The 71,762-nt window shown below is 47.9% G+C and overlaps 3 protein-coding genes and 3 pseudogenes across 3 annotated transcripts in view; 4 read left to right on the top strand and 2 right to left on the bottom strand.

The window, feature by feature from the left end:
- The window catches only part of LOC147962523 (uncharacterized), a 16,238-nt gene extending 2,977 nt beyond the window's left edge, over window positions 1-13,261 (top strand). The window contains exon 2 of the mRNA XM_087538009.1: window positions 13,103-13,261. Within this exon, the coding sequence (XP_087394135.1) occupies window positions 13,103-13,261 (159 nt within the window). The remainder of the gene's footprint in view (window positions 1-13,102) is intronic.
- On the top strand, window positions 6,682-12,340 carry LOC147962524 (uncharacterized; annotated as a pseudogene).
- Window positions 13,262-16,031: 2,770 nt separating the features above from the next.
- LOC125530215 (protein DETOXIFICATION 16) lies at window positions 16,032-18,544 on the top strand. Its single transcript, XM_087538006.1, has 8 exons — window positions 16,032-16,333; window positions 16,433-16,980; window positions 17,087-17,173; window positions 17,261-17,317; window positions 17,418-17,656; window positions 17,771-17,889; window positions 17,981-18,067; window positions 18,175-18,544. The coding sequence occupies exons 1-8, from the start codon at window positions 16,115-16,117 to the stop codon at window positions 18,232-18,234; spliced, it is 1,416 nt and encodes a 471-aa protein (XP_087394132.1). The 5' UTR covers window positions 16,032-16,114; the 3' UTR covers window positions 18,235-18,544.
- Window positions 18,545-22,377: 3,833 nt separating this feature from the next.
- Window positions 22,378-40,994, top strand: LOC147962522 (uncharacterized). The gene is made up of 6 exons (XM_087534215.1): window positions 22,378-22,419; window positions 22,838-24,377; window positions 24,500-24,591; window positions 26,043-27,455; window positions 40,774-40,784; window positions 40,898-40,994. The coding sequence occupies exons 1-6, from the start codon at window positions 22,378-22,380 to the stop codon at window positions 40,992-40,994; spliced, it is 3,195 nt and encodes a 1,064-aa protein (XP_087390341.1).
- A 12,324-nt stretch (window positions 40,995-53,318) lies between these two features.
- Window positions 53,319-58,998, bottom strand: LOC147962521 (putative disease resistance protein RGA3; annotated as a pseudogene).
- Window positions 58,999-68,902: 9,904 nt separating this feature from the next.
- Window positions 68,903-69,041, bottom strand: LOC147962520 (small nucleolar RNA Z247; annotated as a pseudogene).
- Between the last annotated feature and the right edge of the window lie 2,721 nt (window positions 69,042-71,762).

Here is a 71,762-nt window from a genome sequence, read left to right as displayed (position 1 = left end):
TATTCCAAATAACTGTTCTACTATACGAATCCAGTTTACTACTCAGAATAATCTGGATTAGTGTCAAAGTTTGCATCGGCGTAACCCTTTACGACGAACTCTTTTACCACCTTCATAATCGAGAAAATTCCTTAGTCCACTAGTTGCTAAGGATAACTTTGACCACTGTCCTGTGATCCGTTCTTGGATCACTCTTGTACCCCTTGACTAACTCATTGCAAGGCACACTTCATGTGCGGCACACAGATAGCATACTGTAGAGCCTATGTCTTAAGCATAGGGGACGACCTTCGTCCTTTCTCTCTATTCTGCCGTGGTCGAGCTTTAAGTCTTACCTTCATACCTTACAACTCAGGCAAGAACTCCTTCTTTGACTGATCCATCTTGAACAACTTCAAGATCATGTCAAGGTATGTGCTCATTTGAAAGTACCATTAAGCGTTTTGATCTATCCTTATAGATCTTGATGCTCAATGCTCAAGTAGCTTAATCCAGGCTTTCCATTGAAAAACACTTTCCAAATAACCCTATATGCTTTACAGAAATCCTACATCATTTCTGATCCATTAGTATGTCAACAACATATACTCATCAGAAATTCTATAGTGCTCCCACTCACTTCTTTGGAAATACAAGTTTCTCATAAACTTTGTATAAACCCAAAATCTTTGATCATCTTACCAAAGCATATATTCCAACTCCGAGATGCTTACTCCAGTCCTTAGAAGGATTGCTGGAGCTTTGCATACCTATTAGCATATTTCAGGATTGACAAAACCTTCCGGTTGTATCACATACAACCTTTCCTCAAAAATCGTCGAGGAAACAATGTTTTGACATCCTATCTGCAAGATTTCATAAATAATGCAGTAATTGCTAATACAATTCCAACAGACTCTTAGCATCGCTACGAGTGAGAAAGTCTCATCGTAGTCAACTCCTTGAACTTGTCGGGAAACATCTTAACGACAAGTCGAGCTTTCTTAATGGTGACATTTACCATCATTGTCCGTCTTCATTTTAAAATCCATCTACACTCAACAGCCTTACGACCATCAAGTAGTTCTTCCAAAGTCTACACTTTGTTTTCATACATGGATCCTCTCTCGGATTATATGGCCTCAACCCATTTATCAGAATCCAGGCCCACCATCGCTTCTCCATAGCTCGTAGGTTCATCGTTGTCTAGCAACATGACTTCCAAGACAGGATTACGTACCACTCTGAAGTAGTATGCATCCTTGTCATCCCACGAGGTTTGGTAGTGACTTGATCTGAAGTTTCATGATCACTATCATAAGCTTCCACTCCAATTGGTGTAGGTGCCACAGGAACAACTTCTTGTGCCCTGCCACACACTAGTTGAAGAGACGGTTCAATAACCTCATCAAGTCTCCACCATCCTTCCACTCAATTCTTTCAAGAGAAACTTTTCCTTGAGAAAGGACCCGATTCTAGAAACAATCCCTTATTGCTTTTGGATCTGAGACAGGAGGTATACCCAACTGTTTTGGGTGTCCTATGAAGATGCATTTATCCGCTTTTGGTTTGAGCTTATCAACCTGAAACTTTTTCACATAAGCGTCGCAGCCCCAAACTTTTAAGAAATGACAGCTTTAGGTTTCTCTAAACCATAGTTCATACGGTGTCATCTCATCGGAATTACGTGGTGCCCTATTTAAAGTGAATGTGGTTGTCTCTAATGCCTAACCCATAAACTATCGTGGTAATTCGATAAGAGACATCATGGTATGCATCATATCCAATAGGGTGCAGTTATGATGTTCGGACACACCATCACACTATGGTGTTCCAGGCTGTATCAGTTGTGAAACAATTTCCACAATGTCTTAATTCTGTGCCAAACTCGTAATTCAGATATTCATCTCTATGATCATATCATAGATATTTTTATCCTCTTATCACGATGATCTTTCAACTTCACACTGAAATTACTTGAACCTTTCAATAATTCAGACTCGTGATTCATCAAGTAAATATACTCAACATCTACTCAAATCATCTGTGAAGTAAAAACATAATGATATCCACTACATGCCTCAGCACTCATTGGATTGCACACATCAAAAGGTATTACTTCCAACAGGTTGCTTTCTAGTTCCATTTTACTGAAACCGAGGCTTTCAGTCATCTTGCCCATGTGGTATGATTTGCATGTCTCAAGTGATTCAAAATCAAGTGAGTCCAAATGGTCCATTTGCATGGAGTTTCTTCATGCATATACACCAATAGACATGGTTCGCATGTCTCAAACTTTTCAAAAACGAGTGAGCCCAAAGATCCATCAACATGGAGCTTCTTCATGCGTTTTATACCGATATGACTTACGTGGCAGTGCCACAAGTAGGTGGTACTATCATTACTATCTTATATCTTTTGGCATGAACATGTGTATTACTACGATCGAGATTCAATAAACCATTCATTTTAGGCGTAAGACCATTGAAGGTATTATTCAAATAAACAGAGTAACCATTATTCTCCTTAAATGAATAACCGTATCGCGATAGACATAATCCAATCATGTCTATGCTCAACGCAAACACCAATCTCGATGGTAGAGGGAGCGTGCGATGCTTGATCATATCAACATTGGAAACACTTCCAACACATATCGTCAGCTCACCTTTAGCTAGACTCCGTTTTATTCCGTAGCTTTTATTTCGAGTTACTAACACTTAGCAACCGAACCAGTATCTAATACCCTGGTGCTACTAGGAGTACTAGTAAAGTACACATCAACACAATGTATATCCAATATACTACTATCGACTTTGCCAGCCTTCTCATCTACCAAGTATCTAGGGTAATTCTGCTCCAGTGGCTGTTCCCTTATTACAGAAGCACTCAGTCTCGGGTTTGGGTTCAACCTTGGGTTTCTTCACTAGAGCAGCAGCTGAATTGCCGTTTCATGAAGTGTCCCTTTTGCCCTTGCCCTCCTTGAAACTAGTGGTTTCACAAACCATCAACAATTGATGCTCCTTCTTGATTTCTACTTTTGTGGTGTCAAACATCGCGAATATCTCAAGGATCATCATATATGTCCCTGATATATTATAGTTCATCACGAAGCTCTAGCAGCTTGGTGGTAATGACTTCGGAGAAACATCACTATCTCATCTGGAAGATCAACTCCCACTCGATTCAAATGATTGTTGTACTCAGACAATCTGAGCACAAGCTCAACAATTGAGCTTTTCTCCTTAGTTTGCAGGCTAAGAAAATCGTCGGAGGTCTTATACCTTTTGACGTGGGCACGAGCCTGAAATCCCAATTTCAGCCATCAAAACATCTCATATGTTTTGCGACGTTTCAAAACCGTCTTTGGTGCCTCAATTCTAAACCGTTTAACTGAACTATCACGTAGTTATCAAAATGTGTATGTCAGATGTTCGCAACATCCACAGACGACGTTCGAGGTTCAGCACACTGAGCGGTGCATTAAGGACATAAGCCTTCTATGAAGCAATGAGGACAATCCTCAGTTTACGGACCTAGTCCGCATAATTGCTACTATCAACTTTCAACTAAATTTTCTCTAGGAACATATCTAAACAGTAGAACTGAAGCGCGAGCCACGACATAATTTGCGAAGACCTTTTGACTATGTTCAGGATAATTAAGTTCATCTTATGAACTCCCACTCAGATAGACATCCCTCTAGTCATCTAAGTGATTACATGATCCGAGTCAACTAGGCCGTGTCCGATCATCACGTGAGACGGACTAGTCATCATCGGTGAACATCTTCATGTTGATCGTATCTACCATACGACTCATGCTCGACCTTTCGGTCTTCTGTGTTCCGAGGCCATGTATGTACATGCTAGGCTCGTCAAGTTAACCCTAAGTGTTTTGCATGTGTAAAACTGTCTTACACCCGTTGTATGTGAACGTAAGGATCTATCACACCCGATCATCACGTGGTGCTTCGAAACGTCGAACTTTAGCAACGGTGCACAGTTAGGGGAGAACACTTCTTGAAATTTTAATGAGGGATCATCTTATTTACTACCGTCGTTCTAAGCAAATAAGATGTATAAACATGATAAACATCACATGCAATCAAATAGTGACATGATATGGCCAATATCATATTGCTCCTTTTGATCTCCATCTTCGGGGCTCCATGATCATCATCGTCACCGGCATGACACCATGATCTCCATCATCATGATCTCCATCATCGTGTCTTCATGAAGTTGTCTCGCCAACTATTACTTCTACTACTACAGCTAACGGTTAGCAATAAAGTAAAGTAATTACATGACGTTTATGTTGACACGCAGGTCATAAATAAATTAAGACAACTCCTATGGCTCCTGCCGGTTGTCATACTCATCGACATGCAAGTCGTGATTCCTATTACAAGAACATGATCAATCTCATACATCACATATATCATTCATCACATCCTTTTGGCCATATCACATCACATAGCATACCCTGCAAAAACAAGTTAGACGTCCTCTAATTGTTGTTTGCATGTTTTACGTGGCTGCTATGGGTTTCTAGCAAGAACTTTTCTTACCTACGCAAAGACCACAACGTGATATGCCAATTGCTATTTACCCTTCATAAGGACCCTTTTCATCGAATCCGATCCGACTAAAGTGGGAGAGACAGACACCCGCCAGCCACCTTATGCAACTAGTGCATGTTTGTCGGTGGAACCGGTCTCACGTAAGAGTACGTGTAAGGTTGGTACGGGCTGCTTCATCCCACAATGCTGCCAAATCAAGATTGGACTAGTAACGGTAAGCATATTGAACAAAATCAACGCCCACAACTACTTTGTGTTCTACTCGTGCATAGAATCTACGCAATAGACCTAGCTCATGATGCCACTGTTGGGGAACGTAGCATAAATTAAAAATTTTCCTACGTGTCACCAAGATCTATCTATGGAGTCATCTAGCAACGAGGGAGGAGTGGATCTACATACCCTTGTAGATCGCGCGCGGAAGCATTCAAGAGAACGGGGTTGATGGAGTCGTACTCGTCGTGATCCAAACCACCGATGATCCTAGCGCCGAACGGACGGCACCTCCGCGTTCAACACACGTACGGAGCAGCGACGTCTCCTCCTTCTTGATCCAGCAAGGGGGAAGGAAAGGTTTATGGAGATCCAGCAGCACAACGGCGTGGTGGTGGAAGTAGCGGGATTCCAACAGGGCTTCGCCAAGCGCTGCGGGAGGAGGGAGATGTGTCATGGGAGGGAGAGGGAGGCGCCAGGGCTTAGGTTTGTTTTGCTCCTCCTTTTCCCCACTATATATAGGGCCAAGAGAGAGGGGGAGGCACAGCCCTTGCCCCTTCCTCCAAGGAAGGGTGCGGCCAAGGGTGGGGAGGAGTCCATCCTCCCCAAGGCACCTCGGAGGTGCCTTCCCCTTTTAGGACTCTCCCCTTTTTCCCATCTCTTGGCGCATGGGCCTCTTGGGGCTGGTGCCCTTGGCCCATATAGGCCAAGGCACACCCCCTACAGCCCATGTGGCCCCCCGGGGCAGGTGGCCCCACCCGGTGGACCCCCGGGACCCTTCCGGTGGTCCCGGTACAATACCGATGACCCCGAAACTTGTCCCGATGGCCGAAATAGCACTTCCTATATATAATTCTTTACCTCCGGACCATTCTGGAACTCCTCGTGACGTCTGGGATCTCATCCGGGACTCCGAACAACTTTAGGGTTACCGCATACTAATATCTCTATAACCCTAGTGTCACCGAACCTTAAGTGTGTAGACCCTACGGGTTCGGGAGACATGCAGACATGACCGAGACGTTCTCCGGTCAATAACCAACAGCGGGATCTGGATACCCATGTTGGCTCCCACATGTTCCACGATGATCTCATCGGATGAACCACGATGTCAAGGACTTAATCAATCCCGTATTCAATTCCCTTTGTCTAGCGGTATTGTACTTGCCCGAGATTCGATCGTCGGTATCCCGATACCTTGTTCAATCTCGTTACCGGCAAGTCTCTTTACTCGTTCCGTAACACATCATCCCGTGATCAACTCCTTGATCACATTGTGCACATTATGATGATGTCCTACCGAGTGGGCCCAGAGATACCTCTCCGTTTACACGGAGTGACAAATCCCAGTCTCGATTCATGCCAACCCAACAGACACTTTCGGAGATACCTGTAGTGTACCTTTATAGCCACCCAGTTACGTTGTGACGTTTGGCACACCCAAAGCACTCCTACGGTATCCGGGAGTTGCACAATCTCATGGTCTAAGGAAATGATACTTGACATTAGAAAAGCTATAGCATATGAACTACACGATCTAGTGCTATGCTTAGGATTGGGTCTTGTCCATCACATCATTCTCCTAATGATGTGATCCCGTTATCAACGACATCCAATGTCCATGGTTAGGAAACCGTAACCATCTATTGATCAACGAGCTAGTCAACTAGAGGCTTACTAGGGACATGGTGTTGTCTATGTATCCACACATGTATCTGAGTTTCCTATCAATACAATTATAGCATGGATAATAAACGATTATCATGAACAAGGAAATATAATAATAACTAATTTATTATTGCCTCTAGGGCATATTTCCAACACAGCCCGGGGTGCGGCCGCCAATCTCGTTGGCCGCCGCGGGACGTGGTGCGCCTCCACCGAGGCCTCCGCCTACTTCAGCTATGGCGCGTGGAGCTGCTCCGCCAAGGCCGCCAGTGCATAATGGCCCTAGACCGGTTGGCCACGTCGATGGGGTTCGGCCGGTGGCTCAGGCAACCCATGCCGGCGTTCAGACTCGAGCAGCACCGCCGCCTCACTACGTGGCGAGGCCGACGCAAAAACGCTCGGGTCCTACGCAGATAAGACAAGACAACGTCACAGCTGAGTCGTCGGATCCGCCCCGAGGACAGTGGGGGGATGATGGCTATGATGTGTATGGGGATGGTCAACACCGTGGATCGTCATCTACGGGAGGTGGCCGAGGTTATGCCTGGCAGAGTGATGGTTCTGCTGAGAGGCCCTTCCTTGGCCCTCCGGGCGGTTTTGTCGAGGGCGCTTCTGGACCAGACTCACGACAGAGAGGTGGCTTCCATGGTCATCGTGGTGGTCGAGGTGGTGGTCATGGTTTCCGCAGACAGAAACCGCCACAGGCCACTTCAAACCATCAGACGTCCGGGGTGGAGGCTAATCCCACTCAGGCGACCGCCCTGACTAGTGAGGTTATGGAGGCGGTCACGGCTCTGGCTACTACGGATGTTGAAATGACTGGCGCTTCAGGTGATGCGGGTATCAGGTCTGAGTCTGAGAGGGCATCCAAGTGGGCGCGGAGGAAGGAGAAAATGCTTTGTTACCGTTGCGGTGAGAAAGGGCACTTCATTGTTGAGTGTGTGGCTGAGTTGTGTGATACATGTGGTAAGCCAACACATGCCTTGGGGGATTGCCCGCTTCTTCGTGAGCAGGCTCCGGCTCTTACAGTGTATGGAGTATATTGTACCGAGCCGATGTTCTTTGAGTCCCCAGCTGCGAGAGAGATTCCGGTTGTGACGCAGAGCTTGACTACTGGTATTGTGATGGTTACCCAGGGAGTTGTTCTGAAGCTCAGATTATGCAGAGGCTTCAGGAACTGGCTCCTGGAGACTTTCAGTGGGAGCTTGTTCCCATTGAGGAGCGTGTGTTCAGGGTTGACCTCCCGTCGGAAGAGGACTTGAGGCAGTTGCTGAGCTTTGGGATGTGTAAGGTGCCAGGTACTAATGGTATTCTTGAGTTTCAAGAGTGGAAGAAAGTGGAGTCTAAGGGAAAGCCCCTTACTCAGGTGTGGCTGCGTTTTTCTGGGGCACCCTCTGAGGCTCTAACAGATGTTCATGTTGTGGCTAGTATGGGTATCATGGTTGGCAAACCTAAGAAAGTGGATATGACATTCACCCGAGCCCATGGGGTGGCCAGATTGCGAGTGAGTGTTCTGGACATCGAGTTCGTCCCGGATGTGGTTAACTGGACTTACAGGGGAGAGGTATTCCCTCTTGACATTGAGTTTGAGGATGCTGAGTTGTTTGCCGAGGCGGGTTTTGGTGCTGATGTGGATATGCACGAGGGAGACGATAATGCGGGTGCTAGGAAGGATCCGACTGATGAGGCTGGTCGAGAGAGGCCCAACGGACAGGGACCAGTTGCTCAGACCGAGACTGGATCAGGGGTAGAGCCGGCCCCATCTCTGTCGGTACCTAAGAGCACGTTGAGGTTTGGGTCTTTTGAGCCTGCGTCTGCTCCTCCTAGACTTTGGAGCGACCGGGTGGAGTCTGAGGATGCGTTCGAGTGCTCGCTCCCGGTGCTGGATCTTGTGTCTGCTGTTCGTCCCGTGGTGGGTGACTATGTGACGGGCCACTCGGAGACGACCTTGGGGGGGGAAGGACTGTGGAGCCTCAGATGGTCCCTTTCCTCCCCGGGATACCTGCGGTCTCGTGCAGACTGATTGGGGCGGAATCGGCGGATCTGCCGGGGGGGGGGGGGGGGGAGTTCGGGGCAGGTGGCCACGACGTCCTCTCCCTCTACTCTGACGCCGGTGACGCCTGCGTCGCTGTCGCTGGCCGACCGTGAGGGAGAACGTCTGGGGCAGGTGGCCTTGGACCCTTCCCTTCCGGCAACGGCGGCTGCAGCTTCCCCTGTGGTGCTCGGCGGTAGTCTGGGGCAGGTGGCCCCGGCGACGCCAGCTTCGCTATCGCTGGCCGGCCGTGAGGGAGGCCGCTTGGGGCAGGAGGCCTCAGACCCTTCCCTTTCGGTACCGGCTGTTGCGGCATCTCCGTTGGTGATCTGCGGGAGTCTGGGGCAGGTGGCCCCGGTCTTTTCCTCGCCTTCGGCTGTCGGGACGGTGACACCCTCAGGCTTGAGGGTTGGGGGGTGCTTGGGCAGGTGGCGCCGACACCTACTTCCCCCGGCCTCCTGTCCGTTCGCCGTGAGAGCCCTCCGGCGCTGCCTTCTCTGAGTGGCGCTACTCGGGAGGAGGTTATTGCCTTCGGCGGGATCCCCGACCCGGTCTCTGAGGGGAGACGGATGAGCTCTCGTCTCCAGGACCACCCGGAGGTTGATGACATGCAGCAGAGGTGCGCTATGAGGGCGGCCAAGCTTCGTGACATTGAGGTCACTACTGGTATGTCAGTCAACCTGTCCAATTCTATTTTGCATTTTTCTTCGGATGAGATTATTATTAATGCAAATCAAGTAGGGGTTTCCCTAGGGAATACCAATTCTGAAATTTCCAACTCGGTTAATGATCTCCTTGATCTGGAAGCGGAACACGCTTTAGAGACCATTCGAAACCTAGCGGCAGTGAGACCTATGAATGATGCAGAGATTGATGCGTTGGGGGTGAGAGTGCTTGACAATTTGTGTGCGGACCTTGCACCATCCACTACTGAGTCTGACGAGGAGGAAGGTAGTGTAGAGGGTGTAGTAATTCAACCACCAGAGCCCGGTTATGAGGACCGGACGGTGGACAATAGTAAACCCAAACGTAAGTGGAAGCGGAAGGTGTATCCCGCATCCGCGGTATGTAGGAGTGCTAGGATTCGTACGGCAAAAAAATTCCATGATGACTTATGAAAGGAATCTTTTGGAATAGCAGAGGTCTGAAGGACTTGGCTAAACGAAGGTTTCTCGCTGAGGCGTCTCTGGAGCATCGATTAGATTTCATTGCCCTCTCTGAAACTGGTAGATATAATTTTGCACCTCAGTTTCTTTCAACTCTTGTGGGTGGTGTTGATTTCGATTGGCATTGCCTACCTCCGCGAGGACGATCGGGAGGCATCTTGCTGGGAGTGAGATGTGATTCCCTTGAAGTCCGGAGTGTAGTGATGGGCGACTTCACGGTTAAGTTTCGAGTTAGGTCTAAAGTTGATGGTTTCAACTAGGCTTTGGTGGCGGTTTATGGTGCCGCACAACCGGAACTTAAACCGGAGTTTCTGGCGGACCTTGTTCGAATTTGTGGGTCCGAGCAGCTTCCGATGTTGGTCGGGGGTGATTTCAACATCATTAGGAGGAGAGAGGAGAAGAATAATGATAACTTTGATGGCAGATGGTCGTTTATGTTCAATACCATTATTGAGAGCTTGGATCTGAGGGAGATAGAGCTTTCTGGTAGAAAGTTTACCTGGGCTAATTCTTTGCCAAACCCGACATATGAAAAGCTTGATCGAGTCCTCGCGAGGGTGGAGTGGGAACAAAAGTTCCCTCTAGTAACGGTTTAGGCTCTCTCGCGGGGAATATCCGATCACACACCACTGTTCGTGGACTCAGGGGAGCCGAACCATGTGGGAAACAAAAGCACCTTCTCATTCGAGATGGCTTGGTTCGAACATGAGGGGTTCTTAGACCTTATTGCCAGGGAATGGGCTAAGGGTGTAGGAGGTAGGACGGCGGTCCAGCGTTGGCAGAATAAGATTAGGCATTTGAGAAGTTTCTTACGGGGTTGGGTTAAGCACCTCAGTGGGGTGTATAAGATTGAGAAGGATAGGCTCCTTTCTCTTATACAGGCCCTGGACATTAAAGCGTAATCTGCGATTTTGTTGCCCGCGGAGCTCCAGGTGAAAACTGAGGCGGAGAAGAGGTTGAAAGAACTTCTCCGCGAAGAAGAGTTGAAGTTGGCTTTGCGAGCTAAGGTCCGCAAAGTGACCCAAGGGGATGCCAATACTCAATTCTTTCACCTGATTGCCAATGGTAAGCACAGAAAGAAGCGTATCTTTCAACTTGAGCAAGATGAGGGTACTATTTTGGGGCAGGATAATCTCAAAACATATATTACCGAGTATTATAGGCAGTTATTTGGACCTCCGGAGGATAATTGTGTGTCCCTCGATGAGTCTAGGACTGAGGATGTTCCTCAATTGTCCGCGGCCGATAACGATATCTTGGTTGCCCCGTTCTCAGAGAAAGAGGTGTTCGATGCAATTGCACAAATGAAAAACAATAAGGCTCCCGGACCGGATGGGTTCCCGGCCGAGTTCTATAAAAAGTGCTGGCACATTATTAAAGGGGATTTGCTACCTATGTTTCATGATCTTTTCTCTGGACAGCTTCAATTGTTTCACTTGAATTTTGGAACTATCACATTGCTTCCTAAGAGAACGGAGGCTGTGAATTGAGCAGTTTAGGCCGATTTGCCTACTCAATGTTAGTTTCAAAATCTTAACCAAGGTCGGGACCAATAGGCTCACACAGATTGCGCATTCTGTGGTGCATCAATCCCAAACTGCTTTCATGCCGGACAGAAACATCCTTGAAGGGGTGGTTGTCCTTCATGAAACGCTCCATGAAATTCACTCTAAAAAATTAGATGGGGTAATTTTTAAGGTGGATTTCGAAAAAGCGTACGATAAGGTCAAGTGGCCATTCCTCCAACAGGCATTGCGTATGAAAGGTTTTGATGATGCCTGGCGCCGGCAGGTCGAATCATTTACGCAAAAAGGGAATGTGGGAATCAAAGTGAATGACGATATAGGTCATTATTTCCAGACTCATAAAGGCCTCAGACAAGGAGATCCGATGTCCCCTATCCTGTTTAACATTGTGGTGGATATGTTAGCAATTCTGATAGGAAGGGCTAAGGAGAATGGTCAAGTGGGTGGCTTGGTACCTCATCTTGTTGATGGAGGTGTATTCATCCTTCAATACGCTGATGATACAATCATCTTTATGGAGCATGACTTGGCCAAGGCGAGAAATATGAAGCTGTTGTTATGCCTCTTCGAACAATTGACCGGGTTAAAGATTAACTTTCATAAGAGCGAGTTGTTCTGTTTTGGTAGAGCCAAGGACGAACAGGATTCTTATAGGCAATTGTTTGGGTGCGAGTTGGGGAATTTACCCTTCTCTTACCTTGGTATTCCGATACACCATCGTAGGCTGACAAACAGAGAATGGAAGTGTATCGAGGACCGATTTGAGAAGAAACTGAGTTGCTGGAAGGGTAAGCTCATGTCATACGGAGGCCGGTTAATCTTGATTAATTCGGTACTCATGAGTATGCCTATGTTTCTCTTATCGTTCTTTGAGGTCCCAGTTGGTGTTAGGAAAAGACTGGACTTCTATCGATCACGTTTCTTCTGGCAGGGTGATGATCTTAAAAGAAAATACCGGCTTGCTAAATGGGATATTATCTATCGACCCAAAGACCAAGGAGGTCTTGGTATTGAGAATCTTGAAGTTAAGAACAGATGCCTTCTTAGTAAGTGGTTGTGGAAGCTCTCATCTGGGACTGAGGCCATGTGGGCGCAGATCCTTCGCAACAAGTACCTCCAGACTAGAACACTGTCCCAAGTAACAGTCAGGCCGACAGACTCGCCTTTCTGAAAAGGACTAATGAAAGTCAAACAATCTATGTTCAATAGGACAAGAGTTGTCATTGGAAACGGTGCTACAACACGGTTCTCGGAGGATACTTGGCTTGGCGACTCACCCTTGGTCATTCAATATCCGTCTTTATATCGTATTGCTCAACGACGTGAGGTGTTTGTTGCAAGTATTTCAATCTACCCCCTTAATATTCAGTTTAGACGGTCGCTAGCGGGCAATCGTTGGGAAGTTTGGCTCCATTTAGTTAGGAGACTAATGGAGGTTCAACTTTCTGACCAACCTGATGAATTACGCTGGAGGTTGACTAGGTCTGGAGTATTTACAGTTAAGTCAATGTATATTGATGTTATTAATTCGAACTCCATTCCAACTTCCAAGAATGTCTGGGATGTCAAAGTTCCTTTGAAAATAAAAGTGTTTATGTGGTTTGTTCATAAACAAGTTATTTTAACAAAGGACAACTTAATAAAGCGTAATTGGACAGGACCTACTAGGTGTAGTTTCTGTGATCGGGATGAGACGATTAAGCACCTCTTTTTTGATTGCCCGTTGGCCAAGGTCCTTTGGCGGACGGTCCATATTGCTTTTAATATTACTCCACCGACTACTGTTAACGCTTTATTTGGGACTTGGTTTAATGGGATTGAGTCTGCCTTAGCAAGACATATTCGGGTTGGAGTTTGTGCTTTGCTGTGGACCATCTGGACTTGCAGAAATGATTTGGTTTTTAACAGAACATCACGGATTCATTTTTTGCAGGTTATTTTCCGAGCTACGGCAATGATCCGTTCGTGGTCGCTACTCACTCCGATGGAGGTCAGGGAGCATTTGGTTACTGGGTCTATCCGTTGGGAGATGGTAGCTCGGGATATTTTCAACCGGTTTGGATGGCGGTCATCTAATAGGATAGGCAATTAGTTTACCTATCTTTTTTAGCCAGCCGGTTGTGGCGTCTTTTCCTGGCTAGTTTGTGTATCTAGCCTTTTGCGCTCTGTGTGAGCTGTTTTTTCTTTCATTGAGCTTGAGACTTTGGAACCTTGTTGGCACAATTTGTTTTTCGGTTAATAAGATGGCCGTATGCATCACCCTTGATGCAGAGGCCGAGGAGCCCCCCTTTTCGAAAAAAAAAGGTAACAATAAATTATCGCTACCACTTTCCTTTCCTTTCTCAAGATAATTTTTATTCATAAAATGAAAATTTTAATTATCCCCGGACTCTGCATCAATGATGCATACAGCCAAGCCCTTGTTAAAGTACTATTAACTTGTGAAATCTGACAGGTACTATCCTGTCAAGCGGCAACTAATACGTACAGCTTGTGTTTTATTGGATTAACGATTTGTGTGGAAGAGCATTTTATCCTCGATCTGGTATGTATATGGTGTAGGCAACTCCTTTTTTTGCTCCATTACTTTTGGCATAATACAACTGTGTTTCCTGAGCCTTTTCTGTTAAACAGGTTGATGAACTGGTTTGCTATTGAGTTCATGGTATCACCAATTGCCAACTGAATCTTGTGCAGATTTGGAGATTGCATATACATAGGATTAGGGTGGTTTTTCAGTTTCAACAGTCGGAGTTCAGTTCCTATATACTTAGGAGGTTCGCGTGTTGACCAACTCAAAGTAATTAATTGAGCCTTTTTTCTTGCAGTAAATTAATTGAGCATTTTCTTCCAATATATGGAGAGTGATGATTGTGCTAACCTTCACGTCACGATAAATTGCAAGCTTTCTTGGAGTATTGACCATTGCAGACTAGGCCAGGCTATGACTAACCAAGCTTTCCATTTCACTTGCGCATGCCCAGCATGTGTTGATTGGACAGCATGTGTTTCACGAGATTAACAGTTTGGAAGATCAATCTGTGTCTGAGCAGTTTCAGATGACAAAAGTGTGATTGCAAGTGTATATGGTGACTGATCCATCAGTGTGATTGCTCCATTCATGATGACATAAGGCAACTATTTTTCCTTGGCCTTTTTCTTCTGAATATATCTCAGCGCTACTTGAAATATGTTTCGTGTGATATTGGAACAGGTTGGTTATTTGTTCATGCAGTCCAATTCCATTGTAACCCCGCCCCGACAACCACCGACTACATACATCTTGTGCAGATGTGATAGATGGTAGTGTTTCACTGTCAGCCTTCAGAGTACAGAGGTTCAATTTAAGCCAGTTGACAGACGAATCGAAAGGTAATGACTCGATCATTTTCGCTGGTGATTTCTCTTAAATACCTTGTTCAATTCACGACCTCACACTCATTAGTTGGATCCTGTCCTGCAGAACAAACAATCTGCATCCGACAGTGGATGTAGAGGTTGGCATTCAAATTTGCAAAGCTTGGCTGTTCCATCTGAGCAACGGAAGCATCTGTGAGCGGTTCTGCATAATCGAACAAGGTATTTGCGGTGATGATCCGGTTCATGAATATGCAGGTTCTAACGAACCTGAACCCTGAGGAAGAAGCTTCAAAACAGGGCGTTTTCGTCCACACCGCGGTCTCCTTCCAGGCTCCTATGTTTTCCTGCCCCGGCGGCTGACCGCCTTCTCCTCTCCGTGCATCTGCTCTGCTCTGGCCATACGTAGTATCACCACACTCCTCCACAGGTGGCATTCAAACTTGCAAAGCTTGGTTGTTCCATCCAACCAACGACTGTGACAGAAGCATCTGTCTCGACGGAGAGCTGTGCGGTTCTGCGTAACGGATAATTTCAAAGGTAGTCAGTTAATTACTTGATGTGGTGGTGATTAATTACGTGCTTAAGGAAGTCAGTTGCACGACGATATTTGCGGTGCTGATTCGTCCATGTCTGCTTTGTCATCACCATATCCACCGACGCTGAGAGAGCCGCCGCCGAGAAACTTGAAGCCGACAAGAAAGCCGCCGAGGACGCCGCCGCAGTTTCTGCCTACCGGAGGGTATAACTCGTTTATCCCGCTCCTATTGTAATATCACCTGTATCAGTAGTTAGGTTGTGCGTCCTAACCAGTTCTAAACTGATGGTTGTAAATTAAACTAGGGTGTTTTCCTTTGTTGCAAGCTCAGCGTTGCCTGATTTTGAAAACAGCTTGGGAGCTTTTGTTCTTTATGTTCACCTAACTCTAATGGAATCAAGAACCATTATGATTATTTTTTACTTTTGTAGGTCCTGATCAATTGATTGCTAATGGTCTTAGATCTTGGGAAATGCCCCTTTTTATATCTATGAAGGAGGTCGTAGCACGTGAGTGGTCGGACACGACAGAATAAAAAAAGACAAAGTTTGTAGATATGTCTAGTTGCAAGCGATTGGCTGCATTATTGATGTGTTGAAAAGGTAGGACAGTGACAACAGGTGGGCAAGAGGCAAAGTTTTACTAAGTCAACAATATTTATTTTGGGACGGATGGAGTATATGCTTCTACCTTTCAACACCCGATTAGTACTGCTCATCTAAGTGCACTTGCATTTAGCAAGAAGACATATAAATGGAAATATTATTCTGCTTGAGCATGTGTTATTAATTGTCCACCTCAGTATAGTTTGTCGGATAGTAAACTTATTCCATCAGTCGTTTGAACTTGGCTGCCTCCTTTGTCTCTCATAGAGATTCTTTTAGTCCACTTACTTGGCTGCCTCCTTTCCTCTCCCATAGAGATTCTTTTAGTCCACTTGACTGCTGTTCTCTGAATCATCCCAATCATGCTCAAACATAGTACATGTTAAATATCCCTTCATTTCACCGGTAAATCAGCACCTAGGTACCTTAGTTTCAACTTTCAAGCATGGAGGAGCCCCTTGTTGATAAGACAGGAGAGGAGAGCCTGGTAGTGATTGAGGTGAAGAAGCAGTTGTACCTTGCCGGGCCTCTCATAGTGGGAAGTCTCTTGCAGGATGTGGTCCAAATGATATCTGTCATGTTTGTCGGTCATCTCGGTGAACTCGCTCTCTCAAGTGCCTCTATCGCAACCTCCTTCGCCGGTGTAACTGGCTTCAGCTTGTTGGTACGACATTTTTTTTTCCTTTTTTCATTGATCAATGCACCAATTTAATTGGACGTCCTGGACATCATCATCAACTTGAATGCTTGCATTGAATTTCAGTCCGGCATGTCGAGCAGCTTGGACACGCTGTGCGCGCAAGCCTTTGGAGCAAAGAAGCACTATCTTCTTGGCATCTACAAGCAGAGGGCAATCCTTGTGCTCACTCCCGTGAGCGCCGTGGCTGCCGTAATCTGGGGATACACCGGTCAGATCCTTCTGTTGTTTGGACAGGACCCTGAGATTGCCATGGAAGCAGGGAGCTACATCCGATGGTTGATTCCATCGTTGTTTGTCTACGGTCCGCTGCAGTGCCATGTCCGATTCCTGCAGACGCAGAACATGGTCCTTCCGGTGATGCTGAGCTCGGGCGTCACAGCACTGAACCACATCTTGGTGTGCTGGCTGCTGGTCTACAAGCTTGGCCTGGGCAACAAGGGTGCTGCCATGGCCAATACAATCTTGGACGGGGTTGTCGATGTGTCCATCTTGGCTCTCTACATCAGGCTCTCTCCGTCCTGTAAGAGCACTTGGACGGGGTTGTTGATGGAGGCGTTCCGTGACATCCTTGGTTTCTTGAGGCTTGCCGTCCCATCCGCACTTATGGTTTGGTGAGTTTGAGTTCTATATGCTGCAGTTCAGGTGCAAATTTTCCATCTCCAGTTGATCGGTTTAATTAATTTCATCCTACATATACATGCATATTTACACGAACAGCTGGGAGTGGTGGTCATTTGAGCTCCTGATACTTGCTTCCGGATTTCTGCCAAATCCTAAGCTCGAGGCATCGGTACTATCAATCAGGTGAATTTCCTTTTCTTTCATACTATATTTATACTCGGTTTCCATTTTTCTTTTTCTGATAGTAACATGCAGTTGAATTTCCTGCAGTGTAAATACTATCTCGCTGGTATTCAGGGTCCCGTATGGGCTCAGTGCAGCTATAAGGTCAGAATGAACCCGTGCCATGCCAATGTTATTGATACTTGTGGCAACTAAGTACAAAGCTGTAAGGTGATATTTATCCTTTAATTACCTGTGTATGTAGCACCCGTGTATCGAATGAGCTGGGTGCTGGGCGACCGGATGCTGCGCGTTTGGCGACCCAGGTGATCATGGTCCTGGGAATTGTGTCAAGCGTATTGGTTGCTCTTGCAATCATTTTGGTGCGCAATCTATGGGGGTATGCATACAGCAACGACAAGGAAGTGGTAGAGTATATCTCCAGAATTATGCCGATTATTGCCGTGGCATTCTTGTTTGATGACATGCAGTGTGTTCTTTCAGGTATGTAAATACGGATGAGATGCTGCTAATTCAGTGAAACCAAATTGTATGGAGGAGCCTGTAGTTTTCGCTTTTGTAAGGGCTGATGGTTATTAATTGGCATATTTTTTACAGGTATCGTTAGGGGCTGTGGCCTTCAAAGTATTGGTTCCTATGTCAATCTCAGTGCATACTACCTTGTGGGCATCCCAGCGGTTTTATGTTTTGCATTCGTGTACCATCTTGGTGGAGTGGTAATCAGCAGTACTATTTTACTATTATCTTTGTGTTCACTTGTAGTATCTCTCGCTTGACATAACGAAACCTCGATCTACAATATGTCAGGGGCTGTGGATGGGAATAACCTGCGCGCTTGTCGTGCAGACCGTGTTGTTCATGTCCATTACTCTGCGCACCAACTGGGACAAAGAAGTAAGATCACCGAATATTATCTGTTTTTTTTGGCTTCTCACTCATCTTACTGGTTACTGCATGTGTGGCCCATTATTTATAATCCGTGTTGTTTCTTAATTTGGTAGGCTTTGAAGGCCAGGGACAGGGTTTCCATTACTTCCCTACCTATTGACTTGGCGATATGATGATGCACACAAGATATGCAGTTTTCTCTGCTAGAAAGACGTGCCACTCCTTCATGGAAACTATCAAATCTTTCTTGACTGGAATCCGCCCTATATATGGGTGAGAAGATTTACCAGAATATTTTCTTCACAAAAGAATAGAATGGCAAGGAAAGTTGGAATGATCGAAAGAACATGGCATCAAAGACAATTCAACATGGAAAAGAAGTTAATGTTGATAGTGTGAGGTTTTCACATTTATTTTAGAGAAGTGGGGAAGGGGTGAAATATTAGTTTTTTGGACAGCTTGAAGGGGAGAGATGCTCCTTTCAATAGAATATTGGGCTCTTTCCCGCGAAAAAAGGTCCGTCTTCTAGGGTTATTTGATAAAATGCCCTACTTTGATTATTTGAAAAAATATGAGCCATTTTAGTTTGTCCATTTGATAAAATGTCCTATTTTATTTTTCAGAAGTTTCTCTCTGTAATCTCAGACCTAGAACGACTCTCTCATCCTTGTCGTATCTCTCCCCTCTTCAATCTCACCTGAAATGACTGTTTTAGACCCCTTCTCTGTTTCTCTCTTCTCTTGCTAGGTGTTCATCTAACCTTTATTTACATGTCAATATTGTGTTTCATTGCTGCTAAATATCATTGTCATCTGTTATAGAGTCGGCTTAGAAAATGTTGTCAAATTTCTTCAAGTCCTGTCAAATGTTGTCACCGCAAGCACAGTCTCTATCTCTGGGTAATCTGGAAATCCAGAAAACAAGTGGTCTTCGAAGGGATCCATAGTTGTTGCTCTGAAATCACCGCAACCACAATCTATGTTGCTGTAATCTAATCACCCTTCCCTTTCCGGTCTTTGTTTTTGTCTTCTTATTAAATTTCCAGCTTTCCGTTGCTTTGCTTCGTATCAGAATGTCTGCTGCAAGTGGCAGTGAAATGCACGGAAAAGATAAACCACTGTTTTATTTTTAATTTTTTGAGAGAAAACCACTGTTTATTTGCAACACACTAGTTCCAGACCGGGCTGGGCCACACACAAGAACCGTGGGCTGGGCTATATTGGTACCTTCACAACAATTGCTTTCAGGCCTATTCACGCTTTAACTGATTGAGGGCCGGCCTAGCTGGTGGGGCGAAGATGACGACGGCCCAGTCTAGGAACGAACTAACCGCAGCGCCTGCTGTTCCTTCCGATGTTTAGACCACACTGCTCGGCTAAGAAGGTACTACGCGGCTTAAATAGCCCGGTGCTGAGTCCTCCATCGCCGAGGACGCAAAGCTCATTCATTAGCTCTGCTGAGGCAAAGAGCTTTTGCTATGTACTTCTGGCCGGGCCTGTCCTGTCGGCCTCTTACCCTAGGTCACCCTCGTTGTGTGTTGGGGGTTAGAAGTACGACGTGATGTCAGTCTTTTTACCTTTTTCTTTTTTGTACTAATATTTTTCCAATATTTTTTATTTTAGTGCTCTAGTTTTTTGGCTTTCGATGGCTCACAGGAAGGCGATCTCATCTAACACTCCACTAATATTTTGCCTTTTCTTTATCTTTTTTATTTCCTAATATTTTACAATTTTAGTGCTCTATGTTTTCCACTTTCGGTGGCTCAATGGAAGGAGATGTCCTCTAACTGTCCTCTAATATTTTTTGGCTTTTTTATTAGTCTTTTTTTTCATATTTTGTTCTAATATTTCGCAATTTAAGTGCTCTATTTTCCCCGCTTTCGGTGGCTCAATGGAAGCTCTTTCCTCTAATATTTTATCATTTTTATTAGTCTTTTTCTCATATTTTGTTCTAATATTTTGCTATTTTAGTACTATGTTTTTTTTGCTATGAGCGACTAAGAGGAAGGCGATGTCCTCTATCTATCATATAGTATTTTGCCTTCTCATTTATTACTGTTATTTCTCTTTTGTTCTACTGAAATCATATTTGGCATAGTGCCAAATATGTGACGACCACCTGCGAACGCTCCTTGATGTCGCCCAGTCGCTTTGCACGAAGTTTCAATGCACTTTCCCTGACACGTCAATGTTGGGCGATAGTTCGCTTGGGAGGTACAAGACTAGAAAGGATTCATGGATATCCTTCCCACATGGACCCTGGTGCCCATTCCTCTTGCCCACTGCACACTAAGTGAGCGAGAAAGGGGGATTCATGGCGTGTAGCACTGTCTGCTTCCTCGCCCGACGACCTATGGGGGAAACACGACCGGAGACGCTTAATTAGACACCCCTATTATAGAGATAAGCACTGGTGCTTAAAAATCATTTTATTTTTACCAACCACCTTTCATTGTACAAGGCCGCAGGGTTAACAAGCTACAGCTTGTCCGGACTGAAGCAAGCAGCAGTTACAACAGGACTAGAACTTCTTCTCATGCACCTCCTTCCTAGTTGGAGCTGGAACTGCAATAATCAAATTCCAGCCTTGCAAACATAGTCAGAGGCACAAGTTCTAGAGATTAGCATTGCATTCATTTTTCAAACATGGTCTGATTTTTCTAGTTTTACAAAGCTTCTAGAAGATTCCTATTTGGTTTTTGTTTTCTTTACTGGTATTACAAGCTTTTATCTCTTATTATTTTTATAAAATATATCATGGAATTTCCAAAAATGTTCACATTTCTAAAAAAAATAAAGTTCACAAATTCCAATACTTTTTAGAACTTTAAGAAATCTTCACAAAGTTTTAATAGTATTCACACTTTTTTAATAACATGTTTCAAAATTTGATTTTTTTTGTAAAATAAAAGAGCATTTTCAGAAAAATCGAGATAATTTAGAAATCATGAAATTTTTGGAATTGGAAACTTTTTTAACATTTCAAAAAAATCATTTTCCAGAACTTTTTCCTATTCTAGAATTATATTTAAATTTTTACACATTTATTTTCAAGATTTTTTTAAAATCAAATATTTCCAGTTTAAAGTTTTTCAACATTTCTACAGTAGCCGGTTTTCTTAGGAAGAAGAAGGAAATGCTAGTTTACCCGATAGCTAAGGCTAGTCATAGTGGGGGTAACTTAGGTAGTAACTTAACACATCCCAAGATAATTTTGCTTATGTGGCAAGTATTTAATGAGGAAAGATGTGCTTGTGGTAACATAATATGTTACTGTAACATAGCGCTTCCCGAGGCAAAATGAGTCTATGAGCTAATAAATGAAGGCATCTATGACACTACTAGTATGTTACTTTGCACTATGAAGGTACTCCCTCCGTCTAAGTGTGTAAGTCATCTTACGAAAACCAAATAATCCCAAAATACTTAGGCGCGATACATTAACTCTCATCTCGTTTCTTGTTTCATGACATATCAACCAATAAGAGATGTGGGTCATGCATGTTTTAAACGATTTGAGACTACCAAACACGACATGCATTGGTTAGTTCATATTAATTAGCAAAAACACATTAAGTTCTCTCGTTTTCCCCTCCACCTTGGTCACGGTGCGCAACGTAAGATGACTTACACACCTAGACGGAGGGAGTAGTAACTTAGACTAGTGTCGTATGCATGACACTAGTATAAGTTACTCCCCACCAGCCTAAGGTAGCTCGGCCCACTAGCTGCCCATATGTTGTTTTTCTTCGAGTTCTCAAACAGTTTGGTTTTAAGCAATAGTTCCATCAATTTCTTTGTAGATTTTTTGCTTTCGGAAGAAAAATATTGTTTTTAAAAAAGTGACACTTTGAAATCTGTTTTTGCGACAGGAACACTATTTTAGTTACACGTGTATTTTTTAATATTGCATGATAATTGTAGAAAACATAGATGAACTTCATATAAAAATGCTTGAACACAAAAATATGGTCACAGTGTAACTGTCCGCCATGTTTAAAAATGTGATCACCATATAATTATAAAAAAAATACTTGCCATGTCTTTACCTTTAAAATATTCATATATACACAAGAAAAATATTATAAAAAAGGGAAAGGTATAAAATGAAAAATAAAATAAGTAAGAGACATATGAATACTTTCTTTTGACAACCTAGGATATTTTAGAAACTTCAGTTGACAATGTGTTTAAAAAATTATTTTTTCTGTGGCACGTAAACACTTATTTTCTAGAGAATGCTATCATGGTTAGCTTTATTAGTTAAAACACACTTACATTGTCAATTAACAAAGGAAGAATAGGGGTAGGGGGATCATGAAACCAAAGACAAGTGTCAACACAACACTCCCAGCCAAGGTGTGTGCAATAAAATTAGCCTCTCTTTGTCTCTTGGACAGAACAAAAACTCCACTTTAACGAAAGAAGACACTTGAATGCAGATATCCCGCTATATTGGCACATCACCACTTATTTTGCTACTAGTTAAATTTAGGACCTAAATTCCCCTACCTGGCTTATAAACCCAACCAGAAGTACTGAGTAAACACTTAATAAAAAAGAACTTGTTCAACTCACTCTTTTTAAGTGATATAGTAGTATGTGATTATTTTTCTATGCTTCAGAACTTTTCCTTATTAACACGCTATTGCATCAATTTCTTGTAAATCTACTCTGAACTACTAGTAGACGTTTTGTTTTAGGGATACTCTTCACTAGATGTAGACGTTGGTTAATCCAGATCGCTGGAGTCAACCCCATGTCCACGCTTGCATAGGCGCGAGTCTCCTTTAGTTATTATGACCTACCTTCCCATCTCAAGACTTGTTTCTTATATCTCAGTATATTCCCAGAAGATCACCAGATAGGTAAAACCTGGCTGATATGGAGGTGGATAGCTGAAGGCTTTATCCAAGGTGGACAACAAGAAATTAGCCTATTTGAGGTTGGAGAAACATATTACAGTGAGCTGATAAACAGAAACTTGATTCAGCCAATATATTCTGATGATGCATTTATGTTGGAAGGTTGTCGAGTACATGATATGGTACTTGATCTAATATGTTCTCTATCCAGCAAAGAAAACTTCGTTACTATATGGGATGGCTCTGAGCAAAACAAAAATAATTCAGATAGCATGGTTCGCAGGTTATCTTTTCAAAATAGCATGTCAGAGCTCACCACTCATGGGGTTGATGCCACAAGTATGTCAAAGTTGAGGTCTGTTACTCTGTTTAGAACTGATGATAATCTGATCCGGTCTCTTTCAAGTCTCCAACTGCTGCGTGTGTTGGACTTATCAGGTTGTGATCTTCGGAAAAGTAGCCACCAAATTGATCTTAGGTGTGTTGAGAATTTATTACACCTGAGGTACCTAGGGCTACTAGGTGCACTGGTTGACGCTCTCCCCATTGAAATAGGAAAACTTCAATTTTTGCAAACATTGGACATCAGGTTCAGGGCGGATAAACCTTTGGAGGTGCCACCGAGTGTTGTTCGGCTAGGAAATTTGATGTGCCTATATATTTCTGAGTGCCGGAGATTTCCGGTTGGGATAGAAAACTTGGTGTCCTTAGAAGAGCTGAGTGTTGTGACGGTGGGTGGTACTAATGCGATTGAGAAAGAGCTAGGGAAGCTGGTGGAGCTGAGGGTGCTTCGCGTTTTGTGGATGGGAGATGACGAGAGTGTGTGTAATTCTTTGTTGATGTCCTTGGCCAATTTGCAGAAATTGCGTACTCTAGAGATTGATCATCATGGGGATGCAAGGTTCGATGCCAGCTGGGACGGCTGGGTGCCACCTCCACACCTCCACGCCCTTTGGTTTGATAGTTATACCTCGAGATTGCCTAGATGGATGGATTCATCATTGCTTCCCGTCCTCTCCTACTTGTATATAGAAGTGGACAGGGTGAGGCCGGAGGTCGACCTTGAAATCCTTGGGAAATTGCCCGCTCTTTGTTTTCTCAACCTGAGCACCACCAGAGCCCAGTACACTCCTGTGGAAAGATTCATCATTGCCGATGATGCATTCCCTTGCCTGAGAGAGTGCATATTCTTTCATTTTCAGACGGGGCCATCTATGTTTCCACGAGGATCTATGCCCAGGCTTGAACACCTTTACTTCTGTGCCCGAGCATCGCACATCACTGGTGGTGACTTGGACGTCGACGTGCGGCACCTCCCTTCTCTACAGAAGGTCACGGTTCGTCTTTGGTCTGAGGAACACTGCTTGCCAGCAGTGCAGAAAGCGGCTGACATTTTGGAGCTCGCATTGGACGCCCATCCTAACCGGCCCACCCTTAAATGGCATCGGATTCGTAAGTCTTTTTCTCTCCCGCAGCCGGCTTCTGTAGACTGTGACATAATAAGCTAGCTTAATTCTATTCTCTCTGGCCCAACAGTGCAAATGAATGCTAATTATTTTTTCGTTGTTCCAAAGGTTTACCCGAAGAATTAGTAGAAGAAGAGGATCCTGCAGCAGTGATCACTGTGAGCGATTGTGCTGTAGAGCTAATTCCACCAAATCCGCAGGTAAGATGAAATCGATTTCTACTCTAGTTGATGGTCACGTGCGGTGCTTCTGTGTTTTAAAATCAGCCATCAACCTGACATGACAGAACCTAATAATTAGTAAGTACAAAACGAAGAATTGTTTACATTCTATCTGACAGGAATGCTACATTTTGTTCATCATGACTCAGGTGGGAGAGTGGTTTCTGGAGGAAGGCATGGCTGGGCCCCAGGGAAAGTGTTGCTTGCCACTGGACGATGTTTTCTTCCTCCTCCTAAAGTGCGAAGATCCTAAAGCTTCACACGTACACCTATGTTTGGTTCTGTGATCTATCTATGGAACTGTGCTGGAGCTTATCTCATACGATCCCCCGAAGGCCTGCCAAGTGGCTTAGTGCTTAGTTTCTCTGGTTACTTCTTTGGTTACATGTTCTGTCTGTTAACTTGTGATGTATGTATGTATCTGTTCTGTACATGTAGTCCTTGTATTTACGAAAAAGGGTTTCCCCCCGCTTTGTATTACAAAGCAACCAACTTCGATACAGCCAACGATAGGTGCTGGGGCGCAAGCAGCACAGTCACGCCCAAAAGAAATGAAAGAGAAAACAAAAAAGAAACAAATGCGAACAACGACGGATCAACGAAAATGATGAAGACCCACAACCGCTGCGCCCACCGGAGAGTTCCACCACACTCCGAGCACTCCGGACCGCCGCATACCAAGCAACACCTTCAAGAAGGACCGCGACGCCGACGACGCTGCTGCCCGGACAAGTCCATGGGTTTCCCCCGGTATGTAGAGGATTGCGGGGGAAGGGGCAAACCCGAAGTCCTTCAGGAAGGCACGGCGGCGCCCACAGACGTCACCACGTCGGTGCCGGACAAGCCGACACGGATTTCTCCGGACCACCAACCACCCACGCCTCCCGACGATCCATCATGCGCCACCAAACACGCCGCCCACCAACATGCGCCACCACGGCCGTGCAGTCCCCATCGCCGTCTCACCGTGGCAAACGAAGCGAGACCGGTGGGAGCAGAGAAGGCAACCGGGAACGAGGGGCGGCAGCAACAGCAGCCACGCCGGAGGGGACAACCTCCACCGCCCGAGGCAGGAACCGACCGGACGTAGCAACAGGGGCAAACCGGGCAACCGCGACCAAATCGACCGGGGGAAAGGGAAGGTGGAGAAGTGGCCCATGGCCACGACCGGCGTTGTGCCAGCTCCATCTCCCCCGCGAAACCATCTTTCGCCCCCGCGCCGAAGGCCCAGACAGGCCCAGCCGAGCCCGAGACGAGCTCGTGAAGCCCGCGTCGCGGCCCGTGTAGTCCTTGTATTTAGGATCCGAGCCACGCCCGGCCCTGCGTGCCACTTCTATCGGGCCTCTTGTTATGGCTCCACTTGTATATCTTGTACCGTTGTGGATGGAATCAATACACAAAAAGCATTTCATCCTTCTGCTTGGTATCAGACCCCATGGCCGAGAACTCCACCTCCTCCTCCACCTCCCCGGCCACCAGCTCCGCCACCTCGCCGGGCGTTCTCTCCTCCTCGGCCACCAGGGCGGCACCACCGCCGCCATGAGCACCTCGCCCCCCATCGTCTTTGGGACGTCTTCTTCCTCCCACAGCGGCTCTTCCCCATCCACCGGTACCCAGTTCGCCCCCTGTTCTCTTCTCCGCCGCCGCCGCTCTCCTTCACTGCCACGCCATCTCCACATCCTATCTTTCGCGACAGCATTCAGAACCACATCAAATTTCTACTCAAGCCCGACGACCACAACTACCACAAGTGGAAGTCTTTCTTCCTCCTCGTTCTCATCCGCTATGGCGTCACCCAGTTCATCAAACACCCCCTCCCTCTGAATGCCACTGCTCTTCAGCGCGAGATCGACGCCCACCTTGTGCTCTGGATCTACTCCACCCTCGCCGACAACCTCATCGACCACGTCGTCGGGGCCACCACCACCTTCGACCTCCGGAACCGCATCCGCGACTACTTCCTGGCAAACCGTGCGGCTCACAACATGATGCTGAATCAGCAATACCGCAATCTCAAACAAGGCGACCTCTCCATTGCCGAATATGCCCGCCGCATGAAGCTTCTCACCGCTGGTTTGGCCAACATCGACCACGCCGTCACCGAGGTGGATCTCACCACACAGTTTCTCCACGGCATTGACAAACGGCTCAACACCATTCGCGTTGTCTTGGGTGACACCGTGCCCCTGCCGCCGTTCGAGACGGTCTTCTCGCGCTTGAAGCTCGCAGAGGAAAACCTCGCCCAATGCGTGGCCTACGAGCCAGTTCCCATCCTCGCCGTCACTGGGAATGACGGCCCCTCTAGCACCTCCTCCACCCCTGGCGCCTCCTCCAGCACTCGCCAGGGCGACCGCTTCGACCGCAGCTCCGATCACGGCAACGGTTTCCCGCAGGGCCAAGGATTTGGCAACCGCCAGGATGGTGACCGCGCTGACCGCGGCGACCACGGGCGTGGACGCGGCGATCAGGGCGGCCGGGGCGCCGCTCCTCCCATGTCGTACAACCCGTACATGGGCTTCTTCGCGCCCTATGGCATGGCCCTGCCCAACCCGCGGCCCGGTTGGGTCCCTCCGAACTCTGCCGGTGTGCTCGGTCCTCGGCCTGGCTCCCACGCCCAAGAGTACCAGATGCAGTTCTCCGGCTACCCCGCGCCCCCTCCCCAGCAGCCGTCGTGGGACCACCTCGCCATGCTCCAAGCCGCCTACAGCGCCTCCGGCTTCCCCAACAGCAGCGCCGCTCCTTCCGAATGGTACCTCGACAGCGGCGCCGCCTCCCACGTCACCGGCAACCCTGGTAACCTCACCTTCTCGAATTCTTCTTTAAAGCATCATTTCTCTAGCATTGTTGTTGGCAATGGCACCCATATTCCCATCCATGCAACCGGTTCCACCACCCTCCATCCCCACAACTTTCACCTTCGCGGTGTTTTATTTTCTCCTAATGTAGTCACGAGTCTCATCTTTGTACGCCGGTTCACCAAATACAACTCATGTTCTATTGAATTTTACCCCTTTGGCTTTCTTGTGAAGGATCTTCGCACCAGGAGGGTACTTGAGGGAGTCCTGGATTAGGGGGTGTTCGGGTAGCCGGACTATACCTTCAGCCGGACTCCAGGACTATGAAGATACAAGATTGACGACTTCGTCCCGTGTCCGGATGAGACTTTCCTTGGCGTGGAAGGCAAGCTTGGCGATGCGGATATTCAAGATCTCCTACCATTGTAACCGACTCTGTGTAACCCTAACCCTATCCGGTGTCTATATAAACCGGAGGGTTTTAGTCCGTACAACAACTCCATCATACAACAATCATACCATAGGCTAGCTTCTAGGGTTTAGCCTCCTTGATCTCGTGGTAGATCTACTCTTGTACTACCCATATCATCAATATTAATCAAGCAGGAGTAGTGTTTTACCTCCATCGAGAGGGCCCGAACCTGGGTAAAAACATCGTGTCCCTTGTCTCCTGTTACCATCCGGCCTTGACGCACAGTTTGGGACCCCCTACCCGAGATCCGTCGGTTTTGACACCGACATTGGTGCTTTCATTGAGAGTTCCTCTGTGTCGTCACTTTTGGGCTCGATGGCTCCTTCGATCATCTATAACGATGAAGCCAGGGCGAGATTTTTCGCCCCGGACAGATCTTCGTCTTCGGCGGCTTCGCACTGCGGGCCAATTCGCTTGGCCACCTGGAGCAGATCGAAAGCTACGCCGCTGGCCATCAGGTCAGGTTTGGAAGCTTAAACTACACAGCTGACATCCGCGAGGACTTGATCTTCGACGGATTCAAGCCACGGCCAAGCGCGCCGCACTGTCTCGATTGGCATGATCTAGCTCTGCAGCCGAACAGTGCCCTGGAGGCCGCACACGCACCGGTTCCGACCCTTAATTCGGAGCCCACTGCGCCAATCGAGGATGAGCGGTTGGACATCACCTCGGGGGCTACGATCTGAAAGGCGATCGAGCCGAACGACAGCCCCGCGCTCCGCACAGCCCGTGACTTTGAGGAGCCGGACTCCTCTCCGGACTCCGAACCCCCCGCGCCCCTGCCGATCGAATCTGATTGGGCGCCAATAATGGAGTTCACCACCGCAGACATCTTTCAGCACTCGCCCTTTGGCGACATCCTGAATTCTCTAAAGTCTCTCTCTTTATCAGGAGAGCCCTGGTCGGACTGCGGTCAGCGAGGATCGAATACAGACGATGAAGAAATTCAAAGCCCACCCACCACCCACTTTGTAGCCATTGTCGACGATTTAACCGACATGCTTGACTTCGACTCCGAAGACATCGACGGTATGGACGACGATGCGGGAGACGAACAGGAACCAGCACCTGCAGGGCGCTGGAAGGCCACCTCGTCATATGACATATACATGGTGGATACTCCAAAAGATGGAGATGGCGATGGAACAGCGGGTGATGACACCTCCAAGAAACAGCCAAAGCGCCAGCGTCAGCGGTGCCGCTCTAAATCCCGCCAAAGCAAGAACAGTGATTCCGGCACGGGAGATAATACTACCCCGGATAGCACCGAAGAACACCCCCAGCAAGATTCGGCACATGAAGATGGAGAAGCCAGCCCTCATGAGAGAGCGGCAGACCGAGAGGTTGAGGATGATAACTATATGCCTCCCTCCGAGGACCAGGCAAGCCTCGACGACGACGAATTCGTCGTACCATCAGACCCCGCCGAACAAGAGCGTTTCAAACGCAGGCTTCTAGCAACAGCTTAGAGCTGATCAAGACTTGCTAGCTGACAGATGGACTGAAGTCCTTGCGGCCGAAGAGTATGAACTCGAACGCCCCTCCAAGAGTTACCCAAAGCGCAGGCCGCTACCCCGATCAGAGGAGGAAGCACCTACATCACCAGCGCATGACATGGCCGACCGGCCACCTCGCGGCCGCGACAGAGAGGCCTCTCGGCCCTCCACCCAAGCCATGCCCCGGCGCCGTTCAACTAAGGCACGGGAAAATGCGCCAGACCTGCGAGACATACTGGAGGACAAGGCAAGACAAACAAGATCGATCTACGAATCGCGCAGGCGCCCCACGACACGTGACTGTGATCTTCATTCCGGATACAACAAATCCTGCCGGGCCGAACACAACAAACACAGCTCTTCCGAGCTGCATCGTGATATAGCCCAGTATAGAGGCGCCGCACACCCACTATGCTTCACAGATGAAGTAATGGATCATAAAATCCCAGAGGGTTTCAAACCCGTAAACATCGAATCATACGATGGCACAACAGATCCTGCGGTATGGATTGAGGATTATCTCCTTCATATCCACATGGCCCGCGGCGATGATCTACACGCCATCAAATACCTCCCGCTCAAGCTTAAGGGACCGGCCCGGCATTGGCTTAACAGCTTGCCACCAGACTCAATAGGTTCTTGGGAGGACCTGGAAGCCGCATTCCTCGATAACTTCCAGGGCACTTACGTGCGACCACCGGATGCCGATGACCTAAGCCACATAATTCAGCAGCCAGAGGAATCGGCCAGGCAATTCTGGACATGGTTCCTAACAAAGAAAAACCAGATAGTCGACTGTCCGGACGCAGAGGCCCTAGCAGCGTTCAAGCATAACATCCGCGACGAGTGGCTCGCCCGGCACCTGGGATAGGAAAAGCCAAAAACCATGGCAGCCCTCACGACACTCATGACCCGCTTTTGCGCGGGAGAAGACAGTTGGCTAGCTCGCAGTAACAACTTAGCAAAGAACCCCGGTAATTCGGATACCAAGGACAAAAGTGGCAGGACACGTCGGAACAAGCAAAAGCGTCGCATTAGCAGCGATAGCAATGAAGACACGACAGTTAATGCCGGATTCAGAGGCTATAAATCCGGTCAGCGGAAAAATCCATTCAAAAAGAATACTCAGGGCCCGACCAGTTTGGACCGAATACTCAACCGCTTGTGCCAGATACATGGCACCCCCGAAAAGCCAGCCAATCACCCCAACAGGGATTGTTGGGTGTTCAAGCAGGCAGGCAAGTTAAGAGCCGAAAATAAAGACAAGGGGCTGCATAGCGATGATGAGGAGGAGCCCAGGCCGCCGAACAATAATGGACAGAAGGGTTTTCCCCCACAAGTGCGGACGGTGAACATGATATACGCAACCCACATTCCCAAGAGGGAGCGGAAGCGTGCGCTACAGGACGTACTCGCGATGGAGCTAGTCGCCCCAAAGTTCAACCCATGGTCCTCCTGCCCGATCACTTTCGATCGAAGGGACCACCCCACTAGCATCCGTCACGGCAGCTTCGCCGCATTGGTTCTCGACCCAATTATCGACGGATTTCATCTCACAAGAGTCCTCATGGACGGCGGAAGTAGCCTGAACCTGCTTTACCAGGATACAGTGTGGAAAATGGGCATAGATCCCTCGAGGATTAAGCCCACAAAAACGACCTTTAAAGGCGTTATACCAGGTGTAGAGGCCAACTGCACAGGCTGAGTAACACTTGAAGTGGTCTTCGGATCCCCAGACAATTTCCGAAGCGAAGAGTTAATCTTCGATATAGTCCCGTTTCGCAGTGGCTATCACGCCCTGCTCGGGCGCACCGCATTTGCATAGTTCAATGCGGTGCCGCACTACGCATATCTCAAGCTCAAGATACCAGGCCCTCGAGGAGTAATTACGGTCAACGGAAACACCGAACGCTCCCTCCGTACGAAGGTGCACACGGCGGCTCTCGCAGCAGAAGTACAAAGCAGCCTTCTTAGGCAATTCTCCAGTCCGGCCGTTAAAAAGCCAGACACTGCCAAGCGCGCCCGGAGTAACCTACAACAAGACCGCCTGGCACGTTCTAAACAGGCATAGCAATGCGGCCCCAACCCCAGCCCTCGCAACATAGCGAAATCAGTGCCTCGCGTACATAACTACGCTCTTGAAATACCATGGGCACAGGGGAAGGGGCATAATAACGGCAAGCCCAAAACACGGCTTAAAACGTACTAGGGGCTGCCGAATTCTTTTTTAATTTTTTTCTTACTTTCAGGACTCCATACTTCGGACAACCTGTTCGGCAATTCAACTGCCGTACAAACGATGCAAGATCCAGGGAGGCAAACAAGCCATGCCGCATTATGGAACTCCCAGGTGGTCTCTGTTACGAGCAGTATACCTGTTTTGAATACAATTCCGCGGCCTGCCCCTGGCTAGGACATGTTAAATAGTCCAATATCTTTTGCTTATCATACCACTTGTGTCGTCCTGCTCTGTTAGCAGCCTTTATATAAACAATGCATAGCTTTTGTCTATTTTCTGCATTACTCTCTTTTATATATGTTCATTAATGACATGTTGCACCCGTACACTGTGGTACGGCAAATACGCCAGGGGCTTCAGTACCCCTCAATATGGTGTGAGAAGTCCGTACACTTTCACAAGTGCGGCACCCCGAACTTATAGCACTATATGCATCGGCTCCGAATCATGATTTGGGTCAATAGTTGGGTTTGCCCGGCTCCTATGTTTTGGTGCCTTACGTTCCGCTATATCGGCTAAGGTAGCACTAGGAGAACCGCTGCGATTGTGCCCCGGTTGAGCTGGGTTAAGCACCTCAGTGGAGAAAGCTAAAACTGACTGTCATGATGAGGCGAGAGACCGGTCGCTGTTCGAGAGGTTTTTCGAGTCCCTAAAGACTTATGCCGCTTCGAGCGAGGAGCCGGATTTGTCCGACCAAGGCGTGGATAGCGCCCCGAACTCGGTCTTCCGAACTAGGGGCTTCGTCGAAATTTAAAATTATAAAGTTATATGGCTAAGTGAGAGTGTTCAAGCATTATAGTCCGATTGCCTGGTTCGTTGTGCTGAGTGCCTCCCTCGAAGGACCCAACTATGGGAAAAAGAGCGCTCAGGTTTATCCCGAACACCCCAGCACTAGTGGCATGGGGGCAGAAGCCGACGACTGGCCATCTCTCAATTTTTTGATAAACGGCCGCACAGAAAATAATATTTTAAATTCAACAAGCATTGCTTAGCGCCTATGAACAAGTTTTCAACGCACAGGATAAACACGAGCGAGTTCATTCAAAAATTACATCCTTGGTACATTCATCCGCCACAAGGCGGGCACCCGCAAGAACATCCTTATAATAGTTCTCGGGCTTGCGATGCTCCTTCCCCGACGGTGGCCCGTCCCTCACAAGCTTCTCACCGTCCAGCTTACCCGAGTGCACCTTTGCACGGGTGAGGGCCCTACGGGCACCTTCGATGCAGACGGAGCACTTGATGACCTCAATCCTTGGACAGGCCTCCACCAGCCGCCGCACCAGCCCAAAGTAGCTCCCCGGCAGGGCCTCTCCGGGCCACAGTCGAACTATGAAGCCCTTCATGGCCTGTTCGGCCGCCTTGTGGAGCTCGACCAGCTGTTTCAGCTGGTCGCTCAAGGGCACGGGGTGTCCGGCCTCAACATACTGAGACCAGAACACCTTCTCCGTCGAGCTGTCCTCTTCGGCTTGGTAGAATGCGGCAGCGTCGGATACGCTGCGGGGAAGATCTGCGAATGCCCCTGGAGAGCTCCGGATTCGGGTAAGTAACAAGTAGTTTACTTTTATATTTCTGCTTTGCATAAAGAATGCCTTACCCGCCGCTATCTTTTTCATCTCCTCCAACTCTTGGAGGGACTTTTGGGCTTCGGCCTTGGCAGACTTGGCAGTCTCAAGGGCCGCCGCGAGCTCGGATGCTTGCGTCTTTGACTCAAGCTCCAAACTCTCATGTTTTTTCATGAGAGTGTGAAGCTCCTGCTGCACCTCGCCGATCTGGGCCCCAAGTTTCTCTCGCTCGGTGCGCTCCACGGCTGCTTTCTTTTCGGCCTCGGACAGCACCTGCTTGAGGGCTGCCACCTCAGTCGTGGCCCCTACAATAAGCAGCACAATCCTGTTATTTTTTGCAATCACGTCTTTTTATAGGCACTTTTTCTGTAAGGTATTTCTTACCTTCTTTCTCCTCGAGCTGCCGCTTGGCAAGGCCGAGCTCTTGCTCGGTCCGCTCGAGGCCCTGCTTCAGGGCACCCACCTCCGCAGTCAGTGCGACGGTGGTTCGCAGCGAAGCCTGCTTACGCATATTGACTCTCTTTCGTTAGACTCCTGTGAATATTAATAAATCCTCTATTTGGCTTTTCTTTCCGAACGCCAAACAGAGCATCAAGGGCTACTGTCTATGCGGTAATATTTTTACATATTTTTACTTACCTCGAAGCCTGTTAGAAGGCTAGCACAAGCTTCATTCAGTCCGCTCTTGACGGACTGAACCTTCTAGATCACCGTACTCATAATAGTATGGTGCTCCTCGTCGATGGAGGCGCCGTCAAGCACCTCCAGCAGATTGTCCGGCGCCTCCGGTTGGACGGAGGCCGCCGGCTCAGAAGGCTTGCTCCTCTTGGGAGGAGTTCGCCTACCGCGGTCCGGAACTGTTGAAGATTCCGGCGCGGTGTCCGACTCAAAGCCGGACTTGGAGCCCCGGGGGGTCTTGTCCCCTTTACTCCTGTAGTCCGGGAGGTCGCCTTGCGGCTCCTCCAAGACCACCTCCTCCTGCCCAGGAGCTTGTCGCGACGCCACTTTAGTGTCATCCGCAGTGCAGGGGGAGACAGCAGGCGGAACTGAGTTCACGTCCGATGAATCGAGGGAGACGCTCGACAATTCGTCGAGTCCGGCCTGGGGCGGGATTCATAATTATGTTCGACATTAGGGAAAGCTGTGCAACAAAGGAACGTCATGAGTTACTCTGATACCCGAACTTATGATTTCGCCGGACGCTTGGCCTTGTCCGGCCACTCCTCTTCGCCCTCTTCGGCGTCGGGGGAGTAGTCCGGCGGAGGGGTCTTCCTCTTCCTGGACCCTTCGGCCTCCCGCGCTGGGGCGGCCTTCCTTTTCTTTCCTCCCCCGCTGGAGGGGGAGAGGTTTCTTCTTCCTCCTCCTCGTTCTCATGGGAGGAGAGCGTCTCGGACTCATCGGATGACGAGTCCGACACCACCATATTACGGGCACTCTTTCGAGTCCCCGTGGCCTTCTTCTTCTTGGCCTTCTTCTCCGGCACCACATAGGGCGCCGGAACCAGCAGCTTCACTAAGAGAGCAGGGGCTGGGTCTTCGGGCAAGGGAGCCGGACAGTTAATCGGTCCGGATATCGCCTGCCAAGCCTGTCAAAGGTAAGGGAGTTTAGATCCCGCATAGAGTCAAACTATGAAAAAACTTAACATCCTGTAAAGGGTGAAAATAGCTTACCTCGCTAGCGTGACGCTACGAGCTGTATCCGCGGTCCTCGGAAGCGGATGCGGGAGCCTCCGCGCCTTTGATTAGCACCTCCCAGACGTCTTCATACGTCGTGTCGTAGAGCCTGTTGGACTACATTGACAAGCTTGATTGGCTCGTTTACCAGGGACTGGATGCATGTTTTCAGTCCGGTCACCTCTTCTTCGTTGCCCCACGACAGGCCCGTCTCTTTCCAGGACATAAGCTGCGTGGGGGGTCCGGATCGAAACTCGGGGGCTGCGATCCATTTCGGATCGCGTGGCTCGGTGATGTAAAACCACCAGGCTTGCCACCCCTTTAGGGTCTCCACGAAGGAGCCCTCGAACCATAGGACGTTGGCCATCTTGCCCGCCATGGCGCCTCCGCACTCCGCCTGACGGCCGCTTACCACCTTGGGCTTGACGTTGAAAGTCTTGAGCCAGAGGCCGAAATGGGGGCGGACGCGGAGGAAAGCCTCGCACACGACGATAAACGCCGAGATGTTGAGGATGAAGTTCGGGGCCAGATCGTGGAAATTCAGCCCGTAGTATAACATGAGTCCACGGACAAATGGGTGGAGTGGAAAACCCAGTCCGCGGAGGAAGTGGGGAAGGAACACTACCCTCTCATGGGGCCTTGGAGTGGGAAGAAGTTGCCCCTCCTCGGGAAGCCGGTGCGCGATGTCCTTGGACAAGTATCCGGCCTTCCTTAGCTTTTTGACATGGCCCTCCGTGACAGAGGAGACCATCCACCTGCCTCCCGCTCCGGACATTGCTGGGGGAGGTTGAGGTGGGAAGTGCGGGCTTGGGCGCTGGAGCTCGAGTGCGCAGGAGATGGATAGGCAAAGGAGGAAGAAGGCGTAGGTAAAAAGGTGGATCCGTATCCCCTTATATGGGCGGATGCGGTTGTGCGTCCCCACCAGCCTAGTAAAACTCGCTTGCCTCCCAAGCGCCGTGATAAATGGCGCGGTTGGGTTACCCACGTCTGTATTGATGAGAATCCCGTAAAAAGGGGACACGATCTCTGCTTTGACAAGACGTGCCAAGGAAACCGCCTCGCAAAACGTGCTGAGGTGGAAAAGTAAAAACGATTCGAGTAAAGGACTTGGCCGTAGTGTGATGAGACACTGCGGAGTACGTCAGCAGATTTGATTTGTGTTAACACTACTAGGAAAAGGGCTATATATAGGATTGATACTAATGGCACACCAAGGAAGCAGTGCGCCACTAGTATATACTAATGGCGCACCTGTTGGTGATACGCCATTAGTGTGGAAGACACTAATGGCGCACCAGAAACAGGGTGCGCCACTAGTATGAATTTTTTTTCCATTTTCCCATACACACTAATGGCGCATCCGGTCCATAATGTGCCATTACTAGTTATAACTACTAATGGCGCGCCGTGCAGACAGTGCGCCATTACTACAAATTTTGTTTTATTCTTTTTTTTGCAAAACTACTAATGGCGCATCTTCTCAAGTGCGCCATTACTAGTTTAAACTAGTAATGGCGCACTCTGAGGAGATGCGCCATTAGTATATATTTTTTTTTTACTTTTTTGCAAAACTACTAATGGCGCACCACCTGCTGGTGCGCCATTAGTTACCAGGGTTACTAATGGCGCATTTTCTTGTGGTGCGCCATTAGTAACCTGGGACCCCAACAAGATATCTTGGACAGCCCACACCTACCCACTCACTTTCCCCACTTCATTCCATCCACCTCCTTCTCCAAGCTTTCGGCCATCTCCTCCTCCTCACCTCATTTCCACCATAGATTCCTCAAAATTAAGTGGTGAAATTACCTTTTTTTGATAGGTAAGTAATGGAAAGCTATCTTCATGATGTAGATCTACTTTTTTTCTCCCTAGCTCGCTCCAACAACGTGCACATGCACTTTTTGTGGCCTAGCTAGATCTATGTATGTTTGTGGTGTTGCATGTGTTTGTGGTGTTGCATATATGTTTGTGTTTGAAGGTACCGGTATTTGAAATGCGATAGTAGCCAATATTTTGCCGGAATGTTTTGATTCATTTCCGTTTCGGCGAGAATTTTGGCACTATGCATTCTTTTTGGTCCTATTTTTAGGGAAGGCCATGCCAAAAATTTTCTTGGTTCTAAAATATTGTTTTGCTCTACCCCGCAGGCGACCATGGTCCGCACGATGACTCAAGGCATCATGAATAGGTTTGTGAGCTCCGCGAAGGCCGAGATGCTTCAAAAGAACGAGACAGAGATAAGATGTCCGTGCCGAAACAACCAGGGAACGACATCAATCTGTATCTGGGGTTGCTGAAGGAGGAGCTAGACACGCTGTGGAAAACGCCAGCCAATACGTGGGATGCCGCAGAGAAAGAATATTTCCCTATGAGGGCCGCACTGCTCACGACGGTGCACGACTATCTCGGTTACGGATATCTCGCGGGGCAGGTAGTCCACGGATTTTCTGGATGCGTAAGGTGCATGGATGACACAACGTATCGCCAGCTAGATAGAGATCCCGGGTCTTCGAAAACCGTGTTCATGGGACATCGAAGGTGGCTTCGCGACGATGACCCGTGGAGGAAACGCAAGGATCTGTTCGATGGTGAAACCGAACCCCGAAAACGCCCGTGTACGAGGAGCGGCGAGGAAATAGACAAGCTGTTGAAAAATTGGAAAGACTGCCCACTGTCGGGAAAGAAGCAAAAGGCACCAGAGCCGGGAAAGAAGCGAAAGGTGCCAGAGCCGCTGCTGAAGGTATGGAAAACAAGGTCTGTTTTCTGGGACTTGCCGTACTGGAAGATCCACCGTGTGCCTCACAGCCTTGATGTCATGCATATCACGAAGAACGTGTGCGAGAGTCTGCTTGGTACCCTGCTCAACATGCCAGAGAGGACCAAAGATGGGCCAAAAGCAAGGGCAGACTTGAAATCAATGGGCATCAGGCAGGAGCTTCACGCTAATGATGATGATGATGATGATGATGATGATGATGAGGCGAAGCAGGACACAGAAAGTCGTCGCAAAGGCAAAAAGGCCAAGAAGACCGGAAATGACTACCCTCCCGCGTGCTTCACTCTAAGTCAGGTGGAGATCGAGCAGTTTTTCACCTGCCTCCTAGGAGTAAAACTTCCTTACAGTTACGCGGGGAAGATAAGCAGATACCTAGACCCAGCGAAGCAGAAGTTCAGCGGGATGAAGTCTCACGACTGTCACGTGTTGATGACGCAGATACTTCTAGTTGCAATCCGTGGGATCATGGACGCGCACGTCCGTGAAACGCTATTTGTCCTATGCAACCTTTTCGACGTCATCTCTCGGAAGTCGATTGGCGTGAGGCAACTCAGAAGGCTACAGGAAGAGATCGTGGTGATACTATGCGAGCTTGAGATGTACTTCCCGCTCGCATTCTTCGATGTTATGGTGCATCTGCTGGTCCATATCGTGGAGGATATCATCCAACTCGGGCCGACGTTCCTGCACAGCATGATGTCGTTCGAAAGGATGAATGGTGTCATCAAAGGATACGTTCGCAACATGTCACGTCCAGAGGGAAGTATAGCCAGGGGCTTTCTGACCGAAGAGTGCATCTCCTACTGCACGAATTATCTAGGCATCGAGAACCCCGTTGGTCTGCCCGTCAACAGGCACCTCAGCAGGCTCGCTGGATGGGGTCACCGTGAGGGTCGCCGCGAAATGCATGTCGACTTCGAGGGTCGACTCGCCGACTTTGAAAGAGCAAACCTAGTCGCGCTACAACACATAGACGTGGTCGATCCTTGGGTGGTAGAGCACAAAACCTTTATTGAGAAGACGTACAATGACCGAGGCCAACAGAGGACGGACGGAGATATACTCAAAGAGCACAACTCATGTTTCACGCGTTGGTTCAAGCAGAAGCTTCTGTCGTACCCTTTACATGAGGATTCTTCCGCGGAAGAACAACTCATATTCGCCTTGTCACAGGGCGCCGAGCACAACCTAATGACCTATGAGGCGTACGATATCAACGGCTACACATTCTACACCGAGGACAAGGACATGAAGAGCGATGGTTATCAGAACTCCGGGGTAACGATGGAATCCTACACCGGCAACGACAAGGACAGATACTACGGAAGGATCGAGGAGATCTGGGAGCTGAGCTACGCTGGAGAGAAGTTCCCGATGTTCCGTGTCAGATGGGCCAAGAGCGTCCTAAAAGAAGACCGGTATTTCACCACCATGGTTATACCCGAAGCCAAATCCAACACCGCGGGCGCAAACGTCACCGCGAAAAATGAGCCATGGGTACTGGCTTCCCAAGTGGACCAATGCTTCTTCATTACCGACCCGTCAAAGCCCAGTCGTGTTGTCGTGAGGAGAGGCAAAAGGAAGATCATCGGAATGGATGGAGTAGCCAATGAGCAAGACTTCGACAAATACGGCGACCCGAAGATCGAACATGACGACGACGATGAAGTAGCAGCACACACCACAAGAAGAAGCAGGACCACCCTACCTAAAGGACGTCCGTTCCACAGAACAACTCCATTTGCGAAAAAGAAGGGCAAGAAGATTGTGAACAGATAGCTAGCTAAGATCGATTGTATTTAAATCGTAGTCTTCATTTCTCGATTGTATTTCATGGGCACTTTTTGATATCATGAATATTTTTAAATTTCATGGGCACTTTTTGAATTCATGAGGACACTTGATCTCGATCCCCCTCCATCTCGATCTCGATTCCCCCTCCATCTCGATCTCGATCCCACCCGCACCCTCTCCCGCTAGCTAGCTCCACCGCCGCCGACGACCCACCGCAACCCTCCCCCGCTCCACCGCCGCCAACGAGCACCCGCCGCACCCTCCCCCGCTCCACCGCCGCCAACGGGCACCCCCCGCACCCTCCCCCGCTCCACCGCCGCCGCCGATGATATTTTCAAGTAACAAATTTGAACATATTTTTTAAAAAATTATTACTGTTTTTATAAAAATATATTACTGTTATGATTTAAACAAGTTTGAACATATTTAAACACAAATAAATATCAAACAGGATTTAAAATGCATAAAAAAAATATTAGGGAGCCTGGGAATCGAACCCAGGACCTCCTAGTCTGTGTGCTGCGTATTCACCAGTCAGGCTGGTGGGTGGGGTCTGTTGTAGATAGGGTTAGGTTGTTTATAACCTGACAAGTCGGGCTGATTAAATTACTTATGGCGCACCCCTCGGTGGTGCGCCATTCCTATGGACGTACTTATGGCGCACCCCCGGGTGGTGCGCCATTGCTAAGCCTCCCCCCACACTAGCTAAAATCCCCAATCTCTCACATTTCTCTCTAATCCCTCCCCTGCCTCGTCTCACCCACCACCGCCTGACCACCACCGCCCACCACTTCCCCGGCCGTGCTCGCTTCCCCCGCCGCACCCGACCACCTCCCTCACCGTCCCCCCTCCGCCCGCGCCCGCGCGCTCGCCGTCCCCCTCCCCCCGCGGCCCCGCCTGCGACAACCTCCCTCCAGAGCGCGACAGCTAGGGTTCCTAGCCGCCGCCACCGCTGCCGGCGCCCCCGCGCCCCCACGGCCCCCACCACCGCAACTCCTCCATCGCCGACGCCTCCGCGACCTCGCCGTGGCCGCCGGCCTCCCCACGACCAACCGAGGCATCCCTTCGACGCCGCCGCCGCTGCCGACCCCGACACCAACCCCGACCCCGACCCCTCCGGCGACCGGCCGCGCCCGCCCAGGTACCTCTCCTCCTTCCTCCTTCCTCCCTCCCCACCCTTCCTCCTCCTTGTCGCCTCCAAAATTGGCCATGACCCAGTGCACTTTAATTTGTTAGAAAGATAAATATTTTGTTGGACAAAGTAGTTCAACATATGCTACACATGACATTTTTACAAATCTACATGGGCATTGTACACATTTAGTATAATTTTAGCATTGTTTCTCAGTTTGGCACATTGTACATTATAGCAAAGATTCTCTATCTGGCACACTACACATTTTAGCACTGTTTTGGCAATGCACTGATTTGGAGTGATATCATTGGCTCATTGCTGCCTTTGTGCAATGCAGAACTATTAAGAGTGATCTGGAGCAGGAGGGCGACGCCGAGCTCGGTTGGGGCCTCCTCGGCGATCGCTGCGGCGAGGTCTGCGCACTCAGTCTCTGAGTCCCTGCCGCGGAGAGTTGTACATACGCCAAGACCTTCTACGGTGAGCCCCTCACTCACTCAGCACCGAGTACTCTGCAATCTGGTCCTCTATCAGTAGCTTTTGTAGTAGTTCTTGCAGCGAATATGTCTTCCTGTTCAAATACAGAAGCAACACCCGGCGAGTACACAAACAAAGACAATCTGTATTCACAAATTGCAGTATTTCTTCCTGTTCCACAACTTTGACGAGTCTGCTTGATCAACTGAATTTAAACACTTGCAGTAGTACTTTGACGAGTCTGCTTGATCAACTGAATTTAAACACTTACAGTCTTTCTACTGCTTCTTGATCAACTGGAGTACTCTGGTACTTGATCAGTAGCTGTTTTGGTGTAGCAAGTGCAGTAGCTGTAGTACTCCATTTGGTACTCCATCTGGAGACTTTAACTGGATCAGATTAGGTACTCCATTTGCTGTAGTACTCTAGTTAACTGAAACTAGTGACATCACTTGAAGCAACTTAAGTCTGAATAATCAAATTCATCATACACTATTACTTGAACAAAAGATTATGTGCTTGCAGTGGAGTCCATGCGTTTTGGAGTAGCATCAGTAGCTACTGTTACTTTTCCACATGAAGTACAGTACTGGAGTAGCAAGTGTACCAGTATTATTGGAGTAAAAAATCCAGTTAAGTTGTGCAGTAGTGTGCTCCTGCTTGCTCTTCTCTGAATCTTTTAAGTTAAATGAAACCTTTTTACTCCAGTAGAATTAGATGAATTTTGTCAGTACTGTGTATTTAAATGAATCTTTTGCTGTGTATTTAAATGAAAGGGGAGTATAAATACTGTTTGGTTAAAACCAAGATTCAGTATCTTGAACTACTCCAGTTGTTTAAATTTGACTTGGTGTAGTAAACCAATACTCCAAACTGTTGATGGACAGATGGCCATTAGTTGGTGTAGTACTGCTTGGAGTAGCTTGCTGTAGAGATTTGTGTATTCTGTTTACTGAATTTTGTTTCCAGTAGATGCACTATTGGAGTATTGGATTACTGCCTCTGTTTTTAATTAACAGTAATCGATGATCAGCACAGTTTCTTTCAATAATTTTCAGTTAACAACAATCCATGATTTTTCTCAGCTAAAACTATTGATGATTTTTTGTTGGGTGACCTATTAGATCTGGAATGGAAGCTCACATAAGTTGAGCTGATTTTTGTCCATATGAAAGCAGAGGACCATATGGTCTGTGGCCTTTTCATCCATATGAAAGTAGAGGCACATTGTGGTGCTAGTTTGTTGGCTTTTGTCTCCGACCGTCGTGTCGTGATGATTTTGCAGGTACCTCGAGAGGCCCTTGAGTTTGCCGGAATGTCGATTAACTTCCGTTCCAGCAAATTCGGGTACTCCATATGTCCTATTTTCAGCAAAGGTCATGCTGAAATTTTCCGTGAATTTTAGCATGACTTTGCTAAAAATCGGACATATGAGGTACTTGCTACTAATGCATGGGCCGGGGTATCTTAGTAATTAATTAAGTAGGATCAACTGCCCCTTTATTCTAGTGCCAAGTGATTAGGCCCAACCTAGGTTGCCTCGGCATCGATAAACCCTAAATGATGAAAACTTAACTTAGCATTTAGGGTGCCTCGGCATCTAAACCCTAAATGATGAAAACTTAACTTGGCTGCCCCGGATGCCTCGGTGTCGATGAGAACCTAAATGATGTACGCTTAGGCTTTTAGGGTGCCTCGGCGTCGACAAACCCTAAATGATGAAAGCTTAGGCTTTTAGGGTGCCTCGGTGTCGACAAACCCTAAATGATGAGACCATGATCTTGTTCCTTGACAATAACCAACTTTTTGACCAAACTTTTTTCCTATTTAGAGCGAAACATGGCCCACAACGATGAGGCCGGTGGTTCGGGCGGCAAGCCATTCTGGGAGCTATCCCAGGAGATGGAGGAACAACCTCACCGCTATGAGGACGCCGCGGAAGACACCGATCCTGGTTACACAACCCCTAGTGGTGTCGGGGATGACACCACTGATGGTGCCGCCGAGGATGCCACCACTGATGATGGCGGTGCACACATAGATGGCAGCCAACCGAAGAAGCAAAGGATGGACCGGCGCCCGAATGCGCTCCGCGCCCTCAAGGAGGAATTCACTCAAGTGGACTCCGACGGGAATCCAACGGAGCCCAAACATATAGTCAAGGGGTACTCGCTTCAGCTCGGGTGCATTCTCCGGAGCACCGTCTCGATCAACACCGAGAACCTTAGGCATAAGGACCGAGGGAATTTGCGCAACCTCCTCTTCACGAAGCTACAAGAACGATACAAGTTCCCCGCCGAATTTGAAAACACACGCCTCTCAGGGAATAAAGTGAATAGTGTCGCCCTCACGAAGATGAGCACGGCCCTGTCTACCTGGAGAAGCGCGGTGAAGAGAATGATTGATAAAGGTGATAGTTATGACAAGATCAAGGCGAAATATCCTTTGATGAGCGAAGATGACTACAAGGAGTTCAAGATCAAGTGCGAGAGCCCCGCATCCTCCGAATCAAGTCAGTGGGGGAAAGAAATGCGGGAGTTGAACTTAGGGGAACACAAACTCGTTCCCAGCGGTTACAGAGTGGCGGAGCCTATATGGGACAAGGAGGACGCGGAGCGTGCCGAGCAAGGCCTACCGCCCCGCTTCGAGAAATACAGCAGTGACAAGCAGACCAGGAACTATGTCAGGGCCCGATACAAGGAGGACCCGATAACAAAGGAGCTTACCACGGATTCGAAGACTAGGGCGCTTGAGCTTCTTCTGGTAAGGAATACACCCCCGCGTAATTAGCTCCATATGGTGGAACTCTAATTAATCCCCAATATTTCTAAATGGTTCACGTTCCTTTCGCAGGACAATGAAAGCAGTAGCGCGGGGTCGTCTCAGAGCTCCCCTTTCGACACCCCTTTAAATAGGGCGTTGAACGTAATGAAAAACAAGGATAAGCTCACTAAGCCGACGTCAGCTGGTCGTGTGGCCGGAAAAGGCTTGTCCACAAAATGGGGGTCATACTATACCGCTGGTGTGCGGAAGGAGAAAAAGACCAGCTCGGAAAGCCAGACGCGCGAGGCTGAAGAACTCAAGGCACAAGTGGCGCGGATTCCGGAGCTTGTCCAAGAGCAAGTGCAACAACAACTTGGAACGACGCTCAACGCCATGGTGCCTACGTTGATTCATGGGCTGACGACGTGGATTGCGGGCGGCCAACAGGGGCCTCCCCCGGTTCCCAGCTTCACGGCCAGCAACTCGCACAGCGCGCAGGCGGCGCCATTGGTGTCTCCGGCGGCGGCGCCATTGGTGTCTCCGGCGGAGGCGGTATTCGTGTCTCCGGCGCCGGCACGGGCATTGGAGCTTAATGCACCCAGGTGTACGCCGGCCGGCACCTCGCTAGCAAGCGCCCCCTCCGTCAGTTGCACGCCCGCCGTTGGCGGTGCCTCGACATTAGCCGAGCTCGACGGGATCACGGTAACTAAGCCTCTCGGCCGATGACTTCATCTCCTTGCCTTTGAATGGGCATCCCTGACGCCCTGTACATGTTTTCGTAGGGCACCGCCGACGTTCCTTGCACTCTTCTGCACTTCGTGGGCGCCGAGTTCAACCGGGCAACCCCATGTTCCACGGTAATCCGATGCCACCCACAATGTATAGGGTTGAAGTGGTTCGGGTGCTGCCAGGCTGCGACGAGCTGTTACCTCCGATTCGACCCGCTGGGGCCGACGAAGAAGATGAGATGACCCTCGGCACCTGCGTAAACTGGCCACTGCTTTGGCCGAAGAGCCAGATTCATTTGGGGGCGGGGGACACCACCCCACAGACAAGACCGCCAGTCGTGCCGGCGCCAAGCCATGGCAAGAACGCCGCAACGCTACCGGACCTGCCGGACATCCCTATGGCACAGGATCCGGACAGCCCTATGGCACAGGATCCGGACGGCGACGACAATGACGACGGTACATTTACCAAAGTTGATAAGTACTTTGCCGAACATGGGTACGCTAACGAGTTCTGCGGGCCTCTTTCTCAAGAACCCAACCAAGACGACCGCGATCTAGCTGGTACGGCGGAGAAATCCAATTGCAACAGGCGTCGTCTGGCGTTCAGTTCTCAGGACACGCCTCCAGCTCCCACCTTCACCGAGCCTCAGATAGCTGAGGTGCGAAATATTATCAGCCCCAACACGCTGAAGAAGGCGGTCTGTGAGCAGAACTTGGTCCCATTACAGGAGATCAAGAAGAAGGGACGGAAACGAAAGACTAACAAGGGCGCCGGTGCGAGCCAGACGGCACCGAGTTCGATCCGTGCTCAGGACGGGCCACCTTCACCTAAGGATATCTCGAGGAGGGTGCATGTGGCGGGTAGGGCGATGCTACCGCCAAATATGCTGAATGCTGCAACCGGTGCTATGTGGAGTCTGCACGACAGTGTTCTTTCTTTGGAGAAGCGGCATCTCAGAGAGAAGGATGTGGCATACCTGGTTTTCGTGGCCAAGGTGCCAGAGAGCAAGGGCTTTGTGGATGGCGACATCGGGGGTACGATCGTCCTGCAGTTTGATGACATCTTTGCTATGTTTAACCTTCATCCGCTGCACTACACCTTCGTTCGGCTGTTTTCGCTAAGCATGCAGATGCGGATCATTAGAGACAAGACCCCGGACATCGTGATAGTCGACCCCTTCTACATGCATGCCAAGCACTTGAGCAGCGCTGGGGACCGCCAAGTTGCGAGTTCACACCTCGAAGGCGTCATTCTGGCAAACGCAAATAAGGATAACTTCCTTGTGGCTTACTTTCCCGAGTAAGTCATCCCTTAACCGCCCCGTAACATATGATTTCTTAGATTTCGATCGTTCTTTTTTTTTCTAACATTCCGTGTTCTGTGCAGTGACACACATTGCACACTCATCCTCTTAAGCCCGAAATATTCCATGGCCACGTATTTCGACCCGAACCGTAACTCCAACATAGACTACACAAATGTCAAGAAAGTTCTTGATGATGTTCTCCCCGGCTACGCCAAATCTGGAGGCACCTTCACCAGACCAGTTCGTAAGTACGGCAAGCACATGTTCTCACACAATACGAAGTTCTGCTGCGTCAAGCAGCCGCCTGGCGGTCAGAAGGATGCCTACTACGCCCTCCATCACATGCGGGCGATCGTAGGGGACCATCATCACCTTCTGCTACCAGATAATCTCAAAGATTGGGCCGCGAGCTTGTCGGCAGTCCAGGACGCGGACCTCAGACAAGATTTCTTTCGCATCCAGTCGGAGTTTGCGGACATCATCCATCAAGATGTCCTTCATACCTTGGGGCAGTTCTTCCTCAGATATCAACAGTGAGATAGATGAAACGCTACAAATGCAGGGTGACAACGACCGTGATTTCATGACCATCACGACAGACGGCGGCTTCACCCACGCTCCTGTCCGATGAGTCGAGTCGAAAGCAGTGATGTGTAGTTCTGAAACATTGATTGGCTCATGTTGTAATTAAACTTTAATGAATTAGTATGTCTCTTTGGTTTGGACAGTTGTTCAACTTAGATGTAATCGATGCTATTTATTAGTAGGACTATGAATCGTGCTATTAATGTCTTGCTTTTCTCTTCCGATCCTTTTGTTGCATACTTACATATTGCTTATGTATTGTCTGTTGTTTGGCTTGTGCATAGAGATGTCGTCGTATGTCGTGTACAAGGGTAAGGTTCCCGGAGTCTACGATGACTGGGAGGAGTGTCGGAGACAGGTTCACCATTTCAGCGGTAACAGTTACAAAGGGTACACCACTAGGGCGGAGGCCGAATCTAGATACGCACGCTATCTAGTGGGAGAGAGGAGGGAGCGTTGGAGGAACCGGATGAAGACCAGTTTGATCGCGATGATGCTCATCATGATGACCACAGCTCTCTTCTATGTGATGGTAGTTTAGATGATCGATATCGACTTGTAATGTGAAGACAAACTCGATACTCGCGGTCTTGAGACTTGTAATGTTTTATCTTTGTTCGGTCTTTTGAATTCGGAGACTAATATGATGAATTGTATTCGGAGACTATATTCTGTCTAATAATATATTTTATATTCTGTCTAATAAATTTTGTAACCTGCGCAAAAATCAGAAAAGGAAAAAAAACAAATATTCGTACTAATGGCGCATCACCACCAGATGCGCCATTAGTATGCCAAAGGATACTAATGGCGCATCTGAGGAGAATGCGCCATTAGTATGACAAAGCCATGCTTACGTATGGCCCCCCGGGAGGCACACTAATGGCGCATGCTGTTACATACTAATGGCGCACTAGTGGGTGCGCCATTAGTATACCAGATACTAATGGTGCACCTTTGGTGCGCCATTAGTAAGATATACTAGTGGCGTGCTACTAATGGCGCATTGGTAATGCGCCATTAGTAGGCAAAACCAGTGCGCCATTAGTAGGCAAAACCAGTGCGCCATTAGTAGGCTTTTTCCTAGTAGTGTAATATTATTCTCTCTATGGCAATATGTGGAAACTTATTTTGCAGAGCCAGACACTACTCTTGGTGTTTAAAATCTTCTTGAAGAACTTGGAGGAGGAACCTGCCTTGCAATGCTGAAGAAAATCTGCGCGCCGGACTCGTCGTCATTGAAGCCTGGTTCAGGGGCTACTGAGGGAGTCCTGGATTAGGGGGTGTTCGGGTAGCCGGACTATACCTTCAGCCGGACTCCAGGACTATGAAGATACAAGATTGAAGACTTCGTCCCGTGTCCGGATGGGACTTTCCTTGGCGTGGAAGGCAAACTTGGTGATGCGGATATTCAAGATCTCCTACCATTGTAACCGACTCTGTGTAACCCTAACCCTATCCGGTGTCTATATAAACCGGAGGGTTTTAGTCCGTAGAACAACTCCATCATACAACAATCATACCATAGGCTAGCTTCTAGGGTTTAGCCTCCTTGCTCTCGTGGTAGATCTACTCTTGTACTACCCATATCATCAATATTAATCAAGCAGGAGTAGGGTTTTACCTCCATCGAGAAGGCCAAACCTGGATAAAAACATCGTGTCCCTTGTCTCCTGTTACCATCCAGCCTAGACGCACAGTTCGGGACCCCCTACCCGAGATCCGCCGGTTTTGACACCGACAGTACTCATGATCTCCGCCAGCTCCGGCGACCTCTATCCGTTCTTCGGGAATAACAAGACGCGGTGCACTGCCCTGTCTGCCACCGTCTCCACTGCCGACGTGTGGCACCGCCGGCTCGGCCACCCCAGCCCACAGACTCTGTCTTCTTTAGCTGCCCACGAGTTTCTACCTTCATGTAATAAAACTGCGCATATTCCATGTACTGCGTGCCAACTTGGCCGTCAGCCGCACATTCCCTTTCCATCTTCTAGTAGCCGCACTTATGCTCCCTTTGAGCTTTTTCATTGTGATTTATGGACAAGCCCTGTTGTAAGCTTCTCTGGTTATCAATACTATTTGGTTATACTTGATGATTACACACACTTCTCGTGGACATTTCCCCTCCGTAACAAGTCGGACACCTCTTCCACTCTCCTTCGCTTTTTCTCTTTCGTTCGTACTCAGTACAATGTAATCAATAAGGCCCTCCAATGCGACAACAGTGGCGAGTTCATCAACTCCACTTTGCGGTCCTTCTTCTCCACCAACGGCATCACCTACCGCTTCTCTTGCACTCACACTTCGCCACAAAATGGAAAGGCCGAACGCTTAATCCACACCACAAATGACATTGTCCGCACTCTCCTTCTACAGGCTCATTTACCTCCACCTTTTTTGGGTCGAAGCCCTACAAACATCCACCTACCTCTTAAACCGCAGACCTCCGCGTGCCATTCATGATCAAACTCCTTATTACATGCTTCATGGCATTCCCCCAACCTACGACCACCTACGCATGTTTGGGTGTCTTTGTTTTCCTAATCTCTGTGCCACCTCCTCTCACAAGCTTGCTCCACACTCCACGCGTTGCATCTTTCTAGGTTACCCACTTGAGCACAAAGGCTACAGATGCTACGACCTCACATCGCGTCAAGTCATCGTGTCTCGTCACGTCGTTTTTGACGAGAGCATTTTCCCTTACGCCCCAGCCACACCGTCGCTCCCATCCTAGATCGTAGGAAATCCCGCACGGATCCCGCACGGATCCCCTCGCTTGCCATCCTAGATCCTCTGCCTAGATCGCCACCTACCTCGTACCTGGACCCACCGCATCCGCCTGATGCGACCCCCCCCCCCCATGAACGCCAATCCCGGCCCGCCTGCCTTGCCTCCCGACAGCCCGGCCCACCCCTCCACGTGCCCCACGCCCACGCGCTCGCCCGCCTCCACCGCATCCACCCCCCACGTGCCTCCTCGGGTCGCACGCATGCCGCACCCACCTCGCCTGCTCCTTCAGATCATGCGCCCGTCCCGCCCGTTCCCTCGGATCGCGCTCCCACTGCCTCTGATCGCAGATCCTCCTCGGATCTCGCACCCGACAATCCCCCCGGACCCCACGCCATCCTCCTCTCTTTCCGCGCGAACTACTCCCGTTTAGCCACATCTCCCAGCTCATGCCCAGCCAATTAAGCCTCCGCACAACTCGTATAAAATGCAGACTCGAGCTAAATGTGGCTTTTGTCAGCCCAAACGACTTTTTCTTTCTACCACACCCCTCCCATCTCCCCTATTCCACCAACGTACCGCTCCGCTCTCAAAGACCATAATTGGCAACGTGCAATGTTAGATGAATATGATGCTTTAATCAAAAATTCGACTTGGTCTTTGGTTCCCAAGCCTGCAGGTGTCAACATGGTGACCAGCAAGTGGATATTTCGCCACAAGTTCAATCCTGATGGCTCTTTGGTGCGGTACAAGGCACGGTGGGTGGTCCATGGCTTCACACAAAAGGAGGGTGTTGATTATGATGAGTCGTTCAGTCTGGTCATCAAACCGGCCACTATTCGGGTTGTCCTCTGTCTTGCCACTTCGAGCTCCTGGCCTATCCAACAACTCGACGTCAAGAATGCATTTCTTCATGGCGACCTCAAGGAGACCATGTATTGTGCTCAACCCGCCGGGTTTGTGGACTCCTCTCGGCCGGATCATGTGTGTCTCCTTCACAAGTCTCTCTATGGGTTGAAGCAAGCTCCCCGCACATGGTTCCATCGCTTTCGGTCCTTTCTCTTGTCCCTTGGTTTCCACGCCTCCAAGAGTGACTCTTCTCTCTTCATACTCCACCATGGTGCTTCTGTTGCCTATCTACTAGTCTACGTCGATGACATTATTCTCACCGCTAGCACCACACATGCTCTCAACCACATCATCCACTCTCTCAAATGAGAGTTCTCCATGACCGATCTAGGTGAGCTTCATCATTTTCTAGGCATCAACGTCACACCCAACCACCCTGGCTTGTTCTTGTGCCAACTGTTAAAGTATGTACCGTAGGATGTATACGGTGTAAGTATAAACCGTATACATGTGTGGGCGCGTGCGTTTTGTACTCAGGTAGTTAGGATATGTTTAGGTTGATCTCTATCCTTTGTATAGATTATGACATGGAGATCAATCCTACAACAGCCTAACTACCTAAACCTTGTAATCTATTGTGCCTATAAGTAACACGCAACGCGACCCTGCTGAAGCATGCGCTTAACGCAAACTTTACATGGTATTCAGAGCCATTCTCCTCTAAAGCATATCCCCTGTGCCGCCGATCCCCTTGCGCCGCCATGCCGTCCTCAAGCTCCACCACAGCCGCCCCATCCGTGCTCATCCCCATCGTCGAGAAACTCCATCGCTCCAACTTAAACGTCTGGCGGGCGCAGGCTATGGCCACGATCTGTGGCGCTCAGCTGGTCACCTACCTCGACCCAGATAGGGAGGTACCGGCGGCCAAGCTGTCTGACAAAGACGGCAAGGTCACCGACGTGCCGAACCCGGCATATGAGATCGACAGGGCCCGAGACTCTCAGGTTCTGAGTTTTCTTTTCAATTCCATCTCACCCCCTGTGATGGTTCAGATCGCAACATGCACCACGGCGTCAGCAGCATGGACTGCAATCACGGAGATCTTCATCTCCCAGATGCAGGCGGCCATCGTCAATACGAGGATCACCCTCTTCACCACCAAGAAGGGGAACTCCACCATTGCTGAGTATCTTGGCCGCATGAAGGCCCTCGGCGATGAGATTGCTGCCATCGGCAAGCCGCTCACGGACGATGATATGGTGTCGTATATCCTTGCTGGCTTGGATTTCAACTACATGTCCTTCGTCTCCTACATCTGCACCAGAACCGTCCCCATCAAGCCCAACGAGCTCTACGCCCAACGCATCAGCTTCGAGAGCCGCCTCGCCATGTTCGAGGGTGGCAACTCGTCGTCCCACTCTTCCGCGAACGCCACTTCCCGTGGAGGTCGCGGTGGAGGCCGCGGCAGGAACGGAGGCGGTTGTGGCCACGGTGGTGGTCGTGGCAATGGAGGCAACGGGGGCCGCGGAAAACGGCCATGGTGGGCGTGGCCAAGGAGGCGGGGGACGAGATGAGCTCCCTGAGGTGTTCTGCCAGATCTGCAAAAAGCCCAACCACACTGCCATCGAGTGCTACAGGCGCTTCGACATCGCGTTCACCAAGGAGAAAAGCGTGAGCGCCATGTCCAACTCCTCCTACGGCGTCGACACCAACTGGTACGTCGACACAGGCGCCACAGATCACATCACCGGAGAGCTCGACAAGCTCACCATGAGGGAGAGGTACAACAGCCATGATCAAGTGAACATGCCCAACGGAGCAGGTATGAAAATTACTCATATTGGTCAAGCATATGTTCGTACTCCCACTCGTAATTTCATCTAAAAGATGTCCTTTATTCACCTAAAGCCACAAAAAATCTTGTTTCTGCTCATCGTCTATCTCAAGATAATCATGTGTTTCTTGAAACTCACCCTCGTTTCTTCTTCATTAAGGACAAGGCAACGAGGAGCACCCTCCTCCACGGCAGGTGTAGAGCCAGCCTCTACCCCCTATCATCAGCTTCTTTAGGCCTGGGCAGGCATGCTTTTGGCGCCACCAAGATTTCTCCGTCGAGGTGGCACGATTGATTAGATCATCCGTCTTTGAAAATTGTTCATCATGTTCTTAGCAAGAACAAAATTCCCTTTTCAGTTCATGAGTTGAATAAAGAGGGGGGGTGTGATGCATGCCAACAAGGCAAAAGTCACCAACTTCCCTATCCACACTCTAGTAGTTCTTCGAGTGCTCCTTTAGAGCTTATTCATTCTGATGTATGGGGGCCTGCCCGTGATTCAATCAATAAAAAGAATTATTATGTGAGCTTTATTGATGATTTCAGTAAATTTACGTGGATATTTCTTCTTAAACATAGGTCAGAAGTCTTTAAAGTGTTTCATGAGTTCCAAGCACTTGTAGAAAGACTTTTTGATCGAAAAATCATCACCATGCAAACCGACTGGGGTGGTGTGTATGGAAGGTTAAATTCCTTTTTTCGCCAAGTTGGCATCACACATCATGTTTCCTGCCCGCATGCTCATCAGCAGAACGGCTCCGCCGAAAGAAAGCATCGTCACATTGTCGAGGTTGGCCTCTCATTGTTAGCTCATGCGTCTATGCCCCTCAAATTTTGGGATGAGGCATTCGTAGCTGCCACGTACTTGATCAATCGTACGCCAAGTAAGGTGATCAATCTTGAAACTCCACTAGAAAAACTATTCCATGAGACACCTAACTATCATGCCCTTCGTACCTTTGGGTGCACATGTTGGCCCAACCTCCGCCCTTTCAATGCACGCAAGCTTGAACTCCGCTCCAAACAATGCGTATTCCTTGGCTACAGTAATCTTCACAAAGGTTTCAAGTGTCTAGACATAACTGCTGGATGTGTTTATATTTCTCGTGACGTTCTGTTCGATGAAATGGTGTTTCCCTTTGCCAAGTTAAACCCCAATGCCGGTGCACTCATCAGATCCGAAGTCCTTCTCCTATCTGGAAATTCCTCCTCTTTACCTCTTGATCATGGGGACGAACATATAGCTAATGATCACTTGGGTAATTCTCATGAAAATTCTGCTATAAATTTTGGAGGAAATCCGGTTGTGCACTGTGATTTTATGCAGCAGCAAAGGACAAGTGCGGAACAACATACAAGGTCTGTTGCCTAAACGATATAAAGCAACAAGAACTGTTATCACCTGAAACTGCTTAGACAGATGAACGTACCAGATCGGGGATAAAATGCTCTTCCACTCAAACTGTTAATTATACACAAGCTGTCCAATCAATCAGTAGGAAGCCAGCCACTGTGAGTGAATTTGCCAATACTCCATGGAAGCAGTGCACAAAACCTAGCTCCATGATCTAAGCCCTGCAATGTTTCCATAACATGAAGGTTAGGATAATCATCATACTCCAGCTTATAGAAGAAAACATATGCACATAAATTAATAGCAGAATAAAAGACACCTCCAGGTCCACCAATCGGTTGTAGTCTTGGTCTTCAAATTTTTACTCCTAAGCTAGTAGCTGCCAAATTAAATAACCGTGCATAAAGTTATATATAATACAATGCCGGGAGGCAATTGAATATACAGCCAAAGTATATGGTCACTCAATTTACACAGTAAATGAAATCATATTAAAAAAATACATGTACTAACCGGCAGATGGACTGAAGTACATGCACAGCCGACATGACTTGCATCCAGGATTCACAGCTATGTACATACAGGCAGTAGTTTGAAAGCAGAGAGTAGGTATCAATTGATCTGTTCCAGTCAGCAAGTTAGCCACCTGTCACATCTCACAAGTTAGCCAATCAGGGATGGATTTCATTATTAGAGGGGAAAAAAGGAAAATGGTAACAATTGCTACCTTGGCTAGAATCCACCAGACCCAAAAGTCTGGTACACCCGGAAACCTGACTTTGTTCCTCGTAATTTATTTATTTCCTCTTGTTGCTCAGGACTGCATTCAACAGCTACACTAAGCTTTCGCAGAGAAGCGGGGAGGCCCCGCTTGGGCAGCGACCGAATCTCGGGACAAGACAAGATCACTAGTGCTGTGAGAGAAGGAAGGCTGTGTAACCCTTTAGGGAGGGATGGCAGACCCCGGCAACAGAAGAAGGTTAGTTTTTGGAGAGAGGTTAGGAGCTGAAGAGCTTTCTCTTCCTCTTCCCTGAAGCTTTCCACCCGCTGATCATAGCTGACGGTTAGTTCTTGGAGGGTAGCAGCAAAGAGGCTGCAGACTGGGGCAGCAAGCACCGCGGAGATGTTATCCACCATGAGTTTTTTCAATTGGAAGCAGCCTGCGGAAGGCAACAATAGTTTGTTCTTGCTTGCCACCACCAATTCTGAGAAAAGATCCGCGGCTATAGAGCGAGGACGACCTCCTCCCCTGTTGTAGACCACTAATACAGTGAGGTTGACAGCTGTAATGAGAGGATTGGACCCATCCAATGTTATATTCTCACAATTTACTAGGCTTAGACTGGTGAGAGATGTGAGGTCTGAGAGCAGAGGCACTGACAGAAAGCGTCGCTCTTCTTCAATTGCAAGTTCCTTGAGGGATATTAACTTTGCGAGATGTGCCCATGGGATCTTTGATCCAGCTCGAAATGTGATACTCCCTAGTTTGTTGGCCATATTGTGCCAGTTTAATGCACCGCTATAACTTGTCAAAGTCAAGTCATGTTTTGTGTACGCCATCTCCTCCAATGAACTATCAGAAACACTAACATGATATAGTGTGGAAGTGTGAGGCATGGGTGGAAGGAACAACTTTGGGGAACTCTTAATTTCAAGTTGTGACAGATGGTTATAAAAGACAACAGAGCACTCTTGTAGGAAGGGCAGCACACGGAGATTGGGGCATGAGCTGCAACAGATGTATTCAAGCCTTGAAAAGGAATGGGCATTAGGTACCCCATCCCACTCAGTAAATTCTGGAAAATCTACAAGAATAATATGCTTCAAATGTATAAAACTCTTATCCGTAATGCCACCAAAGCCAGGTTGGATCTGACCAAGTCCAGAAACACGAATCAACGTGAGTGAAGTGAGATGCATAGCTGCCCAAAAAGTGGAGGGATGACCCAAGACACACCCTCTAGGTGGAGAGACGTTAGCGTTGCAATGCTAAGGTCACCACACAACCAACCAGGGCCAGTTGAACCACCATGGCCTATAATGTGAAGTTCTCGAAGATTAGGGTGTGGCTCAAGACCATCAAGAACATTAGATAATTGTGCTCAACCATCAAGACTACCATATCCTGCACGGTGGTGTTCTATGGCCCAAACTAACCTCAACTTATACAAAACACCTTCGAATACCAGTTTGGCTTTCATAGCCTCTTCCATGGTTGCCACCTTTTCAAGGTTATATATACTGAGTTCTCCACTAAGTTCTGTCAACTCCCCCAACTCACTGATTTCAAATCCAACAGTCTCCTTCTTAACATAGAATTGTTTCAACTCTTGTAAATACTTCATCTTTCCAACCTCAGAAACATTGGAATGGAGTTCATCTTTAGAAAATAAATGGTGTATATTGACGAGGCGGCTAATGTTTTGAGGCAATTTAACGTCACCATAGCAATCTCTTAGGTCCAATAATATCAAGTGGTAAAATCCGGAAAGCATTCTAGGCAATGTCATACATATGTCATTGTATGATCTAGTAATTTTTAGGCATCGTAGATGGATAAGTTTTGAAAAATTGCATGGGAAAGAATCTAGGGATTTCACCGCAATATATAGGACACGAATACCCTCTATTCTCTTGAAGGTGTCATATAAAATAGCATCAATAGTTTCTCCATAAGTTCGAAAAATCATCAATGACCGCAAATTTACAATGTCTACCTTATTTCTCAATTTAACCATTTCTATCCTAAAATTCCCTTCATATTTATCTTCCATGGTAATGGACAAGTGTCGGATAGATTTACCGAAAAAGGGTTTCCCCCTGCTTTGTATTCCAAAGCAACGAACACCATACACATAGCATTGCTGGGGCGAGCAGCACAACAAGCCCAAAAGAAAAGAAGAAAAGAATGCCAACAACGGCAGTTCAACAAAGCATGGATGAACCGCCACCGCTGCGCCCTCCGGAGACACACCACCACCGCCCGAGGCTCCGGTCTGCCGCGTACCAAGCGGCACCTTCAAGAAGGAATGCGACGCCGACGACGCTGCCGCCCGGACGAGTCCTACGGTTTCCCCCGGTACGCGGAGGGAACTGGAGGATGGCTACCACCGACACCCTCCAAGAAGGAAAGGTGGCACCCGTCGGTGTCACCGCATCGGAGCCGGCCGAACCGGCAAGGATTTCTCCCGCACACCAACCCCACCGCCCAACCGGAGCCGACCAGCCAAACCACCGCCCAACACCATGCGCCATTGCGGATGCGCCGCCACTCAAGCTGTCGCGCTACGAGCACCAACACAAGGCCAAGAAGGCCGGAGAGAAGAGCCAAGCGACAGGAGCAGCAACACCAAGGACGAGCGGGAGGGAACCACCTCCTCCGCCGTCGTGCGAGAGGCCCGCGCCTCCGGCACAGTCGCGGTTGCCGTCCGGACACGGCAGCGGGGCAAACCTGGCCACCCCTGGCCCGGCCAGGCCCGCAACGGGCCCGCTAAGCCCTTCCGGCCATGCAGCAGCAGGTTGGCGCCGGCGCCGCCAGCACCTCGCCACTCAGCGCTGTTCCCCCGCCTCTCGGAAGACTCGCCACGGATCAGCCCCGCCGCCGGCCCGCCCAGGCCCAGATGGGGCCCGTAGGGCCCAGATCTGGGCCGAGCGCCGCCGCCAGGACCCACCGCAGCGCCGCCCCGCCGCCAACGACGCCGTCGCCCGCCCGCGCCGCGCCAGGGAACCCCGCCGCCACCCGGTCCGTCGCTGCCTAGGAGCAGCCCCCGGTGCAGCCCCGCCCCGCGCCGGAGAGCAACCGGGAGGGGAAGGTCAGGGGGCCACCGCCACCAGCGACCCCGGGGCCAGGGCAGCCGTGGGCGCCAGCGACGGCGGCAGGAGGAAGGGGAGAGGTGGGGACTGGAGGAGGGAGGTGGCGATGCGCGGTCGGACGCCCGCGGGGGCGACGCCGTCGCGAGAGCTCGAGGGGGGGTTTCCCTCTTTTTCAGTTACAGGTTTCTTCCACTATGATTGTCGGATAGATTTTGGGATGTCATCAGCTCTAAGGTATAGACTACTACAAATATTGAGACATTCTTGTGACGAAACAATCTGAGAAAGTTCATGTAACAAATCATGCATTATATAGTGTTGATTCAAATAATCATCCACCTTCATGAGAAAACCATTTTCCACTAGTTCATCCATATAATTCTCATCTTTGTCTATGATTCCTATTGCAATCCAGAAATACGTAACCTCTACTTTCTTAAACTTATAATCTTCAGGGAACAGGGCAAAATATGGGAAACATTTTTTCAAATGGAAAGGAAGGTAATCATAACTAATCCTTAGAGATGGCATAATGTCATCAATATTTTTTTTGTTTTTTCCATTCTTTGTTTTCAAGAACTCCCGTCCAATGTTACTGAGATATTTCCTTTTTCAGTATCCGACCAACTGTTTTGGCAGCTAGAGGTGAACCCTTCAATTTCTTTGCAATATCTATTGCAATATCACTTAAGTCATCCCGGTAACACTCGGGTTTTGCCCCCTCAAATATAAACTCTTCAAAGAATGTGAAGAAATCATCAGGCTCCAGACCTTTCATTGCTATTGGGTCGATTGTTTTCACAATGTCAGCTTTAGATGGGAATCTAGTTGTGACGATAACCATGTTACCCTTGGCTTCCCCCTTCATCAATGGAGCTAGCAGGTTTTCCCAACTCTGACTATTCAATTCCCATATATCATCAAACACAATTAAAAACCTTTTCAGTTTAAGTCTCTGTGCAATGGATATTTGGAGCTGGTCTAAACTTGTTGTTTGATTTGCAGTGTTGCTTCCTTCTATGCAGCTAAGGATCTGTTGGCTAAGCTTAAGCACATCAAAGTCACTTGATACACAGACCCAAACCCTGACAACAAAGTGTTCTTGTGTCCTTCTATCGTTATACAGGTGTTGAGCGAAAGTTGTCTTCCCAATACCTCCAGGACCAACTATCGGAAGAACAGAAAGGATCCTGCTGCTATTTGTGCTACTAGTGATGATATCTTTTATAGTTTGCTCAAATAGGTCTCTCCTCCCATATAATGTATCCTGAGCAGTGGTTGACCCTACGAGAGGCCGCTTTAGGTTGACAGTTGCGGTGTTGCTGCTATGGTGTGGGATGATATTGAGCAACTTGGAGACAGGGTCACACAGGGCATGTATTTCCTCTATCACGGACTTAATTTTTTTGGACATGGCTACCCTATTGAATTGCAACTTATCAATTGAACCATCATCACCACCACATCAGTATATGGCTTGGTTGCATTGTGTGTGTTATGTGTAGCTGCACCGCTACAACTATCATCATCATTATCTTGCACACGTGAACAAGAAATGCATGCAAGACAGTTACCGATGGTGTGGCGAAGAGCATGGTGACCATGGCGAGCGTGACCGAGGAGGCCATCACCGAGATCTGGCACTGCTTGATTAGTGCCATCAATCTTGTCCTGGATGATGAATTAGTGGAGCTCATCCAGAGCGTCCTTGGCCTTGTCAGCCTTGGCTGTGAGCTGCTGTAGTAGCTGCTGCAGGCCGTGGTTGTTGCCGGCCACGCCCCTCTGCCTAGCCTCGTGCAACAGCCCTTGCGTGTACCACAGGTCCCTTTTGATCTTGTCGGAGTTGAGGCCGAGCTGGGTGCTGGCGACGTAGGCATCAACCAACTCGTCCGACAGTTGCTTAGCCACTCTGCCGACAAGCCCGCTCGCCGCCCCAAGAACCGCCTCCATCTCCTCTTGCGTCGGCAGGCAAAGTTAACCGTGTGGTGGCTGTGTGAGCTTTCGATTAGGGTGGTTGAATTATGTGTGCAAGGAAGGAATGGTGGATGGATCATTTTTATAAGTTGTATATATATACTTGACTTGTGAAGATATCTGATGCTAATACCTGACTTGCAAGCATATCTTATATATGCTAATACTTTGCTTGTGAACATTTTAGAAGGCAGTAGGCAAGCAGCATAAAGAAGAGTGGCAAGAAAGAGACACGGCAGCATCAAGAAAGGTGGTGCCTTACTTAAAAAGGAAGTTGGAGCAGAAGCACCATTCCCAGGAAAGAATCGACGCGAGAGACATCATTGTTTTGTTAACCACACATGACAGCATAATGGATTTCAATTCTGCAAATACGAGGACATGGCTTATGCTGTTACTTACCCTGATAAAATAAAATAAAATACATTCTGCACGTTAATTAATTTCCCTTGTACAGGTAAATGCTAACAGGGTAAATAGATGGAACATAGTACTTCATAACTCTAAGAAAGGTAAATGGATGGAAGGTATGCTCACATGAACAGATTTGGTACCAAACTAAGACCATGACTGTAGACACAACACCTCTGTAAAGTAAAACATTACTACTGCGGCATCATGGCCGTAGAACCCATTGGTTGTGTGAAATATGATGATGATGATGCAGAGGCTGGGTTGTGCACTTTTTGGCTCTATTTCATCGCCGTAGAAGTAAAACATTACGGCTGGGTTGTGCACTTTTTGGCTCTATTTCATGGCAGTAGAAGTAAAACATTATTACTGCGGCATCATGGCCGTAGAACCCATTGGCTGTGTGCAATATGATGATGATGATGCAGAGGCTGGGTTGTGCACTTTTTGGCTCTATTTCATCGCTGGGGAGGGGAACACCTACAGGACGATGCATGCCACACCACATACATGAAACCTGAATCGCTGATTCTGCGGTGTAACTTGTTTAAACACTCACTGGATTATTGAATTCATGCTCCAACCAACTCATCCAAAAGTCCAGACTGATGGAGGGAGGTGGGCAATATATTTCAACATGGATCACCACTAATGTACGTAATTAATTAATTACCTTTGAAATGAACGATCATGCAGAACTGCGCAGCTATCGGTCGAAACATCAAGACAGATGGTTACTTTTATTGTTTGGATGGAACAAGGAACTTGAATAGCTCCTGAATATGTACCAACTTCCAAACTCACTGTTGGTTGTAATTATTCTGCAGAACTGAGATCCACAGGCCAGCAAAACTGAGCGACTAAAACATCAGCAGTGAAGCTCCAGTGAAACGAAATCATGTGATCTTCAGCTCTAGTCGCCATCTGAACGTCATGTGCCGTTGCGCAAATCCTCATCATGTATTCATGTTCACCGCATTGGACTTGAAGGTTGCTTTGTTACGACGATTCCAAATTTACAGCTATAATTTTTTTTCTGTACCAGATCGATTGGAGATTTAGCAGATTAAGTCAATGATTGACCCGTCAAATCATGCAGCCAAGGGGAATGTGGTGGCTGGAGTCCACGGCTGGTAGCTACGAAAAGAAAAGAATGTTGCATACGCATAGTAGCAGACACCTTTCAGTGCGCAGAAACAGGATCGATGAAGCCTCATCATGACCAAATACAGCGTGGGCTTGTAATTAATAAAGCTACCAAATTTAACACGAGGAAGGTAGGCTCGCCTCACGCGAGCGTCGGAGAAAGAAGGGCCGGAGCGTCGTGACGGCGCGCCGATTGGTGCGGACGCTAGTCTACACAGGAGCGGGGCAGGGGATGCAGGTGAGCTACCAGGGGGGAACGGCGCGCAGTCTCCTGTCGAGTTTGAGGCGTGGGTGAACCTTTCGCCGCCGACGACGAGGAGGAGATCGCCGTCGCCGGCCTTGTCGTCGTGTGCCACCGACAGCGGGATAGCGGCGACAGCAGATGGGCCTGGAAGGGATTATTTTGGTAGTATCAGCCCAACCCCACCCCAGACTGCTTGATTACTGGGTGTGTGCGGCCCAGCCCGGCCACGACTAGTGTGTTTCAAATTATTACTCCCTTACCCCTCAATTTTTTTACTCCCTTCCTTTTTCTTTACTCTATATATATGATTTGTCAATCAAGTTTCATAAAGTTTGACTAAATTTATATTGAAAATGTGTTCAAAAAAATTTATATTGAAAATATGAACATGTACAATAAAAAAAATATTAGTGTTGATATTTTAATTTCATTATGCATCTCTGCATTGTCCCTTTCTTCGGCTCTCCTTCAGGCTTGCGTACATCGGTGACACCATGGTCGGCTGCAGCATCCCTGTCGTCAGCTTGGTGCTGCTCGTCAGATTTTACTAAATTTATATTGAAAAATATGAACATCTACAATAATAATATTATACGATATAAAAAATATTAGTGTTGATATTTTTTTTCATTATGCATCTCTGCGTTGTCCCTTTCTTCGGCTCTCCTTCAGGCTTGCCTACATGGGTGACACCATGGTCGTCTGCGGCATCCCTGTCGTCGGCTTGGTGTTGCTGCGTCGAATCGATTCACGACCAAACCAATTTTCAAGCGACTTGCAAATGGCAACTAAGATTTTATTGAAGTGTGCTGCGGCTTAATAGTTCTTAAGTATCTGAAAAACAATCAACGCTTTCACGTTCTTCTGAGTCAACAAACTATGCTGCCACAGGTAGCTGTCAGTAGTTACAACACTCAGCTTTTTCACAGATAGCTTGATAGTAGTTACACCTTACAACACTTTTTTTTCTTTTTCAAAAGGGGGGTTCGCCCCAGCCTCAGCATCTGAACGATGCATACGGCCAATAATATTAATAAGCAAAAGGTCCAACAAAAGTTTCCAAGTCTCGAACAAAGAAATACAAAAAAAGGCTCACGAAGAGCTAAGCAGTAATAGAAAAGCCACAATCGACTGGCATAAAAAGGTATGAGCAGTACATGTGTATCCTATTACATGACCGCCATCCAAACCGGTTGAAAATATCCCGTGCTACCATCTTTAATCGGGTAGACCCAGTAACACCTTACAACACTTCTGAATTGCAATAATATGCTCTAGCCTTTAAATACATTTACAGTAGGGAAGAATCAATGAACAAGAAACATTTGTGTGTGGCCTAGTTAGCATTGTCCATTTGCAACGCACATTCTGATACGAAAACAAAGCAACAAAATGATGGAAGAATGGAAAATTTATCCAAACTGTGCTGCTTAGCACTAATGACTAGTACATATCTGAAGAGCAAACGATGCTCCAGGTTCGCTCGAGTCAACAATCTACTCCCTTCGTCGAGTCAACAATTTATTCGAACTGTGCTGCTTAACACTAATTATTACATATCTGAAGAGCAAACGATGCTCCAGGTTCGTCGAGTCAACAAGCTAGCTAGCTAGGATGTCACAGCTAGCTGTCCACTCTGAAGCAGCAGTTCGTTACGATACTTGAACCTTTTCTTTCTCAGGTTCTTTGCTTGATAGCTGGAACTGAACCGCAACCATTAAATCCCAGACTTGTAAGTATGTTTATTGTAGTAGTAGGGAAGAATTGTTGTACTGATCAACATTACAGAAAAGCATGCATCATTTTCCGAGGCCGCATTGTCATCATCATCTCTGGTGTGCCAAGTTCTGTCCATGCTGCCTGAGCTACAAAGGAACTTTGTGATGCTGCTTGCTCCCGTCGACTGACCCAACAAGATGAGCAGTGGGGGCAGAAAGGAAGGAAGGAGTGTAAAGAGGCATTTCTTAGAGAGCGAAGAGATCCAATATGATTTGTGTTGGTGATCAAAGGTGTGTTTTGTAAGCATGCACGGCACGATGCACGCTTGAGAGCCTAACTAATTCCTACTGATGCTGCTCAAAAGTGTTTTTGTTTACAAGGTGGGGAGCTCAGCTCATCGGTGGTGGCAGCAACGTGGCGGCGGCGCCAAGGTCTGGCTAGAGCAGACACGGTAGAAGAGATGCCATAGGAGTGAAGAAGGCGGTGGCGGAGACTGGAAAGAGACGGCGGTGGGGAGGGAGGGAGGATCAGGTAGTCCTTTGGGGAAGAAAACAGACGAGCCGAGTGTCTGGCTTCATCAAAAGAAGGGGAAACCTGCACGAGATGACGGAACATACATGAATCAATCAGTACCAGAAAATCACAGTGACAAGATGTAATGTGACTTCTCTAAACACGTAGTGAATCACCACCTCTTGATGTAATTAATTACCTTTCAAACCATTGATGCAGAACTGCGCAGCTCTCCGTCGAGGCATCAAGACAGGGGCTCTCTGCAGCTGTAGGTAACTTGTAAATTCACCGTTGGCTGCAAATTGATTCCTCTGCAGAATCCAAGTAATGATGAACGTAAGACTCAGAAACTCACGAATATGAGTGCTCAGTTTATTATTATTTTGAGTCGGTCTACAATCGAACCTGTTGAACTGGTAATGAAACTCTGACCATCAAGCAATCTCCAAAGTCTGCACAAGATGTACTGTAACCAACCTGTTCCAATGTTGCAAGAAACATGCTTTTATTAGCATTCAGATATATTCAGATAAAGGCTAACCAAACATTCTTGATTTAAAGTTTTAAACCAACAAGACTGGAGCCAAAAATAAGGGTGTGTTGCCTACACCATATACACTAATTAGCAGCCACTTCTAGCATCTAAAAACACTTCAGATAGATCAATATACCTGAGCAGAGGAGAAATTGCTCTTGCACCCAAATTGATTATGTTGTGAAACAAAAGCTGCCCGATCACTAGGAAGTCCGCAAATGCGCATGCAGACAAGCGAATCGGCGGATACTCCAAGGAACCAATGAAAAGACTTGTATGATCTGACACCTGAGATATACCACACAGGTTAGGATAATGATCACACTCTGTAGTAAACCGTGTGCTACAAGCCGGAAGTTTTACTCGGCTTATATATAAACCGAATTTAAATCGGTGTAAGCCGAGTGTATTAGGTACACGGCTTATAAGTTTTTTCCTGTAGTGAATGATCACACTCTTAAGTTAAAATAAAGGAACATTTATGTATAGCAGAAACAAACATGCATTCACCTTAAGGACATCAAAACATACGCTTCCATTTCTGTTATAGTTTGGATGCAACAACCAAGTTCTGAATTTCCAGAAGCAAAACTGACGGTTGGCTGTAATGGTTTTGCAGAATCCAAGTAATGAATGTAAGACTCACAAATAAGCAAGGTAAGGGGGACCTGCAAATTAGGAACTGAAACTCTGAAGGATGCCGGTTAGTGAAACATCACCATATATATATGCAATCTCCACAGTCTGCACAGCAGGCAGTTGGCAGTTGGTTGGTGGTACCATGGACTGACCAAGAGCATGAAAAATGACATACTTGTTCCAATAATGCATATAACATATACGTTTTAGAACTGAGATATCCAGAAAATGCCGAGGGGAAAATAGTTGCATAATGCCACCAAAAATAGAGCTAATAAGGTGTGCTGCTTACACCATATGAATTCAAAACGTTTTCTCTTCCTCTCCCGTGAAGCTTTCCACCGTGTGAACATCATTCCAAGATTCCAGTGTGTGGATGGTAGCTAGCGGCGAGTAAACTGCAGGCTGGAGCAACAGGCGCCGCTGAGAATGCTTGACTAAAAATAAGAAGAAAAAAATAGAGGGAAAGTGTGATAAACTGACCTTTGAAATGATCTTGGTAGAACTGCACAGCTGCTTCTTGATGATACTTTTGTTACTGTTAATGTTATTGTTGGGTTGGAGCAACCAATTAAGTCCTGAATGCCAAATCCAGTGTTGGCCCTGTAAAAAGGAAGAAAGGCGTGGAAGCGTATGCCTTCCTGGCAGGCGTGGAAGCGTATGCCTTCCTGGCAGGGACGTGTGCGTGTTATATACTCAGAGAATACACCATGCGGCGCAGGTTGTTGCAAGTCTTTGCCCCTACTCCAAGCTATACAAGATAAGGCTTGATCTATACTAACAACCTGCACCGGTTACAATATACGCACGCCACAACACACGTGACAACATGTCATGTTTCCTACAACTACTAGCCTACGTTTTAACATCCTCCCTTAATCTTAACGTGTCAAGGTTCAGATTACGCTTGAAGGCTTGTAGTTGTCTGACTTGAAGAGGCTTGGTGAATCCATCTGCAACTTGATCTCCTGTTGGAATAAACTGAACATCCAACAGTCTTTGTGCAACTCTTTCTCGAACAAAATGATAGTCAATCTCTATATGTTTTGTCCTTGCATGAAACACAGGATTTGCAGAAAGATATGTTGCCCCAAGATTATCACACCACAAGCATGACAAATGTGTTCTTCCAATCCCTAGTTCATCAAGCAAAGTTTCAATCCACATTACCTCAGCAGTCGCATTTGCCAGAGACTTATATTCTGCTTCAGTGCTCGAACGTGAGACTGTGGCCTGTTTCTTTGCATTCCAGGATACAAGATTTGACCCAAGAAAAATTGCAAAACCTCCAGTAGATCTCCTATCATCTGGACACCCGGCCCAGTCTGCATCAGAGAATGCACTCACTGCTGTTGAAGGAGACTTGCATATTTTCAAGCCTGTTTCAGCACTGCCTTGAATATATCTTATGATCCTCTTAACAGCTGTCCAATGCAAAGAAGTAGGAGCATGCAGAAATTGACAAACTTTATTAACAGCAAATGATATATCTGGTCTTGTCAATGTTAGATACTGCAATGCACCTACTGTGCTTCGGTATTTAGTTCCCTCTTCTGAACTTAACAATTCCCCTTCATGCAAAGATAGCTTGTCAGTAGAAGACATGGGACTACTAGAGGGTTTACAGTCTCTCATGCCTACTCGCTTGACAATGTCTCTGGCATATTTTTCCTGAGTTAACATAATACCATCATGACATTTTTTTACTTCATTGCCTAGGAAGTAATGCAACTCTCCTAGATCTTTAAGAGCGAATTCTCCTTTCAGATTTCTCAACAGTGCTGAGGTGGCTTCTTGTGATGAACTAGCAACAATTATATCATCAACATAAATCAACATAAACATGGTCACCTTCCCTTTTTTGAAGAAGAACAAAGAGGTGTCTCCTTTAGATGTCTTGAAACCAAGTTGTTGTAGCTTTGTACTTAACTTGTGGTACCAGGCTCCGGGTGCCTGTTTTAGACCATACAAGGCCTTGTCCAGTTTACACACATGATGTGGTTTTGAACGGTCCTCATAACCAGGTGGCTGTCTCATATAGACTTCCTCCTCGAGAACGCCATGTAGGAACGCATTCTGTACATCCAATTGGCGAAGACTCCAATTCCTGGAAACAGCAATAGACAAAACAAGTCTGATAGTAGCAGCCTTAACTACAGGGCTAAAGGTATCCTCATAATCAATCCCATAGCGTTGTTTAAAGCCTTTAGCTACTAATCTAGCCTTGTATCTATCTATAGTGCCATCAGGTCTTTTTTTAACTTTGTACACCCACTTACAGTCTATGATATTTCTTCCTTGCTTTGAAGGAACTAGGTGCCAAGTTCGATTTTTCACAAGTGCATCATACTCTGTGTGCATAGCATTTCTCCAATTTTCACTACTTAGTGCCTCTGTCAAATTATGAGGTTCACCAGAAGAAGCAAAGTTTGCAAACTTAAAGTTCTTCTCATACCTGACTGTACCGTCTTTAAATTTTGTAGGTTTCAAAATACCTTTCTGAGCACCTGTGGTCATCCGCGGCAACACGTCCTCAGCCACAGAAGATCCTTCTCCTCCCTGAGCCGCTGGGCTCGAATCCTGCATGTGTGGGACTGGCGAAAGCGACCTGCCGGCTCGTCCCGCACCGCTCGTGTGCGCGTCGGGCGGTGTACCGCCTGTCCCGCCTCGACAACTGGCGACCAGGGGCGAGGAGGCGCGTGCGGGTGAGGGAGTGTCCAACCGCAAGCCCGCCTCGAGGTGAGCGCCTGCGTCCGCCCCGCCCGACCAGGTGGCAGGTGGCGAATCCGGGGCCGCTGGCGATCCTGGGGCCACCAGAGGATCCTCCTGGGATCTCGTGACCGCGTCAGGCAGCACGCGCGCGCCCGATCCCGAGGGCGTATCAGCCTCGTGTCCCGCACCAGGAGTTCTCTGCTGCTGCTGCATAAAATCACAAGCCGGAGCGCTGTTTTCACGGTCATTTTTTTTACCGCTGTCTCCATGAGGGTTAGGATTATTAAACAGATGATCATTAGCATAATATTCACCCCCTTGATCAGTAGGATTTAATAACTCCGGAGATAGCAAAAGTATTTTTGCACGTAAACGAGCGCCGGCATTGGGATGCAGGATAGAGAAGGGAAAGATGTTTTCATCAAATACCACGTCTCGGGATATGTAAACACGTCCAGTGGAGATATCAAGACATTTGTATCCTTTGTGAAGATTGCTATAACCAAGAAAAGCACATTGTTTGGATCGAAATTGGAGTTTATGGTTGTTGTATGGCCGAAGATTTGGCCAGCAAGCACATCCAAAAATTCTGAGGATGGAATAGTTAGGTTTTTCACGAAGCAATCGTTCAAAAGGTGTCTCGAAATTGATAACCTTGCTAGGAGTACGGTTTATCAGGTACGTGGCAGCAATGAAGGCTTCGTCCCAAAACTTCAAGGGCATAGAAGCTTGGGCAAGAAGAGACAAACCAACTTCGACAATATGTCGATGTTTTCTCTCAGCTGAACCGTTTTGTTGGTGAGCGTGAGGACATGAGACGTGATGAGATATACCTATCTTGGTAAAGAAGGAATTTAGCCTAACGTACTCCCCACCCCAGTCTGTTTGGAGAGCAAGGATTTTACGATCAAATTGTCGTTCCACAAGATTCTGAAAGTCATGAAATTTCTGAAAAACTTCAGACTTATGCTTGATCAAATAGATCCATGTAAATTTGCTGGAATCATCAATGAAGCTAACATAATATTGTTTTCTTCCTACTGTTTCAACAGCAGGACCCCACACATCAGAGAACACAAGTTCTAAAGGGAACTTTGACTCACTTATTGAATTTGGATAAGGAAGTTGGTGACTTTTTCCTTTTTGGCAGGCGTCATATACAAACTCATTATTGAGATAACTAGCACACGGGAGATTATTTTGACTAATGACTTTCTTGACAATAACAGAGGAAGGATGCCCTAGACGTCGATGCCACCTATCTGAAGACAACTTGGTAGCACTTAGCACTTGCTTGTTGACGTCGGTTTCCGTGTGCCTAACTGGGTACAGACCTCTCCTACCCCTGCCTCGAAGAAGTACCTTCCTCGTTCCCCGTTCCTTGACAAAAAAAGAATAGGGATGAATTTCAACAAAGGAGTTATTGTCAATGGCAAGACGGCTAGCGGAGATTAGACTTTTGTTTGCTTCGGGTACATGAAGGATATTGTTCAGAAAAAGATCACGATCTTGGGTGTGAATAGCTGAATGACCAATGTGTTTAATATCCATACCTGAACCGCTCGCGGTGTGAATCTGCTTGTTGCCTTGGTAGCGGTCTCGCACGGTCAGCTTCTCCAGATCGCCTGTGATATGGTCGGTAGCACCACTGTCAAGATACCAGTTGGTGTCTACCCCATACTGTGGCGCTGCGAGATTGGCTGACCTCTCTTCTCCTCCTTGATAGGACTCATCGTAGCGTTTCCAGCACTTCCATGCTGGGTGGCCTATCTTGCCACAGATCTGGCATTGCAACCTGGGCGCGGAGGCATTGTTGTTTTAGTTGCCTCCATCGCCGCCGCCGTTGCCGCCATGTCCACCGCGACCGCCGCGGCCGCCGCTGCGACCGCCGCGATCACCACCAGTGCCGGCTTGTCTGCGGCCGCGATCGCCACCTCCGCCGCCAAACTTGCGGCCTCGAGTGGCAGCATTGGCAGAGGACTGAGACCCTCCACCACGAAGATTCAGCCTCGTCTCGAAGCTGAGCAGCTGTGAGTACAGCTCGGCCACGCTCACCGGTTCCACCCGAGAGCACATGGCAGAAACTACCGGGTCGAAGTCTTCTTCAAGCCTAGCTAAGATGTGGGAGACGATGTCATCCTCGTCCACCCTCTTCCCGGCTGCGATCAGCTCATCGCAGAGGGACCTGATTTTCCCAACATACTCCGTGATGGAGGAGTTTCCCTTCTGCAAGTTTGCAAGGGCGATGCGGACGTTGGTGGTCTGGGAACGGGTGCGGGATGCAAGCATACCCTCAACCGTATTCCAGAGTTCGGCCGAAGTGTGACATGATGCAACCTGGATGGCTATCTCACGAGGGAGAGTCGTCAGAAGATATGAGAAAACTTGCTGATCTTTCGCGTACCAGGTTTGAAAATCAGGGTTTGCTGCCTTCGCCGTGGTCTTGCCATCAGACGAGGTTACGTCGATCAGCATCGGTGGTGGCGGCTGCTCGGTGTCGAGGTACTTCTCCATCTGCGCTCCCCGGATGGCGGAGAGCACAGTCGCGCGCCAGAGGGCTTGATTGCCCTTGCTGAGTTTCTCTGTGGCGGCGTGAGCAAATGGCGAGACATGGAAGGAACTTGAAGATGTCGCCATGGATGAGTTCGAGGGCAGCTCTGATTACCATGTAAAAAGGAAGAAAGGCGTGGAAGCGTATGCCTTCCTGGCAGGGACGCATGTGTGTTATATACTCAGAGAATACACCATGCGGCGCAGGTTGTTGAAAGTCTTTGCCCCTACTCCAAGCTATACAAGATAAGGCTTGATCTATACTAACAACCTGCACCGGTTACAATATACGCACGCCACAACACACGTGACAACATGTCACGTTTCCTACAACTACTAGCCTACGTTTTAACAGGCCCTAATTGTTCTGCAGAATCATATTAGTAAAGAACATAACGTCAGAAAACCAACAAATCCACTTTCCAGATGATACTTTATCTAACCATGAATGAACAATATAGAAGCATGCATTCACCTTCAGGTCTATATATCATGTCTTCTTGGTCTTCAAAATTTAGCATGCAGCTTTTGCTGCTAGCGCAGTCGAAACTGTAGTACTCGTACTCCATCTCAAGTAGTACCGGTGTGCTCTAGTACGAGGCAGAACAACAGGTACAACAACTGTGTAGAAAAGGAAGATATATAAGGTCAGATAGCTGTACGGTGTATAACTGATATGCACACCGGAATGAGTACAAGTAGAGGTTGGTTTTGCGTGCACCTTACCAATTAACCGGCCGGCAAATGGATTGACTGGCTGACTGACGTGTTGAGCTGTGACCAGATGTTGATCTATGGTCTTCTATCTCTATAAGAATAGGCCAGAAAGTTTGACGACCTATGTACACTATGTAGATGTAACGAACAGCTGTGCGGGCAATCAAGCCACCTGTGAGATTTAACAAGTTGTTAGTTTTTTTTACTGCAACAAGTTATTGTAGTCAGTAGTACAAAACAGTAGAGAATCACGGGAGATATTTCCTTTCCGCGTATATAAGAAAAAAAAAGGAAACATGCTAGATAGATAGCAGGAGGCGTGTTGTTACCTTGTGTTACTCATTAACCATCCACCCGAAGACCTGGGATTGTTCCCTGTAATTTCTCGATTTGCTCTTGTACTTCGGGACTGCAACCTCCTGCGCGTAGTGTCTTCAGTGAAGTGGGGAAGGGGCCCTTGGGCAGAGATCGGATTTGAGGACAATCTTCGACAACTAGTTGCTGAAGAGAAGGAAGGCTGTATAACCCCTGAGGAAGGGACGGCAGATTTGGGCATTTACAAACAAAGATATTCTGAAGGTGCCGGCAACTAAGCCACCTGTCAGAGTAACAAGTTATTTGTTAGTATTATAAAACAGTAGAGAATGGTGGGATTGATTTCCTTCCCTCGTAAGAAAACAAGGAATACATAGAAGGCAGGAGGCGTGTTACCTTTTGCTACTCAAAGCAGCACCAGAAAATCTGTATTTGTTGCTTTTAATTTCTTGACTTCCTCTTGTAACTCAGAACTGCAACTCCGTACGACTAATATTTGCAGTGAAGGTGGGAAGGCCCCCTTAGGCAGAGACCGGATTTGAGGACAACCTTCTACACTTATTTCCAGAAGACAAGGAAGGCTGTGCAACCCTTGAAGAAGGGACGGCAGATTCGGGCAATGTTTGAAATTGATCGAATTGAGGGAGGTGAGGAGCTGAAGAGCTCCTTCTTCCTCTCCTGTGAAGCTTCCTGCCCGCTGATCACACCAGAATGTTAAGCTCTTGACGGTAGGGGCGAGGAGGCTGCAGATGGGAGCAACAAGCATCGCTGAGATGCAATCCACTTCAAGGTAAATCAACTTCAGGAACGACCCCGGAGGCAATGATAGGTTGGTCCTTGCTCCCGCCAATTCCGACAACAGATCTGCTGATACAGAGCAGCTAAGACACTTATCTGTGTTATAGACCGCCAATCTCAAAAGGTTGACTGTGATGAGAGGATTAAACGCATCCACTGTTAAATTCTCACAGTCCACCAGTGTTAGACGGGTGAGACAAGAGAGGTTTGAGAGCAGAGCCATTGACTGCATGCCTGACTCTCCTTCGATCTTAAGTTCCTTGAGGGAAGCGGGGAAAGGCCTGATGGTGTGAGCTGATTCGACGGGCCACCGAAAGAAGTTGGGACAATCTCTTACTCTAACCGATTCGAGGCACATGAGATCCTGCAGTCCATGGCACGTGATGCTGCATTTGTAGAAATCTAGCCTTGCTAGGGATTTCAGTTTATGCAAGGCCAACCCACCACTATACCCATCAATAATCATCTTCCCTGTAAAATAATGAATCCTTG

The sequence above is a fragment of the Triticum urartu genome, chromosome 7A (genome assembly GCF_056163025.1).
Source record: "Triticum urartu cultivar PI428250 chromosome 7A, HENAU_Tu73, whole genome shotgun sequence".
NCBI lineage: Eukaryota > Viridiplantae > Streptophyta > Magnoliopsida > Poales > Poaceae > Triticum > Triticum urartu.
This window is presented reverse-complemented; position numbering and strand designations above follow the sequence as displayed.

What these genes read in the sequence shown, in the direction of transcription:
- LOC125530215 (XM_087538006.1), top strand. Translation starts at nt 16,115, where the DNA reads ATGGAGGAGCCCCTTGTTGATAAGACAGGAGAGGAGAGCCTGGTAGTG. An exon ending in TAACTGGCTTCAGCTTGTTG is followed by an intron (nt 16,334 to 16,432) that starts GTACGACATTTT and finishes ATTGAATTTCAG; the next exon opens with TCCGGCATGTCGAGCAGCTT. An exon ending in CCATCCGCACTTATGGTTTG is followed by an intron (nt 16,981 to 17,086) that starts GTGAGTTTGAGT and finishes TTACACGAACAG; the next exon opens with CTGGGAGTGGTGGTCATTTG.
- LOC147962522 (XM_087534215.1), top strand. Translation starts at nt 22,378, where the DNA reads ATGAAACCAAAGACAAGTGTCAACACAACACTCCCAGCCAAG. An exon ending in CCTTAAATGGCATCGGATTC is followed by an intron (nt 24,378 to 24,499) that starts GTAAGTCTTTTT and finishes GTTGTTCCAAAG; the next exon opens with GTTTACCCGAAGAATTAGTA. An exon ending in TAATTCCACCAAATCCGCAG is followed by an intron (nt 24,592 to 26,042) that starts GTAAGATGAAAT and finishes GCTTGGTATCAG; the next exon opens with ACCCCATGGCCGAGAACTCC.